Raw genomic sequence first — 72,089 nt, 5'->3', positions numbered from 1 at the left:
GTTCACGTGACTATTCTGATCAATACTCTATAAACATAATCGATATTAAGTTCTTTGAACTTCGTTATTACGACCTCCATGTAAATAAGGCGATTCCTGCTTTTGCCGTACTTTAGCTAAAGAGGTCTAAATTTGTAGAACTGCCATTAAGAGGTCGTTAGGATGCGTGTATATTTTCTGGTATAGATTGTCAATTGAATTCATAACAGAAATGTTCTTCTCTTCCTTATTTCGATAATCTTAAGTAAATTATTGTATTCATTCAACGTCTCTCTCGAGAATTTTTCAAATAGAAAATCTTGATTCAATATAAATCTGCAATATGTATGTCATAGTCTTATTTCAAGAACTTGTGTGTATACATCTCCTGTTTGAAATTATACCTGTACACCCATTTTTACACAGTTAAGTTCAGTGACCTTTTTATCGTCTAACTACACAATTTGATGATCGTTAGAAACAGAAGCACTACTGGCGTTCACATGCACAGTGGCGTTTGTTTATAATATTCATGCAGATACAATGCGTCGTGATCATTTCCCCAAGCCTCTGGTAAACTCTTGTTCTGGAGAATTGGTTACACGCAGGGTATCTCTTATGTATAAAAGTACATGTATACAATAATCCGAATTTAATTGAAACATAGAAGAAGAGGTACATTTTTGTAATTAGAAACTAGTATATATATATAGGAAGTAAAGACACACACAGAGGACTTAAATACCACATCATTTTGCTGCACGTACATACCATAATTAGATATTGCTTGCAAATGGTTTGCAAGTAATATATATATATATATATATATAAAGCACTAAAATGACCAACGACACGAACAACGAGATTGTCAAATTTTCGGGACGACCGGTCCCTTCTTTTTTGTATTTGACCTTGTATCCATGTTGTGGATCCGACACTTTGAGGTATTGGGTGTTGTTGGAACTTTAGTGCTTATATATATATATATATATATATGATATTATTTTTTATTTTCTAGTTATATATTTGAAGAAAAGCCATTTTTGATACTTTCATCACCTTCCTCATTCAATCTAATTAAAATTAGATGCTAGATCCGCTCGCGTACTTGCATACATTATGTATGCGAGTACGCGAGCGGATCTAACATCTAATTTTAATTAGATTACTTCCTCATTGTGATGGAGATACGCACACACACACACACAGAGAGAGAGAACCTAACCCCAGACTGTGTTATGTCTAGGTGTTACGCGACTGGCCAAACAAAAAACAAGAAAATATTGGGAATTCAAAGAACATTCTATCCAGTGTTTGCATTAAATGTCAGAATGGAAATCATTGCATAGAAATGAGAATTGACTGAAGAAATCATCAGGGTATTGAAATGATTGGTGTAATTCACACATTGAATCTAATAGCAATTAAAACAGATATGATGGTAACGACAGAAATTGTAAATATTGTACGTCAAGAAAAAATGAAGACTATCATTCTCTAATTCAATGTAATTCTACATGGATGTAAGAAAAAGATATATCTAAAGGCACCATTATCTTAATGAAACTGGGGATGCTCAGAGAAACCGCTATGGATTCTGGGAAAATTTAGTCGATCTAAGGAAGTTCGATCAGCTACTGTTAGTGACGATACCCCTTTTACAAGTTCCTTGCCACCACCAGATCTAGCCGAGAGTCTAGCGTTTTACAGTCAGTACAATTGTCCGATTCTCCGGTGTTTTTGTGTAAACTTGTCTACACTATATTCTGCAAAAATATTGATTTTCTCAGTTCAGATTATGCGTTAACTTGCGTAAAGGGTTTGGTAAATATGAGTACTAAGTATTCGAGAAAGACGTTTCTTCTCTGTAATCCTGTGCTGCATATTCTAGTCGATATGGTACATATCTGACGGGTATTTTTCACCTGTTTTGGTAAGGATTCTATTATTTCACGATAAGTTGGCGCGTAACAGTAGTCTAGATTCCAGTATCGCACAAAAGAATTTCTCTAGAATATAACAAATATCTATTAGTAATACATTATCAGCTATATAATAATATTGTTTATTACAAAGGAGTCACGTCAACGTGTATTATTGCCAAAGTTAAAGTCTTAAAAATCTGGTTCTCCAGGATTAGATATTTGTCACACAGAAATCGATCCAATATCTTCCAAAAGGAAACATAAATCGTGCCATAAAGTTTCGTTGAGAATTTCATTCGCAACATCACTGTGGTGTAAATTCATCATAATTGCTGCTCTGGAGTTCTTAGAAAGGGCAATTAGCAAGAGCTGGAGTGACGTAATATGGCACAGAACTCTCCAAGGGAACGTTTGAATTGTGTTTCGTTTTCATGCGCTTTGTTTTCTTAAGAAATGTAATAATTATAAGCTTGGAAGAAGAACCTCACTGCACAACGTCACAGATACCAGTGTAGCGTGTAGTGACAAAATGGTAATCTTTTCCGAGGATGAATCATTTTGTCCAATTAGGTGTCTTCAGTGAGAGAAAATACCCTAATCCCGTGAAGCGTGGCGATACTTTGAGATTACCTTTGGATGTCCGTTGTCTGTCAGTCCGTCTGTACCACTTCCTTTTCAATACTTGTTATATGTATGTCGTTTTTTAGCTACTAATTATCTGCATACCGAGTTTGAATTTCGTCATGGTTACATGTAACTTCTTTTTACAAGAGTTATGGTCCTTTGCATAAAACCACTCTCCGTAATTCTTTTACATTCCGTTGAAATATATTGGTATGAAATTTGCGGTGTAATTTTATAATGAACAAGTATATCTAAAAATCAACTTTTACCAGGGTTAACCCAGTTTTACAAGAGTTATATAGTCCATTGCACAAAATCTGCTTTCAATACGTATCAAACTTAATGTTCACATGGCCGTACGAAACGTGGGGTATGGGTTCTCTCTCCCCCACCCCCCATATTTTTTCAAAATTTGTACATATTAAATAAAACGTTCAAATATAATGATTTTTAGGTAGAACAGTCAACTTAATCGATGAGAGTCAGTGTTCTTAAATTTTATTTATCAAAAGCAATTTGTGCCTTAACATTTCTTAGGGCTTCATCCAAAAGGTTTTAGGCTAAACGTATCTCATAAGTGTGATCGTGGCTTCCAAGGTCTATGTTCCAGCAAAATTCTTTAGATAGATTGCTCTGAGAAACTCCGTACTATAAATACAAAAATGTTCACGATTACTTACCAACTGTCCTATACATACAAAGGTATAGTATGTTAGTATGTTTTTTATAAGAAAAATCTTTATGCAACGCCAACATAAAGTTCTGTTGATTTTTTTTTACCTTCAAAGTTTTTATTGAAGTAAAGATTGATTGATTGCTTTACATCCCGTCGAGAATTTTTCACTCATATTGAGACGTCACCAGCTGTAGGTGAAGTACCACAAATTTAGACCTTTGCTTAGCGTTCAGGTCCGTAGCTGTGAGAGTTCTTTAACATGACAACACCTGTCGCGACCTCCGTCTTTAAGGTCATATCAGAAAGACCGATGATTCTCACTTCTAAATGCAGAGCGTTAGGCGAAGGAACAATCACTACCTATTTTAACGTCTTAGGTTTCACGAGCGGAGCTCGAACTCACGATATTTCCCGGTTAAGAAGCGAACGCTCTACCACTAAGCTACCGCGACCGGTTAGATGTAGAGATAAACACGACTTAGTGTAAAGTAAGATCTACCAGTGCCATAATTACACCCCGTGACGAAGATCCATTAACGTAAAACAACTTCTTATATGTCAATGAATCTATTGCTATTTCATTATATCTGACGAGAGACTCAATAGCGTGTAAACTCCAATGCGGCGTCCACCTGATTCACCCCTGGCTCCGTCCACTATGGACGTATCACCTATCATATACAGAGTTCGCTTATATTTCACAATGTATACCGAGACGGACGATAGGAAGTCATTTTTAGCACACGAAGAGGCGAGGGTTGCAAGGAAGGGATGCGGAGAGCTAGATTTTCATGTAAGGCTTAAAGGGGCAGAGTTTTCAGAAACTCCACCAACATATCCTGATATCCCAAATTCGAATTTTCTAAAAGATGCATCTGCTGAACATTCTCCAAACGATGCTATTTCTGAGCTTATCCCGTTTCCAATAAATGGTGATGGGGATTGTTTATTCAAAACTCTTTCTTTTTTGTGTTTGGACACGTGGACAATTTTAGGAAATGAAGTGTCAAAGTTATGTTAGAACTTGTTTCAAACCTGAAACCAAAAGTTCACTTCATTGTGTATTTCAGAGTTCCCCGTCATCACTTCATTATGTATTTCAGAGTTCCCTGTCATCTCTTCATTGTGTATTTCAGAGTTCCCTGTCATCACTTCATTATGTATTTCAGAGTTCCCTGTCATCACTTCATTATGTATTTCAGAGTTCCCTGTCATCTCTTCATTGTGTATTTCAGAGTTCCCTGTCATCTCTTCATTGTGTATTTCAGAGTTCCCTGTCATCACTTCATTATGTATTTCAGAGTTCCCTGTCATCACTTCATTGTGTATTTCAGAGTTCCCTGTCATCTCTTCATTGTGTATTTCAGAGTTCCCCGTCATCACTTCATTATGTATTTCAGAATCCTCTGTCGGACGAATGTTTCATTACCGGCGATTTGATTGCTTCATTACATAAGAAAACAATAAATACAAACCAAGACGGTTATTATTCAAGCCCTTTATACATATTTTGTAGCTTCTAACGTTTTGCAGAAACCAATCATGTCCATTTTTCCTGAGGTAAAAAATCCAAAATCCTGTTGTAAACAGACAAGATCATTATCAGCTTATTGATCACGAGCGATCAAGTTGATGCTAAACAAAATCAAGGTGCTATCAACACCATGTGGACTCGTACAAATGCAACAATATAATATGGTTAGACATTTAATAATTTTGTTGCCTGTATTCAACACGGGCATGAGGAGCCTCTTTATCAATGCGATCGAGGTTATTCTTTGAGGATTCTGACTCATTGATTATCTGAACCAAAAGAATCACAATCTTCATCCCAATAGTCTATGAATAAGTGAGGGGTCTATTAAAACAGGTAATTTTGGGGGAAGTGCAGACAAAAAAAACCCCCAAGAAATAAACAGACACACATGTTAAGGTTGCTCTGTTTATTCTTCATCAGAGGACGATACCTCAGAAAATGTCAATTCAGAAGGCTCACGTCGATCATGAAAATGGCATACGCCAAAGATTGGTAATACCCTAAACCAGCCATGGATATTATTTTCCAGTAAAAAGGTTTGATGAAAAGATGAGGTGTTTCAATGTAGAGAGCAAAGATACTTTGTTCTGTTTTCATCGCATAAAATCCGTTTAGAACACACCTGTCACAAGAAAGAAAAATAAACCACTTCTTTATCTAGTGGTTTTTGCTGAAAAAAAGGCAACCACAAAATTTACTGCACATGAGAAAAGCAACTGCCATAAAGATGCAACGGAAAGAGCGTTTACGATTAAGGAGGACGTAAAAGATATTGGAGAAAATGTTTCAAAGACGCACGGAGTCTTGAAGAAATCTGATAGAGATAACTTGCTTTAAAACCCACTGACATATACTGTTCCTTGCTCGACGAAGTTAAACAGCTTCAGGAATGGTTACAATGCAAGAGAGATAAATACAATTGTTGATTGATTAATTGATATATTTTTTTACGTCGTTTTCACAATATTTCAGCCATTTTACGGCGGTAATAAAATTGTATGTTGATCCGAAATACAACATGAAATCCTGTAGGTGAAGGGGTGTCAGGTTTTGTGAAAAATTGCTGCCTCCATCGAATCGTTTGAATTCCTTTCATTAATGTCAGCCACAACACGAGACATCTCCAACAAAGACCAACTTGTTTTATGCATTCAATGCTTAGATCAAAATATGACAGCTCATGAAGATTTATTAGGGATGTATTGCCTTGCTGACATTGGGACCAATTCAATAACTTTAGCCATTAAAGACGTGCTAGCTCCTGTGTTTGATCTTACTGTCAGCATAGTAAGAGGCCGAGGCTAAAGCACGGCTGCCTCAATGACTGGTTCAAAGACAGGTGTTGCAACATAAATCCATGCACATGAACTCAAAGCTCTTTACATATATACAATAAGTTCAAGCCCCGGTCGTGCCATGATAACGTCAAACCTAAGAGGTAAACATAGGTAGTGACTGCTCCTTCGCCAAACGAAGTGAAAATCACGGGTCTTTCTGATGTGACCTTAAAAACGGGGGTCCCTTGTCGTAGCAGGCGTTGGCACGTTAACGAACCATCACTGCTACGACCCTGAACGCTAAGCATGGGTCTAAATGTGTGGTACTTCACCTACCGCTGGTAACGTTTTAACATGAGTGAAAATTTCTCAAAGAGATGTAAAAGAAATAAACTTTACATACATACACTTCTATGGTCATGCTCTTGACCTATCTTGCAGTGATATTAAAAGATTTTTTTATTGAAAAAAGATATAAAAGGCAAACTAACAACTCAACCTTATGATAAACGGGATGATTTCAGCTTCTCTGTTGTCAAATTCCCATATCTATGTAGCAATATTCCATTATCGCCTACATATGGTGTTTATATCTCTCAACTGATTCGATACACATGAGCTTGTTCTGTATATGATCAGTTTTTAAATCGAGGCAGGCTACTGACAAACAAGTTTAAGGTACAGGGGCTTCAAATCGCGTTCAAAGTAAGCATTTCGCAAATTCTATGGTCGTTATAACGATCTAGTTTGCCAATACAACCTATCATTGGGTCAATTGTTGTCTGACGTGTTTCATACCGATTTTAGGCTGTTCTTGACACACTGATTTTGACTACGTTACCTTGATCAAGATAGAGGGCTCACGGTGGGTGTGACCGGTCGACGGGGAATGCTTACTCCTCATTGACACCTGATCCCACCTCTGGTATACCCAGGGGGTCTGTGTTTGCTCAACTCTCTATTTTGTATTGCTTATTAGAGTTTTGAGATTGATCACTGTTCGTTATATTTACTTCTCATTTAACATAACCTCCACGAAGAGAGAGATGCATCGAAAAAAAAAGCCACAACTCTCGAGAAAACGTCAGCGGGAATAACGGTATTGTGTCACACAAGATGGACAATAAAAGCCCACGCATTGAGCATTTTTGTCAAATCGTAAAATTCTAAAAAAAAAAAAAAAAAAAAAAAAAAAAAAAAAAAAATGCATGGAAAGTCTCCAATACGTTCTTAAGGTAGAAATGAGAAACAAAATGAAGTGAATGGTTACTAACATGTACAGATTTGATTTCTTCTTTGGGTGTTTACCAAGTGAAAATGTTTACGTGATAGTGATAATTTGGCAAGGCTTCCTCAATCTCCATATGTATCGACGAGTGATGGTCGAAAATGGCATTAAACACAATAAGTGCTTTATAGTCTCCGAGATGAGACAGACTGCACTCAGTTTTGGATGAGAAATCAAAGCAAATGAACATTGATGATCCTTCCTGTTCTTTACAGACAACGCAGAATTTCTCGTTAACTCGATGAAGGAACACCCAACACATCATTTTTCATCGTGTGCAGATACGAATAGGAACGATTTCTACGAGGCCTTAGATTTGCTTTAGCTGGTATAAAATCTAGATTTGACCAACCAGGTTACAAAAATCTTGAAAACCTCTTACTCAAGGCTTGCAAAGGCAGAGATTTGAAGAAGAATTTAAAATTTGTCTCGGCCCTCTGTGATACAGAACCAAAGTAATGTTGAAGACTGCTTTGCCAAACAGACATATCGACAGACACGTGAAGTTTTTCAGACATTCAAAGGTTTGGCGAGATCATCAAAATTCTCCAACTAGTTTAGGTACTTCCTGCAACTAACACCACCAGTGGGCGCTCATTCAGCGCCTTGAAAAGATTGAAAACATCAATTACATGTACTGATGTAGATGAACAATGAGTCGAATACGAACAAACAATTTGTTATAAAAATGGGATTGATCACTGTTCGTTATCTTCACATTTCATTCAGAAGGTAATGGTAATCGAATTAAAATATAAAGAATATTTCTGTCGTAAGGATGATCTAGATTATAACTTCCAATCATACAATTCCCTCTGCAAAGGGCGCGAAAATTTATATTCGTTCTTAAAGGGGATTTTCTCACATATCATTATTTTAAGATAGTGTACTTTGTGTTTTCATATATCTGTGTATTTGTTTCAAATGACGCGATCAAGACCCTTCCCTGCTCAAAGGCCATAAGTGCTGAGCATAGGCATAAATTTTGCAACCTTTCACCGGCAATGGTGACGTTTCCATATGAGTGAAACATTCTCGAGAGGGACATTAAACATTTTAATAATATAATCAATCAATCAATCAGCTTCCATATATATTTCATCTTGACTATGAGAGTTGCTATTTGAAGAGACTTGTAGCTATATAATTAGAATGGGTTGGTAGTTTTAGGTTGGTGCTAAGATTTTCAAAATGACACCAACATTGTTTATAATTCCCTATGTATATGTCCCATTGGGAGTATACATGGTTCTTTATTTGAAGATGAAAACATGTCAATTTAAGGATACTACATGCATATGCAAAGTTTGGTTGAAATCGATTCTGCGATTCTTGGGGAATTCATGTACATAAAGGATGTAAAAAGATAGGACAAGAATATCAAAGGCGACTGACATTGGCTGAGCAAATTATGAGCAGAAAATGTTATGGGTCTGGTGAGCTACAAATTAAAGAAAGAGAAAATGAAAATATCCTTCTTATTCTCTAACAGGTCTGAGACCTCTGTGAAAATTGGTTTGGCTGTATCTGAGTCTGTGGTTGATTGATTTGTTTTACATACTAACATATTTCTGTAGATAACACTTTGTGTAAGATCGCCACACAACACTGCTCTTGCATTGCTTCCGTCTGCCATTGTAGAAAGGTTTTCAATTATTGTTAAGATAGCGTCAGTTTCTGGTAATCCCCTCAGCGTTATTCCAAGATGAAATTATCCCGTCCAGCCTTGGACGATCTTGTAATATAATAAAAAGAAAATAGCAACAAGACAATTGGTCAATAAATCCATCTTTCTACAAGACAAATCGCCTGAAATCAACTGAGCTGTATTCTGTCTCACTTTATCAATCAAACGTATGCTATTCAATTAAAGCATTGAACAGGTCGACGCATTGATGTAGCTAAAAATATTCTGTCTGTCTCTCATCAAATTGTGTATATGAACATTGCTTTTGATAGGAATATTGAATGAAACAGGTTACTTTTGTAATTTGAAATAGCTGTCCTTATCAAGAGCTTGTGAACATAAGCACACTTGATTTTAAATATTAGCTGATCAAACTCGCAAGGAAACTGCTGTTTTGTTTCGAGATCCGTATTTAAACATCTTATGAAGACAATGTTAAGAACTGTTGCACACTGACAACTGTTGAATCAAGAGGAACAATTTACTAGCAAAATCATTAGAATTCATAGTATCTGTTTTTAAATCGATATCTCATCAAGATTTACACGTTTGGGGTAAATCAGAATAGCAGGAAATGGCGCGTTTATGGTAGATTGCCTAAAAATTGTTTTTTCTGTGTTGTTGTTTTTAAACCAAGAGAACAAAATAACATCATTACGCAACCATATATAACGCACCAGCATGCTATTCTCAGGTGGGATATCAGCAAACTGATCTAATAATAGAAATATTTTTAATCAAGATGACAATTTTCTCCACTAATGACATGTCAGAACAGTCGCACACTGCGAGGATGATAACGTTACGTCATATTGTTGCACTTCCGTAATTTGATTTTAAATAGGGCCATGACATCCAGATCCACACAGATATTGATATATGCTTGCGGTACATCTCTTTTCTCAGAACTTTGTAGGGGATTAGTTTTAAGAATTGGATGTTGAAATGTTATAAATGCTTTAATAGTAATGTGGGTATATCAAAGAGTATTTATATTTTTCATGCGATTTTTTGGGGGGAAATTACCATTACATTTCGTGGAAGTATTCACAGCCATGGGATTGACATCGTTACTTTATGCGACATAACTCGTTGGAATTGCATTACGATGTCATCAAGTGTGAAATTGTTTTATCAACGTAATTATTATTGCAGCATCATAACCAATCACAACTGCCCGGGTCTTTCTGGTATGCTCGGAGGACTCCTCCAATGTATTACGTTCACCGAAAGTACAAAATTTGTACAAAATGGACGCTTTAAACTACTGTACAGGTCACTAATCAGTAATTACTGTACAGGTCACTAATCAGTAATTACTGTACAGGTCACTAATCAGTAATTATTGTACAGGTCACTAATCAGTAATTAACATACTTGTGTTTATGCTTCTATGGGGAGGTCTCATCATTTCTAGCAAATATTTATTGGAGAAAAAGACAATATCTGACTTTTGTATATTTTCCCGTTTGCCGGAAAGGCCCGATGATGTGAAATTGTATCATAACGTCATGATAATGTTAGTTTCTCTAGCAAAATCATGATGGGACTGTAATCGTAAGAACCTGGAACATGATGCGGAGTGGAAACATTATATTCTTAATGATAGGATTCAAACATTTGGTGTTTAATTAATAAAATAGTGGTAAGAGGTTTTCCTAGGGTGCGGTCTAATACAACACTTACAGGGCGCCGTCTTACGTATTACTAACACATCTGGGGCGTCGTCTTACGTATTACTAACACATCCGGGCGCCGTCTTACGTATTACTAACACATCCGGGCGCCGTCTTACGTATTACTAACACATCCGGGGCGTCGTCTTACGTATTACTAACACATCCGGGCGCCGTCTTACGTATTACTAACACATCCGGGCGCCGTCTTACGTATTACTAACACATCCGGGCGCCGTCTTACGTATTACTAACACATCCGGGCGCCGTCTTACGTATTACTAACACATCCGGGGCGTCGTCTTACGTATTACTAACACATCCGGGCGCCGTCTTACGTATTACTAACACATCCGGGCGCCGTCTTACGTATTACTAACACATCCGGGCGCCGTCTTACGTATTACTAACACATCCGGGGTGTCTCCTGAAGGATATACGAGACGTTTCTGACCTTTTCGCTAAAATTCATGTTTTCATCTTGATATGAAAAGTTCTTGTATGATTTCCGAAATACATGCAGGTTTAACTTTTATATTGTAGTAATATTACCATAATTTGTATATCGGCCTAGGTAGTTCAGTGGTTTAAATAATGCAAAGGTCTCGGGTTCGATACCCCAAAATTTTTCTCCCTTCTTGCTACGGTAAAGTCCATTTATACAACTTCCTGTAATACGTAAGAGCTGACTTTACATGTACATTTCTACCTGAAACAACCAGGAACTATCAAGACGCACTAACTCTAAAACAAATATGGTAATATACATGTACCAGAGATATTTTGTAGAAACGAGATAGCATGCAAATGAATTGTACGTGAAATGTCACGAGAAATCATATATTACTGAGACGTAGTGTAAGTCATGTCAAATGCTCTACCGAATTCACGTATTATTTTTAGCAAATGTTTTTTTTTTATTTTGATTTCGTCATGTTTACTTCGTTTGATAGATGCGTGGATTACATGTATAAGTAAAATATTCACATCAAGGCATTTTTTCCCCCCATTTTTTAAAAAAAATATATAAATGAACAGCATGAGTAATCAATTGAATGACAGTAAATTATAAATAATGATTATAAACAAAATGTTAACGTAATATAGATGCGTGTACATGCATGTCAGTATGCACGATATACGGTAGGCTATATCAATAAATTCCACTCGTCGTTTTCTTGTTGAACAGTTTTAGTGCAAAGGAATAATATCTAATAAAACAAATTCGTCATTGATGTAAAAAAATAAATATATATCTACCCGTACCACATTGGTATCAAACGAAGTTAAATAATAACAGGTTTCTTCACAATAAGCTGATCGGCGAGAGATGCGATTGTCGCATATGACGTCACGGCATCACGTGATCCGCTATCCTCATTAGAAGATTTCGAAATCAGGAAGTCGACTTGAGTCAATTGAAATGTTAAATTAAACCTGTAATTTTGCTTTAAAAAATGGGAGATAATTTTTTATATGTATTGTGATAAAAGTTATTTCAGTTTCTAAATAATTCACGAACGTGGGACATGACCTTTAAAGCTGTATAAAACGTTTTCCTTATAATATATAACACACCCGGGATATCAGCTTCATGAGAATGTCTCGCATATCTGAATTTATACATTCCTTACGCAACAACTTACACTGGTTTTATAAGTTTTACATTGTTATCATAATTTTGTTTAAACATCATATACATGCACACACACACACACACACACACACACACACATACGTGCATAATGCCGAAACTCACTACACAAGACTTCACACCTGAAACTCACTACACTATGTTCTAGTTATGCTAACCAGAATATAAATTCATTTTTACGTAATGTGGGACATCTGTATATTGTTCTGATACTTGAAATATAGAAAAGCCGTCTCTAAAAATATTGAATTTACACCGGATACCTACGACACGGTGTCACATGACTCATGTGAACACACACGGGAAACTCACTACAGAGTGTTTAAACGTGATATATTACCCGAAAGTCACTACATTTAGTCTGGCGATTGATTGAGAGCACAGGAAACTCAAGCATTTCAACCATTTTCAAAAAAAACAAAACAAAACCCAACAATTTTTATTTTACAGCATCCCCCTTTACAGCAAACAGGACTATTCCGGATACTAAAGTAAAGGGGGGGGGGGTCTTTACTTTGGTATACGGAATAGTCCTGTTCGCTATAATTTACATGTGTTTATTGAAATAAAATCCCAGTCTTTTATGCATTGTTTTACTTCAGTTTATCACAAAATATTATCCGGAAAGTTGGTACCTTTAAAAGAACTAGTTTTTTTTTTTTTATATCAGACGATATGGCTTCTCGGCCAGTGCATGAGGTTGTGTTTAGCAATGAATATTTTCATATTTCAATGACTTCATATCCGAAGAAGAGCCTCGGTTTGAAGTGTCACATTGTAACCTATATATTTGATCATAAGTTATATTAATTAAAGGTATTTGATGTTCTACCAAGGAGTGGATGCAAGGGTTGGAGGACGTGTACCAATCCTCAGAGGCAATGGGTCTGAATAGTCCGGCGTTATGCCTTCAGTGCGTCCATGGTTAAGCCCTGGTGGGGCATGGGATGATACACCTGGTTTTGTAGCGTATACCCCCTTCAGTAGGTTCATCCTCCGGAAAATCTGCTTTATGCCTAGCCATTTAGTAATTACTTTCAGAGAATTTAGGATAATGGAGGATCCAGATGGATATTTACGTCCTAGGTTGAAAATTTAAAACGTTTCTATTTACCATTTTATTAATCGTCTATCATTGTATGAAAGTCCTTTTAAATTGAGATTAAACTATATTTTTTTTATGTGTTTGGTATAAAAGTAAGGAAAAACTCCTATTTTTTCCCCCGACATAAATTGTGAAAAAGGTTCATTTATCATTCGACAATATAGAGTCTTTCATCGAATCACGAATACTGGTTCAATATCCGTTTTTAACATTTTCTATGTCACAGTATAAGTTGGATTTTATAATATGTCCTGTGTTACACAATAATATCAAATAAAAATAAGGTCTGATGAAAAGACGAAGAGTGGATATTGAAAATGTACATATACAGTAAATGTATGCGTCTGCTCATGCATTGTGTCCTTGTACAGAGTACAAGAATAGCTTTTCCCCCAAGCTATTTACCCCCCCCCCCCCACCCCGAAATTCTGGCTATAAAGCAACCCTACCACATCCACCGGAAACCTGGCTAACTATCAGTATTACCCCTAAATAAATTTGGCTATATAGCAAAATGCATCTTATTAAAAAATGATCCTTCATAAGCGCAATGAGCATTCAATTCAGTAGTTGAACGACTGCCAAAAGAATTTACCCCTTTAATCAATATATCAAAGATATTAATGAAATTGCAACCAACCACGTATGTGTATTGTAGGGAAGTTTCACTACTAGGGCTAGGGGATATAGCCACCCCTCAAAGGGGGTGACTCACTAAATACCATAGCCAGTCTTCCGATGGAAATCCAGACCAATCACGAAGGAGGGAGGCTCACTATTGATAAGTGTGGGGTGGGTGTGGGTGTGGGGGGTCTAACTATATTGCCAGACTCCTCCGGGGGAGGGGGGCTTACTATATATAGCCAATTTTCCGGGGGGAGTCTCATTATATAATACCGGTAATTAATATTAAGCAGATCTAAACAAGGTGTTCAGTCTATGAATCACCAAATCAACGTAAACTCAAATAATTCAAGACATCTTTAAGCATTTGAAAATATCAATTCATTTGATGCGCGCAACAATTCAATTGAAGATCTCTTCAAATAATTAATAATATCTACTATTCTAATTTCTAGCGCGCATTGATTAAATTGTTTATATTGCTCTGATACTTAAAATATAGAAAATCCGTCTTTAACAAAATTGAATTTTCACCTGATACCTACGACACGATGTCACATGTGAACACACACCGGAAACTCACTACAGAGTGTATAAACTTGATATATTACATGAAAGTCACTACATTTAGTCTGGCGGTTGATTGAAGGAATTAAAAGGGAACTCAAGTGTTTCAACCACTTCTCAAAAAACAACTTTTTGGGGAATTTATATAAATATCAGAGAGAGAGAGAGAGAGAGAGAGAGAGAGAGAGAGAGAGGCTGTCTAGTGTTTTGTCAGTTGAACTAAAATATACTCTTCTGTAACAGAAATTAATGTTAAAAAGATTTGAAAAAGGTTTTCAGTCTAAGAAGCTAAATTCAAGATAAGTTTAATTATTTGAAGATATCATCAATTCATTTGATGCTTGCAACAATTCAATGAAACATGTTCAGATAATTACTAAAATCTACAATTCTGAATTATTGCGCGCATTGATTGAATTCTTTATAGCATTGAATACTTTGATGAGTTGATTAGGCTATAGTTGAATTGTTGTTCTCTTCAAATGAATTACTGATATCAACAATTGAATTGATGCCCTCCACAATTTAATTAAAAAAAGCTTTAATTCAATTACTGGCGCTTCAATTCAATTACTGTGTGTAATAGTTTAATTATTGCTCTCTTCAATTGAATTGATATTTATTCAATTGATGCATGCAATACTTCTTCTAGATACAACAACTATCTAATTAGATCTGTCTTGAATTCATTATATTAATTGAAGTGTTTCTCTCTATATAAGAGTTGATGTGCTCATTAATTTCTTGTACAAAAATCGTTGTAAATAATTAAGATATTTTCAATTGAATTAAAGAGATTATTAAATCAATTATACGGAGCTCAAAATCACATGCCGCGCTGAAGTATTGCAGTCATCAGTTAAATAAATGCGCGCAGCAAACCCATTATTGCTCTCATACATTGAATTGATGGGCAGCGCGCATTATTTAATATATGGGCGCAATAATTGATGTGAACACCTAATCAATTGATGAGAACAATGATTGATTTGATGCGCACGTCAATTGATTATTACGGGTAATAATTGAACTGATCTTTTTATCTGAGTTTTTGTTAATTTGGCGCTCCTTATCAGTCACACTTGTAATATAACCAATGTTGCATTCAAAGGCGTCTGTATCCTGAATGTCCTTTATGTCGAAATACGACACCAAAGGCCATTTAAAGGTGACCATACAGGAAATATTCCTGGTTATATGACAGTGTACTACAGTGCTTTAAAGATCTTTTTTTTTAATATCTGAATACAGACACTGCTCAAGTCACAGGAAGAACTTGTACCAAGGACTTTTAAAAATACTGTGTGTCCCTGCATCCATCATGAATCTGATCGTTCAGAGTTCAGGATTTTTCTTTCGTACTACTCTTTCAGCAATCTATCAAGAGATACTGAATTTATAAGACTCTATTAAATTGTCTTGATTTTTCATTAGTATTTGAGAAGACACTGAGTAAAAATACTCCTAATCCAATTTGTCACTTGCGAAGTCCAAACCTAATGAAAACTACACCAATTTTAAGACTTCTTTAAAGCAAAGTACAACCAACTGCAAAATATAGGTGTACATATTTATTTCATAAGCATACAAAGCTGATCAATTTAGCTCAAAAAACCTCATATGATGTAAATAAAGCTACTCTTTAGTCTTAAAACAGCAGACACTTAATGTTCATTCATATTTGAAATTTGAGTTAGCTATCAAACTTGAAATATCTATTGAATATAAATGAAAACAAGTTACAAGTAAGAGCATGGTACTATCAATTACATTATAAGTACATTAGTGTTAAACTGCAATTAGTTTTAGTTAAATACTGTTATATTATCTTAGTATATTCATTCAGTCTTTCAATCGCACATGAATATAAGGCCTTGGAATACCATTAAACTTTTTGTTCAATTCAAGATATAGATGGAGAATTATTTCATGTGTACTGCTGTTGATTATATATTTATCAATTTTGAATGAACCAATGTATGGTGTACAATGAATGACAAATGCTGATAATACATCTTGTATATAAAACTAGTATCAAAACCATTTACAAGAAAGATTTAAGAAACATATATGCCCTCCATATTACAATATTGAAAATGATCATTTAGAATGTCTGTAGCAAAAGTTACAATGTATCTATTAGTCAGAGGCAACCATTATATGTGATCTCTAAAGGTACTGAGCAGATATTTTCAAATAACCAGTTATTTGAGTCCTGACCTTTGACCTTGAGAGTTTAAAACCAATGGGAGCCATCTATTCTTTAGGCGGCACCAGACTACCAAGTTTGATGTTTGTCAAACAAGGGTTCTCAAGATACTGAATGGACAAAATCTGATGTCCAGAGTAGTTTGACCATTGACCTTAAAATGAATACTAGATATCTACACTTATGATGTGTCAGTGTACCAAGTTTGATGTCTGTCAAGAAACGCAAACTCAAGATATTGTGTAGACAATACCTATGTCCGTAGCATTTTGACCATTGACCTTGTGACTTCAAAATCAAATGGAGTCATCTACTCCTTTGGTAGAACAAGTGTACCTGATTTGATATCTCTCAAGCAAAGAGTCCTCAATATATTGAGCAGACAATATCTTGTCATGTCCAGTTTGACCCTTGACCTTGTGACCTCAAAATCCATGGGGTATCTAATTCTTAAGGAAAATTAGTGAACCAAGTTTGATGTCTGTCAAGCGAATGGTTCTCAAATATTGAACGGACGGTATCTTACTATGTCCAATTTTACCTTCAACAATGGGATCTGGAAATCAGTAGGGGTCATCTACTCTCTAGGGGCAACCGCTGTACCAAGTTTAGTAACTGTCAGGTAAAGGGTTGGTTCTTTAAATATTCAGTGGACAATATTTTATTATGTACAGTTTGACCTTTGTCCTTGTGACTTCAAAATGAATATGGGACATTATGGGACATATACTTCTTAAAGGAAACCATCTACTTCTTAAAAGAAACCACCTACTTCTTAAAAGAAACCAGTATACCGAGTTTGATGTCTGTCAGGAAAGCGTTCTCAAGATATTGAACAGACAATATCTTACTGTGTCCAGTTTGACCCTTGACCCTGTGACCTGTAAATTAATATGGTTCATTCACTATCTAGGGGCAATCATTGTACCAAGTTTGGAAACAGTCAAGCAAAAGAAGTCATTAGATATTGAGCAGACAAGATTTGCTCTACAGACCGAATTAGTCATGTAAAACAATATATACGTCCCCTCTCGTTCAAATGGAGGGGGCATAAAAATTGGATTAACTCTTTGTAACACCTCTGCCAGGAAGTAATTTTTTTAACAGCAAACTTTCCACGACACCATGTTAAACTGGACAGCGATTTCTCCTTCCAAATGGATTTTAGACAGTCAACCTGAGCCAGAGTTTTTCCTAGTTTGATGAAAGTCTCAAATTGTCTTTACAAAGCTGCCTTTTCTGCAGTGGTCCAAGTGTGGCACTGAACATTGGCTGTAATAAAGAATGGACAGTACATATCACTTGAAACAGTTGTACAACAGTTTCTTGAAAGATTGTCCAACTCATTTTCTCTATCATTTACCATAACTTAAAGTAAATGATTTCAAATCAATAATATATTTTTTAAATGTTCTATCCTAAACCTTTATTAAACTACCAATAGATATTTAATATAAAATAAGAATATTGATAAAACTGATGTATGCTCCCCAAAATACATCTCACCTGAATGAACTATTTCAAATAACAAATGATTCACACAATGCTCAATAAATGTTGATATATTGTTGGAATGAAGGTTTCTTTATCATATATAAGGTATATGTTGAGTGATGTTGACCTTTACAAAATGACCTTGAGTGACCTTTGTCTGAAAGCCATTTGCCTATTACCTATCTGCACGATTTATGATCCATACTTGTTTAAAAACTAATGAAATAAGGCACTTTTCCTTATATATAAGGTGTATATTCTGAGTGAGCCTGACCTTCCCAAAATGACATTGGTCCAAAAGTCTGGTCATGAGTAAACTTTGAGTAGAGTAACAGAAAAATATGACTGTCCAAAATCCCAGCATTAAATTGGTGCAGCCTAAAGAACATTTGACTTTTGAGTCATGTGATCATGACCCTCTACAAATAACCTGGGCATAAGGTTTATGACATACTTCTTGGCTATAAGCAGCCTCTGTGTCAAGTATGACTTCTCCATGCACCTCTAACTTAGAATATTAACATTCCTAAGACTTCATAATCTGAAACTCCTAAACTGTGCCCCTAAACTTGTCTGAATGACTTGTGTTCAGGGTCATGACATTTCTTTGATCATATTTTAATTAATCTTGTATAATTTCCTGAAGTTATTTCATAATAAAATTACATTATAGAGAAGAATTTTGCATTGCACACCCAGAAACCTTGACCTAGCTTGTCCAAATGATTATCATCTGATGCTGGTTGTTGCACATTCTTTGAACACAAGCAACCTCTGCACCTAGTATATTATTCTCCTGTTTATCTCATCTTGCAATTTATGGCAAGGACAAACAAGATGTGTTTGTGAAACACAAATGCACCCGATAATGGCCAATTCTGAAGATGGCCAAGGTCAAAAGGACAAATATCTTGGTACCAGTAGAAAGATCTTGTCACAAGAAATGTTCATGTACAATATGAAAGCTCTAATATTTACCATTTAGAAATTATGACCAATGTCAATTTTTTCTCAAAAAGTAGGTCAAATGTCAAGGTCAAAAGGTTTAGTACCCACGGAAAGGTCTTGTCATAAGGAATACTCATGTGAAATATCAAAGCTCTAGCTCTTACTGTTCAAAGGTTATTAGCAAGGTTAAAGTTTCAGACAGAATGACAGACAGGACAAAAACAATATCCCCCCCCCCCCCCGATCTTTGATCTAGGGGGCATAAAAATATCTGTAATCTTGTCCAAATGACCCTCTGCTAAGGTCAGGACATACCCTTAAGTTAAAGCAAACAAGGCTCAAAATTTTTCTAATTTCAAAGAAACAACAAAATGATCTAAATTAAGTAAACTTTGTCCAATCATTATGAAAACCCTAGGTGCAGATTTTTATATGTCTTTATGATTTGAGAGAGTGTACACATTTTAAGAAAATTCCATTAGCTAGTCTCCTAAAATGAGTACAGCCAAAATTATGCCTACAGACAAATCGACAGACAGACAGACCAACAGACAGACATGGCGATTCTAATATACCCTCCTAAACTTCATTTGCTTGGGAATAACAAAATATAATACAAATTATGACATACAAATACCTCGCTTTTTTCTTCCCGACTTCCTAGATGAGCTTGGGGGCCTCAGTATCTGCATTCCCTCTGAATATAGTCTACAACATTGAAGAGATAAAGCTTTAAAATGTTTGTACTGCTGTAAGTTACTATTAACAAAATGTAAATGAACTTTAAATATGTAATATACATATCGCGTTTTCCAAACACATAAACAAGTTACTTCCACCCTGTGTATGTGGGGACTCGGGCAAGTGTTGATGTCTCTATTTGAGTGAAATCCAATAACAAGAATATTAGTAATTGCTTCCCCAAACTGCATCTAACCAATGAAGTTGAACTACTTCATGTAACAAATGACTTGCACAATGATATATAACTTTTGAAATAAAGGTTCTTTTCTATATAAGGTACATGTTGAGTGACCTTGATCTTTCCAAAATGATCTTTAGTGACCTAATCATTTGAAATTTATTAAGTTGCCTATTTAACTTATCTGTGTAATATATGGTCAATACCTATTCAAAAACTTTTTCCTTGTTAAATATAACCTTATTTTATTACCAAACATTTTGTCTTCACGCCGCACAACACAGTACACGTTAACATTATTTCACATTAGGAAATACTGGTCCAATCATTTTAAATATTGAATGTTTTTAAATCTTCTTTTTTTTAAATGCATTCATTATTTCTAAGTTACATTTTAATTTCTGAGGTGCAGGGTGGTGAGTAGGAATGTTATTTTTGAAATCATCACAATTAAATCATATCAAGATTGTGAAACTAAATTCAACATGCTTTAAACCAAATTTCAATGTGTTGATTGAGAGACAAAAGATTTTTGAAATCCAAATATAAACTTTGAATATTTTAGAAAGAGATAACAATGTTAAAAAGTTCTTGGATATCAACATGGTTGGTTACTACAGGCTTCTCAAAAGAATTGATCACTTTGTATTGACATTGAAACTCACTTAACAGTTTAAGTGTGTGAAAAATCTGTATTGACAATGAAACTCACTACATGTGTGTGATAAATCTGTATTGACATTGAAACTCACTACATGTGTGTGATAAATCTGTATTAACATTGAAACTCAATATATGTGTGTGATAAATCTGTGTTGACATTGAAACTCAATATATGTGTGTGATAAATATGTATTGACATTGAAACTCACATGTGTGTGATAAATCTGTATTGACATTGAAACTCACTACATGTGTGTGGTAAATCTGTACTGGCATTGAAACTCACTACATGTGTATTGATCTGTACTGACATTGAAACTCACTACATGTGTGTGATGTGTACTGGCATTTAAACTCACTACACGCATGTGATAAATGCGTACTGGCACTGAAACTCATTACATGTGTGCAAATGTGTACTGGCACTGAAACTCACTGCATGTGTGTGATAAATATATATTGACATAAAACTCACTGCATATATCAGATGTGTTCTAACATTGAAACTTGCTACATGTGTGATAAATGCATATGTATATTGGCATGATATCACGTGTGCATTGCATGTGTGTGATAAATGGAATCCTTCATTCGTATGAATGGGAGATAGGGAAATTCCACCGAGGGGACAAGATTTGCAGTCTAGGACGAGACTTTGCTGAGTCTTAAGCAGTGAATCTTGTTCCAGAGGTGGAATTTCCCTATCCCACATGAGCAAATAATAAAGTGTTATTTTTCTCACATTTTATCAGTTCAGTATTTTAATTCAAGAGCTTTGAGAAAATTCAAAATTATTGAAATCCTTCTTTGAATATATGCAAAAATTAATTACACAGTATGAAGATCTCAGCATACCTGAAAATGGTTTACAATATAAGTGTAAAGTACAAAACCCAAGGTTGTCCATAAAAAAGCTATACATAATATATATCAAATTGAAATTTGAAGAAAACAATACAAACTATTTTTCTTTATCGTGTAATGTAAATCAGAAAATATACGACATACATATGTACATCACAAGCAAAGATATGTCTTAGCAGTGTAAGACAGAAAAATCTTGTATGGCTGTCTCACATGGGTTGAGTTGGTCTCACACTAGTGATTATGTGAGAAAGATGTATATTGCCTTATACTGGCATGAGACTCACTATTAATATATAATCAATTGAAATAGAGTCTGTATATTGATGAAGCAAACTAAAGGCCAATTTCATTTGTCCAAAACTGGTGTACACTGCATTGCATACGTTACAAAACTGGTGTAAAACAACGCATTGAAAAATAAAATAAACTGTCGAAAACAAAAATATGGCAGAACATGTTATTTTCATTCTTGCCACTTTTATAATATATTCAAATCATCCAAATCCTTGACATAATTCACAAAGATCCCATAAAAGCATGAACATGATACATGCATGCAAACTATATAAACGGTGAAGCTGTTATGTATGAATTCTCATATTTTCAGTTGATGTTAATTTGTTAATCACCTCATATACCCTGACAAACTAGACAGTGATTCCTTATATTTATGTTCCCAGAACTTAGGGTATACTCTGTTCTCAATAACTATACAAGAGATCCTTTATATGCAATCTTTTTAAGATGATTGTACATACATGTATATCATTTGGATGTGCAGAAAGATAGTATTTTAGTCTGAATGTGCATGCATTGGATTTTGGTACACTAACTTGGGAATCAGTCTAAATTTTTTTTTGTTCTTTGAGATTGTTTAATATTCATATTGTAGGCATTTATTAATTAAGACTTGTAATTTTTAAGATTTTTATTTTTAAGATATTTTTAAGATATTTATTAACTGATCTGCATGTTCAAAATGACCAATCTGCACATGCATGCAAAATTTCATTTTGATTGGATTTAATACTAAAATGTCTGTAACTTTCTTATGAATAAAGTGAATGAGTTGATATCACAGCATAGTAGATAGTATGTGTATCTATATAGATTGGTGTAATACAAAAATGCCAACACTCAGTATATGCATATCCTGTCTTTTGAAGATTCTATATTTTTTCTATATTTCAAGGACCATAATGTTTATGTTTTTCATTAAATTCTTCTGAAGTTGAGGATTTTAGTATGTCTTGGCACTTACAAATTGGTATGGTTAAAATTACTAGCCAGCATGTGCATGCACAATTGTGCTAAATTTTGATTAGACAATTTCAAAATCTCCACAGCTTTCTTATATATGATGCAAACATGAAATTCAAACTAATTATGCTAATCATATGTACATGATACAAATACCTGTTGGATGACATCAACAGAATTACAGATTGACATATGCACATAACGTGCATTGCTTTCTTTCATTTTTTGGTACTGAAATGACCACAACTTTCTTATTAAAGGGTAATTAAATTAAAATGATTTTTTGCTGTTGATTTACAATATGAATACCTACACATGCACACGTCAAGCATTTCATTCTGATTAGTTGCATACGTAATATTTAGATAACTGGTAAATCTCTTATGAATGAGAAAAATGGAATTATATTGACATATTCCAGGTACATACTATAAAAACTTAGAACGTAAGATTATGATTAGTTGTGCAGAAGCACAATGACATAATTTCTTAAATGGGGGGATGTTTGCTTAAACTACTCTCACACATCCTAACTGAAGAGCAACTTGAACTGACCAATGCAAGTCTGTCTTCCATTCTGAGTGATTGATGAAAAGTTCCTGTGGTTTTAAAAACGATAGAAAATGCATTGTTCCTTCAAATATATTGTTGGTGCGAACAGATATTCTAAGTATTTTTACAAACTATGGTCTTTCTCTGATCGATTGAGAGGGGTCGTAAAATCTTATGTCAGTAAAATAAAGGAGACATAATAGAAATTTGAAGGAGTGATTATTGGGATACCAGATCCCCCCCCCCCCCCCCCCATGTAAATATAGAAGAGAGAGGGTTAATTTGTGATGAGCCACTGTGATGAAATCTCCAAATGTTTTAGATATACATATACAACAATATAAGATAAACAACTTTGTATTCAATATTTGTATTCACCTGAGGATGGATGTTAAAATCCAGAAAGCACTAGCGATTTGAATATATTTTGGAACTGCATATTTTCCTGCTTTTTTATTTAATTATTTTGACTGTGTGATATCAACTCTTTCTATTTGGATTATATATATATATATATATATATATATATATATATATATATATATATAAATTGATGATCAGATGGAGTTCAATCACATAACATTTATTTCTCTACAGGCTGTTTCGTAAGGGGATGGTTTCCCCTCACTCGTCGGGAAAAAAATGACATCTAACGAAAAACATCCGCATGGCTGAGAATATGTTACACAGAAACATACTGGATAGTTGCTAAGCATGATTACACACAGGATTGAGTAAATAGAAATATATATATATATATATATATATAGAGAGAGAGAGAGAGAGAGAGAGAGAGAATTAAATACACACTAAGTCTTAAGGTTCAAGCCACATAATGCTGTAAATTGTAGGTGGAGGACCTCTGGATAGTGAGTACATGCTGCATAGATGTTCCCTATGACCCCCACCAATGATACATTGCCTGATAATTCATTTAAAAATGTTAAAGGAAAGAAATTCCAATCTTGTTTTTGATATTGCACTTTCTTCTCATTTATTTTGATAAAAGGGGTGCTTAGTTTATTAAATTCCTGAAAAAAAGCAATCGATAGAAAAATGCTGGTTAAATTTCGAATTGGAGCCTAGTAGGAAAAGAATACAGTACCTAAAATTTCTTGTGGTTAAAAAGTTAATTTCGATCTCATGGTGACATGGATGATTATTTATATGAATAATTTGTCACATACTTGACTCCAAGGAGGTTAGGTTCTTCATAATGATATCCAAGCTAGTTCCTCTCTTCTTTCTATGTCTCTACTGGCATTTTGAGACACACAGTTTTTGGGTGGTTTTCCACTCCTATTACAAGCTTCCTTAAACAGCACCTGGGTAGCCACTTTCAGAATCATTTACATGGTTCCCTGCATGTTTCATCTGTATCTCATAATCTGTTGCGTCAACTATGAAAAAGAAACTTGACATTAAAATCAAATGCAAAGAATCTAATGAAACATTAGCTTGCATATACACATGTATTTATATTATTTTTCAATCTAACATTGCATGGTGACACATATGATTAACATATATAACATGGAAATATTTCCTAAACATGGATTATTAAAGTACAAATACATGTATGCATATTTAAGAAATAAGTTTAATTTTTTAAAGTATTTAAGGGCATGAACTGCTGGGCACCTGTAAAGTGCGAAACGAAATCGAAACGAAACGAAATCCGCCGAAACGAAACGAAATCTACCGAAACGAAACAGATTGTATAACCGATCTCTTTTAATTATATCAGTTAAGCCGAAGGCCTACATCAAAGGGGAGGCGAATTTTATTGATATGTGGTAACTTTCACAGGGGCCTAAGATGCCATTTTTAATTATTATAATTAAAAGAGTTTGGTTATACAATTTGTTTCATTTCGCTTAGGTAGGTTTCGTTTCGTTTCGGTGGGTTTCGTTTCCTTTCGACATATTTCGTTTCGTTTCGGTGGATTTCGTTTCGTTTCGGTATATTTCGTTTCGTTTCGCACTTTACAGGTACCCTGAACTGCTGCGCTTTACGCCAGCATACTTCATGAAGAGTGTTGGTGCTTCATGAAAAGTATGGTGCATGTTTATGCCCTCTGACATGTAAATAAACATCATGATCTGAATTTTTAACATATTATGAACACTCAACTTAATATATTTAGTGGTACCAGACTACTATACATAAATGTAAGCTTAAATATTCTTGTATGTGTTGCTCTATTTCTACTGAATAGAAGTAGAATAGTATTCTTACTAGGCCTACTATATAATTGATACCAATAGAATTCGAATGCTGGACAACTCGCCCCCAAGACAACTCGCCCCCTCTTAGGACAAGTCGCCCTCTCTCAGGACAAGTCGCCCCCTTCTCTTGAGACACTCGCCCCCCCAGGGTTTGACATTAACTTTTTGGGGCACTAGACCAATCGGGCTACTTAAAATGATTTTTGCTAGACCTGACCTTACATCCACTAGCCCTGACCAACGTTCCAGAAATTTTTTTTTATAAGATTCTCCATATCTAAATACATGTACTTAATTTAAATGAAAAACGTTAAGTTTGAACTAAAATGCATTTAATTGTCTCAAAAAAATCTTTAATCTCGTCATTCAATTTGATGCTTTTACTTTCAACCCTATTTTCAGTTTCATTAAATTTTTACCGGCACGGAAATTCTTTAATCCATTTAGAATAAATTGACCTCAATATTTTTTTTTAAAATTTCTATTTCATAAGCCCTAGCTGCTTTGTTTCTTCCCAACGTTTTCCTTTTTTTTTCTTTCTTGAGACATCTTTTGCTTTCATTGAGGACGAGATTTCATATTTGATTATATAGACATTCCCGCACATATGTTTAATAAACACTTTCTTATATTCAATTCAAATGAACTGTTTTGGTGGTTTTTTTTAATGAAAGTGAATTCAATAATTCTATTTAACCAAAACATAACTTTACACACATTAACAATGTGTAGATGTCGTAGAACATCACTTACGACCGCGACTTATTAGAACTAAAGATAGAGATTATGTCATCATGTGGTTCATTAAATTGCTCGCAAACTCTTTACAGTTATTTTTTTTATGAATAAAATATTTTATGATTTAAAGTAAAGTTTCTTAAATTTGTTCCTATTTTTAACACGACCAGTCGGACTAGTAAATAAACATTTTACCCAACCAGACCTATCATTTAGTAGTCTCGGTCGGTCGGGCGTGCCTTAGTGTCAAACCCTGCCCCCAATATTATATATAAATATATTATCACATTTTATTTTTATTTTGTGTGTGTTATTTACACTTTTAACATTTATCAATGATGAAGCATGTAACACTCTAGTAAACTCGCTAGTTACATCCAGATTAGATTACGGAAATGCATTGCTTTATGGTGTTCATTCTAAACACACCAGCAAACTTCAGAGGGCACAAAACACAGCTGCAAGATTAATAACACGCTCAAAAAAATCCGACCATATTACTCCTGTTCTAATAGATCTTCACTGGTTCCCAGTTGAGTACAGAATTCAATATAAGATACTTCCTTCATACTTTCAAATCTCCCAACAACCTATCTCCAGTTTACATAAAGGATATCCTTACAGTTTACAATCCCACACGATCACTAAGATCCGAATCTCTGCATCTTCTCCAGGTACCTCGGACACGTACGAAAACATATGGGGATCGACGTTTGGACAAAGCTGCATCGAGTCTCTGGAATTCTCTGCCTTTTAAACTCAGACAATGTACTTCATTGTCTAATTTTAAAGTGGACCTCAGAATGCATCTCTTTAAATTAGCTTTTAATTTGTGATTATTTTTATATACTTAGTGCTCTTACATACAGCTCTTACAGTGCTGTTAACAAAAAACAAACACCCCCCCCCCCCCCCCCAAAAAAAAAAACCCCTGCTGTTTGTTATTATGCCTATGTCCTTGTTATGTATTTAATTATTCCTAAGGGTTGTTTTAAATTGTTTCATATGTTATTATGGTAATCATATCATATCGCTATATATTAATAATAATATTTATGCATTTTAATTCTGACACTATGAATATTTTATTCACATGTATGTGCACATCGATTTTATATTATCTTTTCTTTCACATTTGTAAAGCGCTTTAGAGAACTAATGTTGATAGGGTGCTATATAAATCTTTTAATTACAATTACAATTATAAAGATATGTCTTTTTCTTTCATACTTTAACACGAATGGTAAATTCTAATAGAATTATACATATATTTAATTATTGCATTTCAGAAAAAGTTATATTTTTCATAAATCAATTGGCAAGGAAAATTATATTTACTGATCTTCAGGTAATTGATTAAATGTCTCTAATACTGAGAAAATTTTGAGGGTGTGGGTGTTTCTTTTATCGATATAGTATACATAAGTGTAAAGGTGAAGCATGAATATTCTGATACATGTAATTATCTTTTAATGCATTTCTCAACTAATACCCGTTGAAAAATAAAATTCCCATTTTAGAAATTTTATAACGGCTTTGCTTTACTGATTCTTTTTACGCAGTGTGATTCTTTTTACGCGGCGATTTCAAAGTGTAAAGAACTCTGATGATGAGTAACTCATAACGTTTGAAGTAAATTTATAACAGCTTGGGGGAAATGAAACAATTAGATTTAACAACAGACGAAGATTATTGATAATTATACAACGTCAGCTGTAGACCAAGCTAATACTCTCCCTATACCAAACGCTAACTTGTTTCCGCTGAAATTATATATTTTACATGTACATAAAAGTGATGATGAATTTACTGAACCCAAACACTGGATTTCCACTAAAATCGTTCGTCTTGCATAAAAAGACATGAAGTTCGGTGTTAATGTGAACACGTCTTATTGTCTGTGATGTATATACTATCTATAAGAAATTCATTAATTTTTGGTAATACACCTCTTGGATTTAGACCAAAAATAATAATTGTAAACATGTATGATATGTAGGAGCGAATTATCTCAAGAGAGGGGGCGAGTTGTCTTGAGGGCGGGTTGTCTTAGGGGCGAGTTGTCCCGATGAGGGGGTGAGTTGTCTTGAGGGCGAGTTGTCTTGGGGGCGAGTTGTCCTGATACCTAGAATTCATATACACACTATGGCAAAAATATTACAATGTAGGTTCATTGTTAATATTATTAAAATATCATACATACATGTATATCATACTATTTTACCACTACCCCTAAAACAGACATGGGCAATACTCATTATACTGCACAGGTATTTTAATCAATAAATATATATAAATAAATAAAAGGAAAAAACTCTATCTCTATAAATAGATGATAAATACACTATATATCTATCTATATGCATCCCCCCTCCCATTTTTCTATTTGTATCCATTTACAGATTAACAGCTGATTAAAAATTCAGATACCTGTAAATACTGGTAAACAGACAGACAGACAATGGTAATACATGTATATGCAGCACTGACTGATGTCTATAAACAATGATATCCTCATTTTATACTTACTAATACATAACTTTAAACACAGCACTAAGAAAATAATCTGACCCCTTTTTTTTTTCTTCTTCAGTCGGTCTACGGCACGAGAAAAATAATCTCCAAGTGCTGACAAATTCAAAAACTTCTGAATTTTTAACAATACTATTTTACATTTGTAAATGGTGCAAAATACAGATAATATTTTGAAACATAGGCTACACAAAATTGATTTACATAACTTCATTTATTTGAGAGTGTGAAATAACAAGAGTGTGAAGATTAAAACACTGTTACGTAATCGTTAGAGATGTCTATGAAACTCACGATAACATGTACCCAGTTCGAATCTCGTAATGGATTTATTATTTTTTTTTTCAATTTTATTTTTAGAAATACATATAAATAGTATCTGATTTCTTACAATTGAATAAGTAAAAAAATAAACAAAGATAAAAAATGTCATTTCTGCAACTTTATATGAAATTTACAAAAAGCCCTGGGGATCTTCCCCACTCGATTGAACAGTCTGTACATGTTCTGGTGCCGGTGTTGCGGTGATCGCTGTCGCTAGTGTTCAGGGTCGCTCTAAAAATAGCGGTAGCCCTTGACCGAAACCCCTTTATTTTTTTTAATGTAAGTTACACCGATTTGGCAACACTCTGAGAGAGAGAGAGAGAGAGAAATCCGGATCTGCTCTTGCCTTTTCATAAATTCAGTGAACTAGATTGGAGTTTCCATTTACTTAAAAAGTATATCTTCTTAACAGGACAAACATTGATAATTTAACATGAATTTGGTCTGGTATGAAAACACTGGATCTAGCTGCATGCACAAATGGGGATGGGGTTGGAGAGAAGAAAGGGGGGGGGGGACTTCATTTTGGGACAAATTACTTTATTTTTCATTCTATTCATATTGATGAGAGACACTTGAACCGCACATACTTTAAATGTCCTTGTCCCATTTGATTTCAACACCCTTTATTTGGAAATTTCTTTCAACGCCTATAAATCAACATATTATATAAAGTTGTTTATAGCCATGGCGTAAAGTCAACCATCAGATAAATTAACCCAAAATCTTTGCAACTGGTCGATGTTGGAACAAAATGAAATCTAAACAATTTCTTAAAATAAGGTAAACAATATTTTCCCCAAGAACTTGTTTAACCGCGCTTGACCACACCTTCCTTATTAAGGGGAAAGAGGCTGGAGCTATCCACCGGTTACCAGTTAATAATATCCAAAAATAGTGGTAATAAAGACCCAATTTTTTGGAGCTATGTACTTGTTTAATTTTCTTTGATATTGTCGCTTTGAAACGGGGTTTATATCTTTGAAAATATTGAAAATATTTTGCCAAGCTAAGATAGAATATTCTAAAGAGGAAATTCCAGTTGTTCGTCAGTTTGTTATATATCAATGTTATACATTAAGATACGCATATTCATCAAAGAATGACAAATATACTGTGTATAATAATTCAATTCTCATTTAATATTTAGAGAATTGTTGCTTTTAACGATGTTCATATGTCTAAAAAAAAACGTGTACACCGATATTGTATTGAAGAGGAAATTCTAACTATTCCTTGATTCTGTATTTGTAAAACATTTTGTCAAATCAATGATAAACCAAAATACTGAAGATAATCATGATGATATAAAACAAACACAAAAACATACAGAAAATGAAAACCATTGAACTATTTAAGCTTACACGCATCTAATTGTATCTTAGTCGTGTCAAAGGTCAACTTACTTTTTCTCACCATTACTGCAGAATAACGATACATCACATACCCCAATGTATTCAAACTAAACGGACGGGAACAAAAATATCAATTTTAAATCATTAATTGACTACTTATATTCAATTAAATAAACAAAAACACTTAGATTTGCATTGTCATCCACTCGACCTCGTTTCCTTAGGAAGTTGAATTTGCGCATGCGCGAGAATGTGGCAAGGATGCAAAGTGTGTAAGCACCCCATTATGGCTCGGTGTTGTGTGTAACAAAAGTCGTGTGTAACATGGAAACTCACACTATACAAAATTTTGTATTTTCTGGGTAAAACACGATGAAAAATTCCGATTTCAAGGGGTCTCCAAACCTACGACACACTTTTGTGTCGTAGGTTCTGAAAATGTCGTAGGTTGCTCGTGTGTAACCTTATACGTGTCGTAAGTGTCGGCATAGTGCGCGAACACACACACACACACACACACACACACATATATATATTCTATTCTCTTTTTGCTCTACATGTACAATTTTATTTTTCATTGAATTGCATGATACAACATACATCTAGAGGTAATATAAAAAAACAAATATTTCCAATTAAGTCTTATGATTACTTTTCTTTTTTTACATCAATGATAAAAAATTTATAAAGAAGCAGAAAACAATTATTGGGCATATGCACAGCTGACAGATAACTTGCGGTACCATTCGTCTAATTGAGCCAACGGGGAAATTACAGAAAATAATTTCACAGTAAAATGCAATTTTCTAAAGTGTAGATTTTTTCATTAATTTCCCCTAATTCTTTAACTGAATGAAATTAAAAGAATGTAACATGGGGATGGAATCTTTCATGGTAAAATGTCAAATCCACGAGTAGAATTAAAATTTTATTTTAAATCTTGGTTTAATGACTAAAGTTGATTTACACCCCAATCTAATTAAAATCAGATCCTAGAATACGCCCACAATCGCTACAATAGTATACGCAGAGTATACGGCGCGGATCTAAGAAGTCTGATTTTAATTAGATTGATTTACACCCACTACTGTGATGAAATATGAAGATAAGGAACAGTGCTCAGTCGCATAACTCCTACAAGCAATACAAAATATATAGTTGGGCAAACACGGACCCCTGGACACACCAGAAGTGGGGTCAGGTACCTAGGAGGAGTAAGCATCCCTTGTCGACCGATCACACCCGCCGTGAGTCCTACATCTTGATCAGGTAAACAGAGTAATCCAGTCAAACAGTGTGCCAAGAACGGCCTAACAATCGGCATGAAACACGTCAGAGAGCATTTGACCCAATGATAGGTCGTATTGGCAAACTAGATCACTATAATGATCATAGAATTTGCGAAGTGCTGATTTTAAACGAGATTTTTGAAACCCCAGTAACATGAACTTGTTTGTTAGTATCCTGCCTCGATTTAAAAACTGATCTCTTGCGAATCGAATCAGTTGAGAGACATAAACACCATATGCAGATTATAATGGAATATTACTACATAGATATAGGAAGTTGACAATGGAGAAGTGGAAATCACAAATCATCCTGTTTGTCATAAAGTTGAGTTGTTAGTTTGCCGTTAATATTTATTTCCAATGAAATATCTAAGTACGAAGCAGACGTGGACTCTATGGTGTCTTTTATTTCCAGTTCACAGGGACATTTCGAATCGACATATGAATGGAAATACTTATTGTTAATAGATAAAACGTAGTCGATATATCTAATTGTCGAGTTAAAGGCCACAGCAAGAGGTTTTTCTTCTCATGTAGAAGCTTTTGAATAAACTCTGCCTCATAAGATTATAAAAACAGGTCAGCTAACATAGGAGCAGAATCCGTGCCCATGGGAATTCCATCAGATTCTTAGAAGACTTGACCACCCAAAACTACGAAGATTAAGTCAGTGAGGAACTCCAGCATATTTTTAGTCCCCTACCGAGGAAGTCGAAGGAGACTTTAGGTTTTCACTTAGTCCGTCAGATCAGTTTCCCCTTAACTATAACTTACGTAATGAAACTGGAATATTGTTGCAATCCAGTAATTTTCCAGACCGGTAGGGGACTATGTATTGTCATGCAATAGTCTCAGAATTCTTGTTTATTTCAACTTCAGAGTACTTGTGCGTGGAATCAGAGTGGTGTTTAACAAAGTCATTTTTGGATGACTGATCACTAGATATGAATATTTCCTTTTTCCATTTTTGTAGAAAAACCAACTGCCTATGATATCAAAGAGTCCAATTTTTAATTTATGGAGACGAATGGTCGTATAACGTGTTGAAAAGTCTGGATGTTGTTGATTTGAGAAAAGTTTTGCGATTTCAAATTTATCAAAAGTGCTTTAAAAAAAATCATAATCCACATTTGATTTACACCACTTCTGGCATATGTTGTAGCACAGTATGTTTCAAGTTTCTCCCTCACAGCTGTTGATATTTTCGTGAGGAGCAAAGATAGGGCTTGGTAGAACATTTACTGGATCCATCAATGTATCTTTGTAAGTTGTTTTTTTTGGTGAAGATTAGGAATCCAGTATAGGTATGGTAACTCATATTCATCCATCCCATTGAGTGGAATATTAAATGTGTCTAAAACTGAAGCATGATTTAAAAAGAATTCATCTTTTGAAAGGGTAGTTGGAGTGTAAGTACGATTACCAAATGTGGAATTGATGCCAAGTTCGTTTAAAATATAATTGTAATAATGAGTCTTACAAACAAAGACAATGTTGTTACGACCTTAGTCAGCTAGAATCAAAACATTCCTCATGTAACCTATCAAATTCTTTTATCGCTTCTGGTTTACCAAATAGAGAAGGATAGATGGTACGTACTTGTGTTTTGTTGTGTCTAATACGGGATTCTAATATTCCTCTTATACTTTTAATCCATTCTGACAATGTATCGAGTTCTTTTTCTTATTTAGCCCATCGTCTGGCAGAAAGTAAAGCTAAAGCGTGAAGCCCCAAAGTTAAAAAAAAAACAAACAAAAAAAACAAACAAACAAACCCAAAACAAGCACCTGTTAGGTGGAAGAAGCAAAAGGGAAGAATCCCAAGGGTCACATATGGCAAATATTATTTTCAGTGAAAGGTGGGGCAACTAGAGGGGAAAACCCCGAGGTTCCTAAATGGCATTTTACTTTAATTAAATGAAAGGCAGGGAAGCTAGAGTGAGAATTCTTGAGGGAATGACTTTAGTTAATTTAAGTGACAGGTAGGGCAAGGTAGAACGAATACCCACCGAGGTCCCAATAGGCAACTGTTGCTTTAAATGAAAAGCGTAGGAAGCTAAAGTGAAGTTGGAAGGCGTTTCTGATGAGTATTCAATTTAAGGTAACTGATGATAGTAAATATGAAGTAATTATGTAGAAACTACTTTCAATTCATATATTTCCTTCATCCCATCCCTGCCTCTTGCTTCTCTCATCATCCCCCTTCCCCGCCTCTCTCTCATTTTTTTTTGGTATCAAGGAAAGGTCCCAAATATATTAAGTGGACAAAACTAGGTATACCAATTGACCAACAGACAGGTGCAAATCATGTTGCTGGGGGGCGTACCATACATACGTAGTTGGGCAGTTTCCTTTATTCCCAGCAGAAACACATCACGTATGCTTTATAGTTACATGCATAAAGCACCACATCTGGCGATTCCCATGGAAGTGACATGATGTTACGTGCTGAAACGGGACCGCAATATCCCTGTGATGAGAGGTCGCTGAAGCCTATCAAATGTCTTTTTTGAAATGAAACGGGGTGACAATATCCTGGTATTGATATATTTTGTCAAATGTATTTTTCCCCTCAAGAATTACGTACTTCCCGGTGCCTTTAGGATTAATTCTATATTGTTAAGGATGTACTGTACATCGTCATAATGGCTGACTTCCTTTTTATACATGGATGAATCTGGTGTAGCATATATCCTTAAGTGCATGACACGAATGGTATTTGGGTTTGTGACATGAACATTGATTGATTTGATATTGATAACGTCCCTCTCGAGAAACTTTCACTCATATGGAGACGTCATCAATGCCAGTGAAGGGCTGCATAATTTAGGCCTTTGCTCGGCGTTTATGGCCATTGAGCAGGGAGGGATCTTTATCGTGCTGTGGTACGGGACTTCGGTTTTTGCGATATCATTCGAAGGACCGCCCCATTTAGTCGCCTCTTACGCCAAACAGGGGGTACTGAGGATCTATTCTAACCTGCATCCTCACGTTGTCGCAGGATACGAACTGGACTATTGTCATCCCCGTTTAAGGTAGCTCATTACACTAAACTTTTATTTAACGTAGTTCCACCCTCCTGTGACGTCATAAGATTTCGCAAAGTCAACGATGAAAGGTGAAGATAACGAGTAGTGATCATTCTCATAAATCCCATTAGCAATACAAAATAGAGAGTTGGGCAAACACGGACCCCTGGACACACCAGAGGTGGGAGGAGGACACATCCCCTGTCGACCGGTCACACCTGCCGTGAGCCCTATATCTTGATCAGGTAAACGGAGTTATCCGTATTTATTAATATTTATGCATGACAGGAACATAAATTTTGTTGGAGTCTTTTTGAATAATTATTGTAAAAAATCTTGTTAACCATGAAATATTTCAAAAGTCTAAGTTATATATGAATAATCAATTATATATTTGAAAATATTGAATCCAAGGGCAATAACTCTGTTTTCATAGAATCCTTTTTAATTCCATTACGCGATAGATTTCCTTTCTTTTTCACAAATATTTTGTATATTTTTTTAAAGAAACATTATCATAAAATTGTTATGAATACTATTATATCGTTTTAACCAGTTTTTGTGAAATTTTGATAAAGCTGTTTAAGGAAAAATGCAATTTTCTGACGTTGATAACAGGTATGTGTGTGCTAATTGATAAAACAATTTATTATGAATACCGCAACATACTTATTTTATCATTTTTATTTGTTACTAAGATGTATCATTTGAAAAGTCAACTATCAAATATAAGATTAAACCTATAATTCTGGAAGGGTAGAATTACCTTAATGGCTCATTAAAACACCTCTCATGAAGTACGATTTCACCATCGAAAGAGTGAAACAAGCTCTCAATTTTCTTATTGATTTTTGGTTGGGTTTTTTTTGTTGGTTTTTTTTTGGTGATTTTCCCCAGAATGATAAAAAGGTGTTTTGCTTGCAAATAAGGGATTCTAGAGTCCAAATTTCGCTGTGGTTTGGTGTATGATATGAATATCTAATAAAACATGTCTAAAAGATTCAAATATAAACGTTCTAATTTTTTAAATAAAAAAATATTGATGAAAATTGAAAACGTTATTTGTTAATATTTTTTTAATCTACGGATACATGTCAGTTCGAAAAGAGATATATCGAAGAAATGTATTATAAAAAATCACTATGAATTAATCTTTTCGACAGAAAGGAAATGTGACGGTGTCGTATTTTGAACCTCCCCCACCCCACCTTTGTTTGCTTGTCTCAAACCTATTAATATTTAATAAAAATATATACTTGCTTAACATTTTGTTTTCTGTTATTATTGCATCTGAATGAACAAGAAACTGGGTGATATTTCATTAAAGGGACTGATTCACGATTTCCCCCCAAATTTTGTTTTTCACTTTTAATTATCAAAATTAATCTATTGTTTATTTTGTTTAAAAGGTTTCACAAAAAATGAAGTTATACATTATCACAGAAGCTCATTTTAGAGAGTTTATCATTTGTTTTGTTAACAAATATTGCGGTATGTTCACGAAGTTTTCAAAGGAAATGGGTATCGATCTATGTTTATTTTATCTATCATATTTCAAGTATTCTTTAGGTAAAATGTGTCATCTAAAAGCTATATTTGTAATTGTGCAAAATTAAGATGCTTTATATAACAAAATTAACATTTCACTGGTTTGTTTGTATACATAAAGACTCGTAGCAGATTTAAGGCTAAAATATTGGTTTTATTCTTGCATTCAGAAGGTAAAAAGTTTGGGTGTCAACATTAAATGAGTTGTTTAACATCAAAAATGGAGAGAGAAAAAATTCAAAAAATGTGAACCAGTCCCGTTATTATTACGCATTCCACACGTTACACAAATTAGTTATTTTTCATTGATGCAATAATAGATATTACGTCATACTGAATATTAATTTTATTACTTAAAAAAAAAAACTTGTACTGGTTTCCCAGCAACTGATAACAAGAATGTCCAATCTAAGCTTTTGAAATACTTTGTACACGCAGAAGAAATGGTTGTATGGTTTTTTTTTTTAGGACACCCTTTCCATGTACCTGCGCACAATTCACTTGATGGCCGACAGAAGTGTTTTACAAATTATATGAGAAAGCTAAAATGAAAACAAAATTTCTTTAAGATCGCCCCTTTTATAGCGAAAGCAAAAGTTCTAGCTTTCTAATCTCCTATCTTTTCTTTTTAAAAGATAAGCTTGTGATAATTCAAATCTAGATCTGACAACAACAGCTGACATGGTGATTTTTCTAGATCTGACAACAACAGCTGACATGATGATTTTTCTAGATCTGACAACAACAGCTGACATGATGATTTTTCTAGATCTGACAACAACAGCTGACATGGTGATTTTTCTAGATCTGACAACAACAGCTGACATGATGATTTTTCTAGATCTGACATGATGATTTTTCTAGATCTGACAACAGCTGACATGATGATTTTTCGGATTGGAAGCTTGCGTGTTTGTCTGGGTAGTAACCTTGATTCGTGTCATTAGATGCTACCGTCTCCATGATCTTTCGATTCCGCCGCTAAAACACCACTCCCAAAATACATGTACAACTTTTCGGAATTCCGACAAAAGGATTTAATAACTACCATCTTCTTTCCGTCGTCTGTTAATCTTTCGCGTTAATCATTTTCAAGTATTAATCAAAAATTTAAAATATCTGACTAATTTTATTTTTTTTACTGTCTGATATTCATTTAAAGTGGCCCCTTTGATGGTAATGAAACAGCTCCGGTGCAGTATTCCACTCGGTCATTCAACAACCTTCAGATGAGTTTGCTATTTAGAATTCCGTTTTAACTACATGTAACTTGATATCGCAATCTCTCATCTTAGATGCATCATGGTGTTTAATATTTGAAACTCTTTTATCATGTTCAAAGCTAACCAATGACATAATGCTTTGTCTGAAATGTAATCGATAACAATGCTTTGTTTGATATTTCCCCCCTTCTCATATGACTAGCTATGAACTCATCGCAAATTGGAATTTGTAAATTAATAAAAACACAAGACAATTACTGGTTTTGATATTTATAATTTTTTTTTATGTCTGACTGTACTAAAGGAAGGCAGACTGCATGTCAGAGTAACTCGTAAATCTGATGTGCATTTCGAACCTCGTACATCTTACTACATTTTCCAAAACTTGTAAATCTGACAGTTTTTCCGAAACTCGTAAATCTTACGATTCATTCCGGACGGATCATTCGAATCTCATAAAGCTGATGGTTCGTTCAAAACTCGTAAATCTGACGGTTCGTTCAAAACTCGTAAATCTGACGGATCATTCGAAATTCGTAAATCTGACGGGTCGTTCAAAACTCGTAAATCTGACGGATCATTCGAAATTAGTCAATCTTACGATTTACTCAAACATGTACACACGCATTTTTTGACTGTTACATTGTATGGACAAATCAAAACTTTTACTGTATGAAATTGTTGGAATCACTTGTGAAAGAAATACTCGTAAAACGGTATATCCAAAAAATGGAATATACATTTTACAAAATGTATCAATTATAAAATACATACATGTATTAAAAATGGTTTAAGGATAGAATCCTCCCTGTATCTACCATAAGACTTGGAATGAAGAATGGCATTTACTAGATTTACGACTGCAAATCAGCAACTGGACAATGGAAAGACACAAATTGGTTGTATATAATTTTGTTTAACGTCTCTCTCCAGAATTTTACACTCATATGGAGACTTCGGAAACCTATTACGATAAGAATTTAAACATTCTACAAAAGTGAAAGCGTTGGAAGTCAGGGGCGTAACAAATCATAAGTGGAAGTGTAGGTACCAAGTGGCAAGGGGTCGTGGGACCTCTTAAGGTCCCCAGCGGGTTCAAGACCCTACCCTAGACGGAGGACTTCCCAAAACGGATTTAAGACGACTTTCTGGGGGTGAAAATTATGTGTAGGCCCGGGCTTTTGTGCTACCGTTGATATAATGAAATGCGCAAAATTTTGTAAAGAAAGAGAAATGCTTTTACATAGAAAGTTCCAAGCCAAATGGGCTGTGACAAAGCGCACTGGGTTGCGTTCTATATCGTAACGTCAAAATGGCGTTATCAAATCAAGATTTAGCGTTAGGCATATAAATCCTCAGGTCTATTTTACGTTTAGTGCCACTGTTTCTGTGTATTACGTGTGGGTGGTACCGTGTGTAACAGTGATAAATTGATTCCATTTCCTGTACTACGTGTAATATTAAGGATGTGAATCACACCAGAGAGGGCTGTTATGAATGAAAAGCGGAAGATATGTACAAAAATGTATTTGGATTAAAGCATTAAATTTACAGATTAAATAAAACTTGCAGTTTTAATGGAAAGTTATGAGGGAATAAATGAAACTCCAGAGAGACTACGAGTCCATGATGTACAGATCGACAATCTCATACGTTAACGCACTGCGCTAACTTGCGAGGTAATAAATGAATTTTTTCATTTATGGTTTGAAGTTGGCCATTATAACGAAGTGTTATTGTAACGAGGTTGGATGATACTCCAAAATATAGGAGATTGTTACGGCACATTATTCTATTAAAACATCCGGACATTCTACAATATACAAAGAAAGGGGGCGAAAATAGATTCCAGTGTCACATTCAAATTATCGAAACATATAAAAATGGAATGCCCCCTAAAAACATACAGTTAAGAATTATTCTCGTAACAACCCCCCCCCTTCCCCCTAACAAATAAATGTCTTCCTCGACATTCAAGTTAATATGTTGCAACTACATAGAGAAAAAGCTAGTTCCAATTAAAAAATTATTCCTCTCCATTTATATGATATACAAAATTGCTTACTGTTTATGTAATATCAGTACTTGAAAGAAAGTTGTACACAGACTTTGAACATATAAAACATCGGTTCTTTTATCCAGGAACAATAGCCTAAAACTATGTCTCTTTACAACTTATAGTACCTGAATATACCAAGACCATCATTTAAAAAAAACAAGCATTCTGAGAGTATTGCAAGGCAATACATAGTCCCCTACCGGTTGCAAAAATTACTGTACCACAACAATATTCAAAGTTCATTATGTAGGTTATGGTAAAAGGGAAAATTTGGGAACCAGGATAGGAATGGTTGGAAATTAACTACTATTCGAGTAGAGACTAGACCAAGAAAAAAGACAAATTTATAATTAGGTTTAGGTCTTTAACCAAGTCTATTAACTATGACATGTAGATGATCATCAATAATTTAGCTATATTGTTGTATTGCTATGCTAGAAGTTTTAATGAGTGTAGTATTCTTATCTACAGAGATAAGAAACTTGGATGTAAACTAACAATTCATGCTATTTTTCTATGTCCAAGAGCCATAACTGAATGGAAAATCAACGGACCAAGATGAAATTCGAACTTGATCTGTAACTTGTTATGGCAAAGCAATGTACCAAATATCAAATGAACATCTGCAAGCACAACCAAAAAAAGTCTGGAAAACTGATAATTCATGCTATTCTTCTAAGTCCAAGGGCCATAACTAAGTGAAAAATCAACGGACCGAGACGAAATTCGAACTTGATCTGTAGCTTGTTATGGCAAAGCGACATACCAAATATAAAATAAATATCTGCAAGAACAGAGAAAAAAGTGCGGAAAACTGGACTGACGGACGGACAGACGGAGTGCAAACCTAAAGTCCCCTTCGACTTCTCGGTAGGGGACTAATAACCATGTTCTGATACCAATAATAAAACATCACCATACAAAAATGTCGGGGGGGGGGGGAGGCACCAAAAATATTCACAACAAGGAAAATTAACATACATATCAAAACATTGTATTATTCTTCCTAGAAGGAATTGATTTAATAATATTGTAGGTATTGGTAATACCACATCTGGGGACATATACATTGTTCGATTGGTGCTATATATGAAGATTGGCCCACTGTATCATATGCTAGTATCCGAGTGGCCTACGATCGGAATTAGGCCACGTAACAAGTTACTGTAGTTACTATCATCACTCGACGTGTTGTCTGAGGGAGGTTAGTCAGAGGACGCGAAGTTCTAACCACTACTCTTTGAAGTTCTAACCACTACTCTTTGAAGTTCTAACCACTACTCTTTGCATCGTTACCACTATCGGAGGGTTCAAATTTCTCAGCTATTGGATTCAGGACTGACTGAACTTTCGCTACCCCCCCCCCCCCTCTCCCCTACGGCTTCTGCTTCCTGTCCCTCATCCTTTCATCTCACACTCCACATTCGTCTCATCCTTTGTGTTTCTGTCTCTAGGGGCAATTATTCACATTGAAAGAAAAGGTCCCTGAATATCGGCATGACAATTTCCACTGTTTTGTAGGGTGTCAATTCCTAGTACACCTCATCTTGGATATCAGCAACTAAAATACTTCTCTTGAAGGTCAAGAAACCAATTTGTAACTCCAATATTCCATTCTCATATACACGCATGGTAGATTTATCAGCTCCTTGCAAGCGTGACTTTCCTTGAAATTGATGCACCTGTATCTGTGGTAATGTGAACATCTAAGTTATTTACTTTTCCATCTATGTAGATACCATCTACCTCTGGTAGTCGTTTGGATATAAAACAAAAAAGTTCCTCAAATTGATTAAACTCATCTGGTTGTCCGTTGGTCGATGGGTCTAAACTGTTCGTCTGTCAGTTGTTTGACCGACAGGAATGGCTAATTCCTGTTTAACGGTGCCTTGGAGACTTGCAGGTCATTGGTCCTCTTTTGGTAGTCCCTTATTAAATGACATTCACCTTTGCAGTAAAAACAGGCAAGTTTTGTAGATCTGTCTAAAGGAGCAACGTGTACTTGACTAAAGGACATATCTGCTTGAGTGTTGACCTCGGCTGGTTTCCAGTATGAATACCAAGGTAATTCAGAGCTATTTCTTTCTCTTCGATTTGCTTCTGAATGGCTTGAATTCAGCCATTTCTGGAATGTTTCTGTCATCGATTTTGGATTTTGTCGGAGTTGTGGCTCCAGATTAAGAATCATTGTGCAGTAACTTTACCTCTCAAACATATTTCTAACAAGCTGAAGGTCTACCCGCTTCCTCATAATTGATAATTTCACCTGTCAGTCGAACTGCTTCATGAATATCTGGTGGATCCTTGATATATTCCATATGAAATATTGATCGTCTCTGTCAGCCAGTCCATCTAGAAAGTTCTTAAGTAAATCTTCCTCTCTAGTCTTTGAGTCTCGCTGTGGGTGGGCCTTGATATACAAGCGTTTTAGGTCCGCAACAGTCTTCCACTCGTTCACCAGGCTGCTGAACTCTGTTATTGAATTTCAACAGAAATGTTCTACTAGTCTCAGTTGAGCGAAACCTGTTGGTTAGTTCCTTCGTAAGTCTCCTATAACTGTTTTGTGATTCCTTCGAGAGTTGGCCATATACAAAATTGGCAGCGTCTACGTGTAGTCTAGGGAGAAACTGGTCCAATTTGTCATCTACTGTCCAGTTGTCTGTTCACGACATCTTCAAAGCGACAGAACCAGACTAACAAATCTTCTTTCCCTGTGCACGGGGGAACCTTAACGTGGTAGTGTTTCGATTTTATCTTGTAAATAAAGTCGGACTCTTCCCCTTGCGAGGTTTCTGTTACTTCTTAAGAACCCTTGTGATGTAGTATCGCATTGTTTGTCTTGGTTGACCCTCTGACTATTGAGAAAACAAACTCCAGCAAGATGTCTAACCTTTTCCTGTAGTTGCCCTAATATGAAAGATGAAGATAACGAACAATGATCAATCTCATAACTCCTATAAGCAATGCAAATGAGAGAGTTGGGCTTGAGCAAACACGGACTCCTGGATATACCAGAGGTTTGATCAGGTGCCTAGGAAGAGTAAGCATCCCCCGTTGACCGGTCACACCCGTCAGTAGCCTGCTTCGATTTTAAAATCTGACCATAAGCACACAAGCTCTTGCATATCGAATCAGTTGAAATATCTAAATACCATATACAGGTGATAATGGAATATTGCTACATAAATATGGGAAGTTGACGCTGGAAAAGCTGAAATCATCCCGTTTGCCATAAAGTTGAGTTGTTAGTTTGTCGTTAATATCTACTGTCAATAAAATATCTAGTATGAAGCAGAAGTGGATGACGCTGTGGTGTCTTTCATTTCGAGTTCACTGGGATATATCGAATCGACATATGAATGAAAATTATGTCGATATATTTAGATGTCGAATTGAAGGCCATAGAAGTTTTTGAATAAATTCTGCTTCATAGGAATACAAAACGGGTCATCTCTGTCAGCTTCATAAGTGCATCTTGTTCACCACTTCACCTTGACATCTCTGACGCACTTCTCATTTGAATTGGTGCTGTATGCCTCTGCCGTTGAATCACAGGCACTGACCCTGTACATGATGTGGCACAATCTATATTACTAGGAAAATTTCCATAAACGGTCATGAGAACAGTATATGAACTTACAGGTAAATTCTTTCTTTGACAAATGTGAGATGATGTTATGGTTGAGGTAAGTGGGATACTTAAATGCATATTCTGATTGACGTGACCATATACAGGACCTTGAAACCCCACGGTACCAGGAACTGCATAAGAGTTTACAGGTAAAGCTGTATGATTGTTTGAACCTGTGCATGAACCCAGATATATTGTGCATATGGATCTACTGTCTGTGTTCTTGTGGGGCTCATCAGATTATATGTAAGTAAGTTAGAGTAAGCTGTAAATAAACTGCCTCATTTGCCCAACTATCTATTTTGTATTGCTTGTAGGAGTTATGAGATTGATCACTGTTCGTTATCTTCACCTTGCATTTACAACGGGATGCAAATGTACATCAGCATTAACATGCTCACTGCTAGGAAAACCTGTACACGACTCTCAGCAAAATGTGAGCCAACAGGTACAGAAAGCCGATGAGTAATGGGAGTGTGAAAATGGTTTACTTCCGATGTTACTACACTGTTATCATTTGTAGGCGATCAGCAACAGTACTCACAGTCACATAATATGTATCCGAGTTCCCAACGGTTCCGTGGGCATCCGGGTTAAAATAGGTTCTCAGTACCCATTGTTTGTCGTAAGAGGCGACTAAGTGAGACGGTCCTTCGGATGAGACCGCAAAAACCGAGGTCCCGTGTCACAGCAGATATGGCCCGATAAAGATCCCTCCCTGCTCAAAAGCCGTAAGCGCCGAGCATAGGCAAAACAATTTGCAGCCCTTCGACGGCAATGGTGACATCTCCATATGAGTGAAAAATTCTTAAACGGGACGTTAAGTAATAGACAATCAACCAACCGTCTCGGCATACATTGTGAAATATAAGCGAACTCTGCATATGATAGGTCATACGTCCATAGTGGCCGGGGCCAGGGATGAACCGCATTAGAGTTTACAAGCTATTGAGTCGCCCGTCAGATAATGCAGTGAAAGAATGAAATAGCAACAGATCCAGTGAAGTATAACAAGTATGCTTAGTGTAAAATAGTATCTACCAGTGTCATATTACACCATGTGGTGTAGATCCATTGAAGTATACTCAATTTTGCAGCCCTTCACCGGTCTTGGTGACGTCTCCATATGAGTGAAAAATTCTCGAGAGGGACGTTAAACAATATTCAATCAATTAATCATCAGATGTGTTAAGACACAAATTGCTTCTGATCATTAGATAACCGACTCTCGTTGACTGTGCTGTTAAGTGCTCTTCTTATAAATTATTAAATATGAACTTTTTATATAAAATGAACTTTTTGGGAAGAAAATATTGGGGCACGTCCACCATGCCCCTTCTCAGTTTCAACGGCCATGACTTAAACTACCCAAGAAAATACCTAATGATATACATGTACCTGAATTACATTCACCTTTTTGCAATGAAAATTAATTGTAGTTTAATTGTTATTTTTCCGAAATGAACTATTTTTTGGCGTTAGGGAAGAAGATTTAATAAGCTGAAACAAATTAAGAAGCCAATAGACTGCGACGCACAGAAAGTATTGTGTGATTGGTGATTTACGGGGGTAAGCTAATTACAGCGTTCCTTCCTCGTTAGGTGTTGTATTAATGAAGGGGCTCTCCGTCAGTAATAGGTCTTCTAACTTTAATTACAGTCTTCACTAACTGTTGGTTAACCAGTACTCATAAACAACCTTACAGGTCACCATCTGAATAATACAGAAAATAACCATATATACACAAACACTATTACATTTGGATAACGCATACATCGTGTCATGCTTATTGTCATCTTTGTTAAGTGGAGTAGACCGAATCACTGAATTTGGGAATTGATTAAGTTGATGCTACATTGTCAGTCCACCAGGGATGGTGGTAATTGAAACATGCAATTGTAATCAGCTGTGTTTAGGTACATTTTCATAAACGTAAGGTAGTTGGAGAATATATATTAAGACAGTTGTACGTATGCATAAGGCCATGGATGTATGCATAAACTAATAACATCGATTAATTGAAACTTACACGAGCACTCCCTCGGCCGTGAAAAACGCACATGTATATCAATAGTACCTTCATCTAGGGCGAGAACACCTTCGCTTGCCAAGGGTTCATGTCCGCAACTCTTGTCTTCACCCATGGTAGGTTTGGAAGGGATTTTACGTCCTCAGTAAAATGAATTTTAGAAAACGCGGATTATTCGTACCCAATCAAAGTTCAATGCACTACCCCTGTAAAGAATGAATCAAACAATCGCATGAAAAATTCCCGATATTGCATCAAATAGATTATTGTCTTAACCCCCCCCCCCCTTTTTTTTTAATCGTCATTTGTGAAGGGACTTGTGGATGCACTTTAATTCACGGGTGATCGCTTAAATATGTTGAGTTCGATTGATCGATGTGGTCAAGCTGGTTTCCAGTCACGTGGTTCTCCTAGTATCTGCAGCACACGCTATATTTAAAGCTAGCATGTATGTATTACATGGTTTTCTCCATTTTCATGTTCTAAATAACGTGTATCGTATATTGTGTATAATTCAATATTACAATTCCTTTCGATATAGTGATGAGTTGATTTTTTTTTATCATAACGTACACTGGGTATGTACGGTCAAGTACTCACTGGATTGATTGATTGTAAATTGTTTAACGTCCCACTCGAGAATGTTTCACTCATATGGAGACGTCACCATCGCCGGTGACATGCTGCAAAATTTAGGTCGACGCTTTCAGTCTTTGAGCAGGGAGGGATTTTTATCGTGCCACACCTGCTGTGGGACCTCCGATTTTGTGGTCTCAACCGAAGGACCGCCCCATTTAGTCGCCTCTTACGACAGGCAAGGGGCACTGAGGACCTATCCCCACGGGATGTGAGTACGTTATTTACCATAAGTACTGTTATGTAGTGCATGTATATTTCATATTGTTTAATTGATACATGTGACATAGTTTAAGACTTCTGGAAGTTTCATTAGACCGATGTTTTAGGAATTCTATTGAAAAATGACGTAATAAACCTGTTTACTCGCACTATATCACTATATACTTTCTAGAAATATAATTCTTTAGAATTTTGTCATGGTATAAATAGACTATAAATTTCCGGTACTCTGCTGAATTATATTGGATATTACATTACTGGGGAGTGGACTTCACACACAATACGCTATTAACCGTTAATACACACACCGTACACCGTTGAATATGTAAGAAATAAAGATCGCGTTTTGTGTATATTGCAGGATAACCTCGTTCTCAAAATGTTGAGACGGGGGGTGGGGGGTCCTGCAATATACGCGGAAACAAGAACTATATTTCTATTCTACTACAGCCCAAAAATATACAGCTGATCGTATACCTATACAGCTACGAATTAGGTCACCGTGACGTCATGCCATTTTCGGAAACGGACTGTTTGTTGGCGAAAAGGGTGAGATCGATGGGTATACTTGATCTATTTTGATATTTCTAGTATTAAGTTTTGATGTTGACTGTATTGCAGACATAGTCCAAGAAAACTGTGTGCATCGACATGTTTACTTACCTGTGTATCGATCTCGGAATACAGACGACTGATTTATACTGAATAGCAAATGTTTGTCAGTCATTAATAAATTTGTTTTGCAACATACATGTATATAAATTTTTATGATTATCAAATTGAATTATCATTTATCGACTTTACTGTTGTATTAGCAAGGGAGATGTGTATCAATTTTCTCATAATCGGTTATTACGTATGAAGGTATATCGCAGAATAATGGCCGCGGCATCCTTTGGTCTTTGCAATAACCGTGGTAGGATGACGATTATAAAGTGTTATTTACCGTTAGTACTCTTCCTTCTGTACGCTATTTACCCTTAACACACAGTTTACTACTATGATTCCCTCACAGTACCCTATCTAACATTAGTACATATAAACATTTCATTACACACCGGTTAAACACAGTAATCTATCTACCGTTAGTACTAACACTACACCTATAAACTATCTACCATCAGTACTCGCATGCAGTTCAATGTCATTAGTAGTCATAAACTTTACACTATCTGGTGTTATATGTACAAACATAATCTTCACTATCTACTGTTAGTACTGAATACTATCGCGTGAAATCATTGTAAAAAAAAACCTAAGTTATGTATCAGTATGATACACCTTATACATGTATTCGTGTTTTGAAAACATACAACATTATACTAGGTTTTAGATCCTGCTCTTAAACTCCTACTTGAGTTGACGCCTTAATACAGTGAGAGTGACGCGGTGTTTTATCATTTCGCGAGGAAAAAGCCTCCAACGTGCTGTTGTGTTATCGATCTCCAGTTTTCAATCTACAAAAATGATGTACAAGGCTAATTGATAAAAAATTAATAAATTAAGAATGAAGTGCACATTAAATGTGCATTTTGTGATGCTGTTCTGTTTAATTTTAATTGTAGGCGACATTCAGCACGTGAATGATTCGTTGTCAGAATGTGACTTTCGTTTTCGGAGTGAACGTCTGCTGGGACAGCCAGGTGCGCGCTACACATTGCAATCGGTCTTTGCCACAGGCACACGCTGATTACAACAATTAGATATTTGTCCTAGGTGACATATGTACAGTGATTTGATACTGTCTGCGTTAGACAAACATTAATCCCTGATTGATCTCCTCCTCTATAAAATGATGTTGATGAAAGCGTGTGCTCCCGTTCATAACTGTTAACTATCACTTCACAGATTCTATATTTACTTCCTTTTCGCACTTGAAAATAAAAGTCACGCACTCGAGCATGTGATTTTCAGGCAGATTTTCCATGAGTATCGCATGACACCCGGCATTATATTGTTATTGAACGGCACCGACGTAGCATCAATAATGCAAGATGCATTTACCTGACGTGACATCATCCTTGTATAGCACCTGCCGCATTATACGGGCACTTGGATGTGGTATCATTCTTGTATAGCACCTGCCGCATTATACGGGCACTTGATGTGGCATCATTCTTGTATAGCACCTGCCGCATTATCATACGGGCACTTGATGTGACATCATTCTTGTATAGCACCTGCCGCATTATCATACGGGCACTTGATGTGGCATTCTTATATGGCACCTGCCGCATTATCATACGGGCACTTGATGTGGTATCATTCTTGTATACCACCTGCTGCATTATCATATGGGCTGCATTATCATACGGGCACTTGATGTGGTATCATTCTTGCATGGCACCTGCCGCATTATCATACGCGCATTTGATGTGGTATTATTCTTATACAGCACCTGCTAGATTATCATACGGGCACTTGATGTGGTATCATACTTGTATGGCACCCGTTGCATCATCATACGAGCATTTGATGTGATATCATTCTTGTATAGCGCCTGACGCATAATCATACGGGCACTTGATGTGGTATTCTTGTATGGCACCTGCTGCATTATCATACGGGCACTTAATGTGGTATTCTTGTATGGCACCTGCCGCATTATCATACGGGCACTGACGTATCTTCGACTGATCGTTAGTACACAACCATCTTGCACATCATTTTTGTACGTCACCAGACACATCAACACTGCTGTATGGGTTGGTTATATAATCCTAATTGTATGAGCACATGATGGTGATTGTTATTGTACGTCATCTGACACATTATTGAATGAGCACATGATGGCGATTGTTATTGTACGTCATCTGACACATTATTGAATGAGCACATGATGGCGATTGTTATTGTACGTCATCTGACACATTATTGAATGAGCACATGATGGCGATTGTTATTGTACGTCATCTGACACATTATTGAATGAGCACATGATGGCGATTGTTATTGTACGTCATCTGACACATTATTGAATGAGCACATGATAACGATTGTCATTGTACGTCATCTGACACATTATTGAATGAACACATGATAACGATTGTTATTGTACGTCATCTGACACATTATAGAATGAGCACATGATAACGATTGTTATTGTACGTCATCTGACACATTATTGAATGAGCACATGATAACGATTATTGTACGTCATCTGACACATTATTGAATGAGCACATGAGGATGATTGTTAATTATGAAATAAGATATCATTTTTGAATGTTATTGGGATTTGACATGAAGTTGGTCACGTGATCAAATCCTAAAACGGCCAAAGGGCGTTATAGTAGATTTGATCACGTACCAACTTCATGTCATATCCCTATAACACTCAAAACTGATAGTTTATTTCTTATATTTATATTTTCTATTTAGATTTGTATTCTTACCGATCTTCCATGATTGTGTAGCAGATGACCAAAATAACGATTGTACAACACAAAATATAGTTCGTTGGAATTTTATCGAATAAATAATTAGGAACAATATCGAAGAGAATATAAGATATAGAAATCTATTTAAGAGGGTTTAAAAAAGATGAAACAGATGTAAAATAAAGGTAATTTAGAGCGTAAAGTCAACTGAATTGAAGATGAGAAGTGTTGAGTAAACTACATCCGTGATGTGAATTTGTCGCGATCAGCGATGGAGAAACTGTCGTTGGCCTAGCCTACTAAATCGAAAACGCAATTGTTGAACACAGATTTCGATAGAAATTCAAAGAATTGATGGAGGATCTGATGGGTCAAGTCAACGTTAAGCTCTTAGTCAGGTTTTTGGAAGGAAACAACAGCATGTCCATCGTTAGGACTCGTGGTTGTAGCAATGAAGGGGTAAGACAGATCAGATCTAGACGACATACAGGTAGGTTGCTTCTGTTTTACCTTCAGTGTGTGTAAGAGAAAATAAAAACGAATTGACAGTTTCTGTTCATTTGAGAGATTTCTGTTGTAGGATTTTAATGAAGACTCGCGTCGGTACCCTGACATGAACATAATTTTTCGAGCCTTGAAACCAGCCCCGCTCATGCCGAGTTATAGCCGTGATGGCAGTTGCCAGGAAACAAAAGGTTAACTTGTTATCATCATAAAGTACACAGGCTTATAACTCTGTCTCCATTTTTTCGCTTCCGATATCAAAGTTATTTTATGAATTCGCCATGTTGCAAAAGTTGCAGTTTGGGCATACATGTAGTTGCAGACGGCATTTAAAACTGTAAAATGAAACAACTGAATGGTATATTTAATATTTCTAATTTATAAATTGATGAATTTCTTGTCTGTTTACAAAATAAACTCTGTATACCGTATAACTGGTTTTTTTTCTGCGGGGTGCTATTTTTTGCGAAATTCTGCGGTGAAGTCTCCAACGCAAAAAATTCAATCGCAAAAATACCTTAAATATTGCGCTTAAAATTTCCCCGTGCGAGGCCCCTCTTGGAGGTAGGAAAAGGAGACTTGATTTTTCAGACACTGAGAATTGTGATATAGACGAATTAATCCCTCACAAGTGTGGAAAAGTGTTACTCGGTAATGAACTTGACTCCGACGTGCAAACGTACATTCGCACTTTAAAAGGAAAGGCAACCCAAAAGATTTTTACATGATAAACAATAGGATTAATCATATGATAAAGATTTTGTCATATAATTCTGTTAATATATGGCCTTGATAAGCTTCAGTACTAATTTGAATTTGAAAACGTCAAAAATTGAAATTCCCGCGATCTATAGAGGCTGTCATGATGTGTAACTCTTTTGTATTCAAGACCACAAAAATCAATAATTTTGACGTCACACCGTCTGTTCCGGTTTTGATGAGATTCTAAGATCACCAACAGGTGCTTGGGTTCATGACACCCCCCCCCCCTCCGAATAAGCTACATGAGTTGATTTAATTATTTTTTCTTGAAAATATTTCTAGTGCATGTCAACAACATCTTGCATACCCATAAAGTCCAAAATAATTCAAAATAAGCCCTTTAAGAAAATACCCTCAATGGTTATCATAACAGAACTTATAATAACCAGTGACGGTATTTTTTTTAAAGGGCTTATTTTGAAATACATGTATTTTGGACTTTATGGGTATGCAAGACGTTAACATGCATTAAAATATTTTAAACAAAAAAAATTAATTAAATAAACTCATGTAGCTTATTCGGAGGGGGGGGGGGGGGGGTCCTGAACCCAAGCACCTGTGAGATCATCAAAGATATGCATGTGGTAGATCTTACGAATAAATAGGTTAATGCCTTCCTGGCAAGCAGTTAATTACACTAATGCAAAGGTTGTTGTTGGTGTTTTTTCTCTCGAAATTCCCGACCCAACCAAGTCATTTGAAAAGAAAAGACTACGTAAACTATGGATCCATCATTTGCGTAATGACAAGTTGAGGTTCAAGCCATTTGTATGAAGAACGTTTACCGTCTGTCTTGTCTGCGACTCGACTGAAGATTTCTTTTCTCAGTTTCTTCTTGCGAAAGAACGGGCTCAAATCTATACGACTCCAAACTAAACTGTTCGTGACTTGTCATATTTACAGTGCTGCTGATGAAATAAACCGGAATAGACGGTGTGACGTCATAAATTAAACTTCAATGGCCACTCTCTTAGCGGCGGGTAATTTAAAATACATGATAGATTAATATTGATTTAATTGTTACGCAAGGATTTTTGTTGTTAAAGACTGTCAATTACGATATCAGTAAGTAATACTTTATTCATAAAAGCAAATATGTGGTTAGGGTTGCCTTTCCCTTTAAGGAGATTGCATAGCGGTGGCAGAGGGCATTGCTCATGCTTACGACAATTTGTCATTGTGTGAAATCGCAAAAATTACATGTACATATTTTGGAGACAAATCGCAGAAAAAACAGTTATACGGTAAATATCCTAATGCGTTTGTTTTGTCATTTCGGATTTTTTTTTCGTACTGTTTCTACTTTTTAACTTTTGTAACGATGATTGTATTCATACGCAAGAAAAGACTGATTACGTGACCAACTTCATGTTACAAGAAATTGAATGTAAATTTCATAAGTACTGTCATATAAGGAAGTGCATTGGCAAATGTAAATATTGTACGCTATCTGGCACCGGTCGCGGTAGCTCGGTGGTAGAGTGTCAGTCGCTTTGTAACCGGAAGGTAATGAGTTAGAGTCCCGCTCGTGCCATGGCCGCGTTAAACTAGGTAGTGTTTGCTCCTTCGCCAAATGCACGGCATTTAGAAGTGAGAATCACGGGTCTTTCGGATATGACCTTAAAAGCGGAGGTCCCGTGTCACGGCAGGCGTTGTCACGACAAAGAACCCTCACTGCTACGGCCCTGAGCGCTAAGTATGGGTCTAAATTTGTGGTGCTTCACCCACAGCTGGTGACGTCACAATGAGTGAAAATTTCTCAACGGGACGTAAAAGAACTATCAATCAATCAACGTCATCTGACACATCAGCATTGTTGTATGGGTACTCATTACTAATATAAATCGACAAAGCTTATTTAGAAATTAATGAAGGAAAATATCCCACAGATATCTAGGATACTTGTCAGACGGATAGTGGCTTAGTTTGAAAAGATAGTAAGAATATATTACAAAAACATGGTAATCCGGGAGAACCAGTGACATCAAGAACCGAAGAATTCATCAATGACGTTAAGACTGTAGTCTCAGAAACTCCACAGAAATAAGTGCGGCTAATACCAGCATTTCCACTGTATATAGAACGTTAAGATATGACATGAAAATGACATCCTACAAGGTTGTGCAACACCTCAAAGAATCGGATGTTAAACACCGACTAGAATTTGCAAGATGGGTGCTCCAGCATGGGTATCATGACGTTGTTCAGAAAAATTGGTTTTCAGAAGAAGCACATTTTCATTTGGATTGTGAGATGAACAAGCAGAATGTTCAGTTCGGGTCAACCGAAAAGCCGGATTTTCATCTTGAAAAGCCTCTGCATCCTCAAAATGTAACGATGTCGGCTGCGTCAAAGAGTAAATTTTGAAACTGTAAATTCAAACAGTAGTCAAAGAGCTATTGAACCTCTCTGTTTTGAGCAGTCTGTGTAACGTCCCTCTCGAGAATTTTTCATTCATATGTAGACGTCACCAAGACCGGTGAAGGGCTTCAAATTTAGGCCTATGCCAGACGCTTACGGCCATTGAGCATTGAGGGTTCTTTAACGTGCCACACCTACTGTGACACGGGATATCCGTTTTTAAGGTAATTTCTGAGGACCCATGACTTTCACACCTGATGCCGAGCGTTTGGTGATTGAACTGTCACTACCTGTTTTAAACGACTTGGGTCTGTCGCGACCGGAATTCGAACTCTACTTCCGCATGCGGGGCGAACGTTTTACCTCTACACCACCGTGGTTTGAGGAGAACGGAGAAATCGCTACGGTTAACTCAGCGTTCTCTACACTTATAGAGAACAACATTGTAGTTTGTGAAGAAAGTATGGTGATCTACAAACAGTTTGGTATCAACAGGATGGAGCGACAGCCCACACTTCGTTTCCAGTTTTAAACTGTTTGGTGAAAACATTACGGACAGGCTCCTATAAAACAGATAGATTTTGGCCTCCTCATTCGCCAGACCTCAATCCATTGAAACAAATTATGGGGGTGTTCATTAAAGACAGGGTCTACAATTTTAAACTATGGTCACAGGATGAACTCAAACAGAATATCAAACTTCAAATGAAAGTAGTCTCAACAGAAACGTGCCATGTTCTGGAAAATTTTAAGAAGCGACTTTCCATTGTTGATGAAAGAAATGGGGTCATTTAGAACATGTGATGTGAGAACCTGACATTGTGCAAAAATGACGTAATATAGAAAATTCTATATTTTTCATTAATTGTCGAGATTACGTCCACGATTGACAGTTTGTTTTGTCATTATGCGTAAAGAATTCATTGGATATATCCATTAAAAATGATAAATCCATTTGTATTGATTTCATCAGTTGTTCAGCCATTAGGTTTACAAAGCAACATATCTTATGAAACACTCTGAGCACTTGACGTACGATTGTTTTTGCACGTTATCTGATAATATTAAAACATCAATGTTCAAATACTTGGTCCCATGGGGATCCAGGTTAGAATAGATCCTCAGTACTCCTTGCTTGTCGTAAGAGCCGACTAAATGGGGCGATCCTTCTGATGAGACCGCAAAAATCGAGGCCCCGTGTCACAGCAGGTGTGGCACGATGAAGACCCCTCCCTGCGCAAAGGCCTTAAGCGCCGAGCATAGACCTAAATTTGCAGCCCTTCACTGGCAATGGTGACATCTCCGTATGAGTGAATAATTCTCGAGAGGGATACTTGACCTTTGATCATATTTTATATTACTGTAAAATATAATTTAAAAATCACAACGCCAATCATTTGAAAATAATCAACTAGTTTCATTCTTCTTCAAGAATATAGGCCTTAACATTACTGTGGAAAAGCACTATTGATATTGTTCTGTTTATTATTATCTTCTGCAAAAAAAAAAAAAAAAAAAAAATACGCCTCAAGACTTATCGAAAAACAATATTGTCCATGATATTCGACATTTCGAAAACATGCTCAAATTTGATACTGCGTAATTGAACTTTGACCTTAAACGAACTTATACATGTAGGACTTTACGCAAAAAACCATAGTTATCAATTCATCTCAGAAACCGTAAATAGGTGGGGCATGGAATTTTTGCTAAATTCATAAGCAGATTAAGATGAGTAGACCGACTCTTCCTTTTGACGGTTCGTTGATCCTTGAAGGGAGTTAATGTCCCTGAAAGTTTGCGATATTTACGTAAAAATTTACGACTCCTAAAATAGTCGTAGAAGGACGGAACCAACTGGAACGGGTTTGGTGACCTTTGACCTTGATAAGAAGGTCATATGTCAACGTCATCCAGAATAGCCGTGTTTCGAGTTACTCCGGAACACAGTGTTTATTCTGTGTTTAGTCACGCCGCGTCAAAAATGTTCCACAGGGTTACTTCCGGTTTATCGTGGTTTACCTTTGTAAACCAACAGTTGACACTTCGTGTATTAGGCCTAGGCTTAATTTTGTCGATCATCATGAAATTGAAATACACATTTAATAGTTTGGGGTGTATGCGGTACACATTTGTTTATGAGCGTTTGATAAGCTACTATTGATCTACGAAATACAACGAAAGACTTCGTCAAGAACAGAAGAAGACGATGTCGTGTAACTCACACAAGACCCAGCTGTCTAGTAACCGGAGGTGTAAAGGCAAAGAACGTATTAGACTTACTGAAACCTGTCAAACAGGTAAAATGAAAATTATGATGACATTATATATATATATGATTAAACAAAACACAATGTGCACTGCTTCATAAAGCAGGCATTAGGTCCAGTACAGTCTATAGGGCCTATGTGAAATAGAATTTACGTTACCAAATCGGGGCCAAAATGGGCATAAACATGTAACATATATAACCAGGTCCATTCCAAAGACTATTTCTACCTACGTAGCTATTAATAGCTACCTAGGTATTTAAAGCTACTTAAAGTAGCTACTATTACCTACTTTTACATGTTTTTAAAGATATAAATAAATAATAATTAAGTCACATCTTTTAAACAGGTCAGTCGTTTTATGTATCATGTTGTGCATGTGCATGACAAAATTCGGAGTGTAAATTAAATACTTTACGAGGGTGGAAAATGTAGAGGAAATTGCATGAAAAATTGACTCAAAAACTTTTAATGTAAGAGTGCATGAATGTTAACTTTAAAATTAATAAAGATTTGTAAAACATTCTAGACTTCTTATCATGTATCTTTGATCCTAAGTTCCTAGAGAATGGAAGTGGGTGCAGTTATTGATGCAAATTTGAAAGTAATCATTTTTTTGTCCAATATTTTTGTGGTATTCATTGTCAGTATAAGTGAATCAAGAAATTTGGTACACACCATGTTGCGCCGTTCCTGCGTTTGGCCACGAAATGCAAGTAAAGGAAAACGTAGGTAAAAATAGCTACCTGGAGTAGGTTTAAATACCTAGGTAGCTATAAGTAGCTACATAGGTAGAAATAGTCTTTGGGCTGGACCTGATAATTATTGATATAAAATATAGATAATGACAATACACAGTGAAAAGTAATAGATTAGCTATAATGTTATAGGTATTTGAAATGGCTTTATTATTTAAAGCTATTTTAGATTGAATTAGACTGGGTTTCTGAGTGCAATGGTATAGCCATATGTGAGTGAGGATAAAATTATCTACTTGGGTATAGTCAATATGCTGTCTAATTTGAAACAATCTAATTAAAATTAGATCTTTGATCCGCTCATGCAATCGCTACACAAAGTGTAGCGATTGCATGAGCGGATCAAAGATCTAATTTTAATTAGATTGATTCGACTTTTAATTTACTTGAATTTTCACTATGCTCAGGTGATCTCTAAGAAAAGACTGCATTTGTTATGAAACTGGTGTATAGTCCTTTGTGTAGCGATTGCATGAGCGGATCAGATATAATTTTAATTAGATTGAATTCTAAAATAATTATTTATCAACTAATACTTGTGATACAAATTAAGTCTTTGGAGTTTGACTTCTAATGATATACTCATGTGATTAGAAGAATTTTTAGCATGACTATTTATTGTTGTAGTCATTTTATTGACTTTTCACAATCCAGTAGGTATTTGTGATTACTGCTCATATTTATATCGCTGAACAAAATATATATCTGGTCATGATTAAGGTAATATTATTCCTTTCAGCAATATAATTTCAATTATGTGCTCATAGACTGGTCCAGCACAATCTCTAGTATAATTAGCTATATAAATATGCTAATCAAGCTATATAGCTTTTTAAAGCTAATTGAAATTGCTTGATATAACTATTTCAAATCTTCTATCAAATATATTTTTAAAGCATAAAAATTGAATTTCTAAGTGAAAATATTTCATCCTTGTACTTGAAACAACACACTGTAAACAAAAAAAGCTTCTTAAACTATGTACCTTAGGAAGAATTTTGATTCAAAATTGTCAAATGTTTAGGATTATTAAGTTGTTACAGATTCCACATTGTAAAGTCATCATATACTTATCAAAGCTTCGACACACATAAGGCAGTGGACAGTTATCAATACAAAAGAAATTCTCTTTTCATGAAAATTCTTAAAATGACATATGATCTATACCTAGAATAGTGTTGTGGTTAGTTCAAAGTACATGTATATTGTTATGTGTCATTGCACTTAAGAAATTTAATCGAAACTAGCTTAATGAAGCTGTTTGAAATAGCTTTATAAAACTATATAGCTAAATATAGAGATTGTGCTGGGCCTGATAGATATAGCAATACAGAGGAAATCCGTCATATGCATCAAAAGTTTGAAAAAGGTGAATTGACTTTTAAATATAAATTTATGAACAAAATTGAAAAAAAAAAGAAATTAGGAAGAATCTTTTCTCTTCATTTAAAACATGTTGGGTAGATTTTGAAGTTGTTTAACTCGGCTTTATACATGATGTCAGATCTCTGAATGCAAGCAAGCTCTCATATGACTACAATGTATAGGGGAAATCAGATATATGTACAATAAATATGGTAAGCTTTATTGATAAAAATCATGAAAACTCATACATTCAGTTTTAATATGAATTACTTCATGTATTTCCAAATAAGTTAAAAAAATATACATGTATGTACAGTGAACAGTATTTTTAACAAATACATGAATTATAATTTCAGCATTATTTATTTATTTTATTTTATTTTTTACATCTTTGCTTCTCAAATTGACAAAAGTCTATTATCAATATTGTGGCATCCCTCCTCTTTTTCAGGTTAATGGGAACAGGATAATTTTCCATGCCTTTCACTTGAGGTCTTCAGTTTCATCATTAATCATCTGAATGTCGGTATACCAAACTCTCATGACGTCATGTCATTACTGGATATTCCTTAACACTGGTTTATTTAAACCACACTACCTATAACATTGCCAAATATTAGACTGAAAATTTTCAAATACACAAGATTTGAAGCAGCAATAGAAAAGAATTACATATGTATAACACACAAAAAAGAAGAAATTAATTCTCACCTGGCTGATATGAACTTTTTACTCCTTTTTAGCTCCCTTTCACTGCATACCAGCCAATAACTAGCAGTCATTATATGCAGATCAGCCATTGTTATCAACCTGTGTATATATATGTTGAATAAAATATGAATGAAAATTGTTGTTCTTTGTTATTCTTTTTAAAAAATATATATACTCAATAGTATATTTCCTTACACAGTACTGAATCAAAGGGGTAGGAGAGCAAATATATAATATATAACATGGCTCATGTTCAGCTGGTTCCATTCTTGTATACAAGTGGTTTGAGTGGAAATGTACATATCTGATGTACATGTAAAGTACCTTGATTGCACAGGCAATATGCATCACTTGTGTTCGAATTTACTATTAAAGAGTACTCTTTAATAGTAAATTCGACCCCAAGCGATGCATATTGCCTGTGCTTGATTGGTATTAAAAGTTGGAGAAAAGATCAATGTTCTTTGATATAATTCAAAATTTTGCAGTGAATGAACCATCAGTATGGAGCTTGAATAAATGATCATGCAAATTCTAGTATAGATCCGTAGGGATATATTATCTGGTGTTCTCATATTTTATTTCATTGGCAGATATATATACCCCCCCCCTCTCACTCCCTTGTGAAATTGCTTCATAATTTTTATGAGCCTGAACCATAAGTTCATAATTGAAATTATCTATTTAATGTCATATGAACACCGTTGTAAAATACATACACTGCTCAGATGTGGCTGAGGGTACAAGTATACCTATTCTTAAAGATTGACAAGATTTTGCAGTCTATATTATAATTTTAAGAGTCAGTACAAACCTCTTGGTTTTCCTAAAAGTTAATATAAGCAAACTGGCTAGAACAATGATGTTTCTTTGTTGGTTCAGCTTTCACGGAATGTAATAATCGCACTCAATTTCGGCTGCTCGTGGTTTTCTACACAAATGACACCATCGTTTCCTCTGCGTGAACGCTTATCCCGGGTTTGGGAAAAGGTAAACTTTGACATCTTCCCAAGTAAATATATATCCCTTGCTATCCTTTATCTGATTTGCGACAGTTTGTGCCGCAAAATCTATATTTTGTCAAAAACAATTTTGTTACCAGTGTAAACAAAATTAACCGGAAGTACCCCTGTGGAACATTTTGCTCATATCACGTGACCGGCGTGGCTAAATACGAAAAATCCCGGGTGTTCCGGAGTAACTCGAAACACGGCTATTGCAAAACATGGCACTTTTCCTAATGTCTTCGGCTTACGAGATGTCCCCGCGACGAGCCGTGCAGAAGTGTCGACGACCCTACGGACTTGCGCGTTCCCATTTGAGACGCTGAAATCTGACCCTCCACCGAATTACGGCTACTCGCGTTTAAATCCTTGTTATCGCTACTTGTACTGAACCGAAGGTCATAGAGACACGAAACCTACGCTAATAAATTCACAATAAAACTCTTGCAGTGAGAAGTTAACCGAAGGCAACCGAAAACCTTTAAGCATAGTTATTCCCCCTGAAAGTCTCCAATATCATTATCTACATGTATGCCTATATAGATAGAGATATGGGACCACTTACATTAAGCCCCATAACCTTTGTCCTTCAAAATAAGGCCAAGGTCACACACATAAGGTGAGAGTCCGTTATTGTCAACAATTCAACACAACACACACCCGAGCATGACTTCCGGTCTCTCAGCACGTCCTCCTAAAAGCACACTTTATCCATGCACAATCACCCATGTCATGCATTCAAACACACATATAAACAGTGCTAAAACCCTTCAAATTCCATTATTTATCGACTGTCAATCCTACGGCATTTGAACATTGGCTTCCTTGGCCATGGACAGTTTATAATTCACTTCTACTCCTTCGTTATTTAGCAAGTTGGTATGTTGTGGTGGTAGAGATTCTCTCGTAATGATGCAAGTTAAGTTATTTCCAATGTGATCAGTAATCGAATGGGCGACCGGAACTGGTTTTTTTTTGGGGGGGGGGGGGTTACTTGTTGGGTGTTTTTTTTTTTGGTTGGTTTTTTTTTTATTTATTTGGTTGGATTTGGGTGTTGTTAAGTTAGGCGATAAAAGTGAAGAAGTCTTTAAGATGAAAAGTGTCAAGAAAAAGCAATGAAAAGGTGGAAAGGCCTCTAATTGTTCGCGAACAATAAGGATTACTAGTTATAAAGATTATACCCCTGATGAAGAATTAAAGTAGTTGAGTATATACAATCGGCGTCTTGAGTTTTTTAGTTTTTTGGGTTGGTTTTTTTTTTGTAATCGTGCTAATACTTGTGGAAAGGGATATAGCGCACTTGGTATGCAATTTCGCCTACATAAATACCTTTTTTTTGAATATCATTTTTTACAAATATTCTGCTATACAATGTCAGTTTATACTTGTGTTCACCCAAATTATTTAATAAAGATATCTATATGTTGATAGTATCTTTATTTGATAAGCATAAACATCACTGTGATTATATAGAGTATATAGTAGATGTAACGTAATGGGCATAAAAATTGCAAACTGTTGCAAAAGGCCACCTTAAACCAGAAATAAAACACTGAAATTGTTTTACTTGATTATGACTGTATATAAGTCCGTTGGAGGGAATTTGGTTTAAGGTGGCCCTCTTGTTGAAAATGGGTAAAATATGAAAAACTCGTTCTCAAAATTTACCTTGAGATTTAACAGCCTGTCAAACGTTAAACCTTTTAACTTACATGCCTGTGTGGCCTAGTGGTTTAGATGCTCGGTAATCTTACACTTAAACCATACATTCCGAGTTCAAGTCCAATAATTTTCCAATCTATTTTTTTTTTTTTTTTTTTTTTTTTTTTTTTTTTTTGCTTTTCATCTTTTTTTTGGGTCGTTTTCTTGAGGGGGTGGTGGTGTTTTAAATGTGACACATATATTATAACAAATATTAGTAATTTTATCATAACTTCTAATATTTGCAAGTTACGAATTAAAGAAAGGGAATTTATTCCGAGATCATTGTAGTTCCGTTTGTTTACACTAACATGTTCCTGTGTGAACAGGAATTTCAAACCGTAATGTGGCTGACGAAAAGCTAAAACAAATACTACAAGAAAAAGGACACAAATGCACAGCATGTAATAAGTAAAAATGGGTCAAGGGAGGAAAAGAACTGTTATACAGTTTGACTTCTCAAAAGAAAATATAAAAGCTCGTGTAGCAACTGTCATATGATATTTCGGCAAAGATAAACACTTGAATTATCAACCAAAGGCAACTGAACTGATGACATCTATTAAAGGCGCTGCAGTCATGTCAGAACAGCGAGTTAAGTAATGCCTTATGTAAAAGGGTTGTTGTGTAATATGAATGCAGAGGTCTATGAAAATATTGTACTGTTCATCATTCCAAATAGGAAAATGGTTTATTAAGTAAAGAACGACTCATATAAATGTCAGTAATGCTAAACTGCGGCAGTTATTTATCTTGGTTAACGAAACATAAAAAAACGTTGGCCTTATATTTAAATATAACACGCCAGTCTATTATTGGAAACCGGTGTTTTCCATTTAGATTTCTGAGTCGGCCGTATCGTCAGCAAATGCGCTATACCTCTTTGAATGCGTGTGTGTGCGCGTGCGTGCGTGTAAGATCAAATTAACATTAATGTATAGAAACAATTCACTTGTATATGGTCATTATATTGTACAGGCACGTAGAATATCATCGTTAATGATCGGGCACCGGACACTTAGCATATCATCGTTAATGATCGGGCACCGGACACTTAGCATATCATCGTTAATGATCGGGCACCTGACACTTAGCATATCATCGTTAATGATCGGGTACCTGACACTTAGCATATCATCGTTAATGATCGGGCACCAGACACTTAGCATATCATCGTTAATGATCGGGCACCGGACACTTAGCATATCATCGTTAATGATCGGGCACCGAACACTTAGCATATCATCGTTAATGATCGGGTACCGGACACTTAGCATATCATCGTTAATGATCGGGTACCGGACACTTGCATACCATCGTTAATGATCGGGCACCGGACACTTAGCATATCATCGTTAATGATCGGGCACCAGACACTTAGCATATCATCGTTAATGATCGGGCACCGGACACTTAGCATATCATCGTTAATGATCGGGCACCGAACACTTAGCATATCATCGTTAATGATCGGGCACCGGACACTTAGCGTATCATCGTTAATGATCGGGTACCTGACACTTAGCTTATCATCGTTAATGATCGGGCACCGGACACTTAGCTTATCATCGTTAATGATCGGGTACCTGATATGACATACTTCCGTGTTTTGCCAGCTCTCTATTTACATTGTAAGTGGTGAGAGTGAAATACTAGTCATACAGAAATATGTTTCTCACTAATTAGTGATATCTACAACACGTATCAAGGTCATGAACCGACACATGAAAGTGTATACTTATCAGCTATATTTCAAATTTAGTTATAGTGATTTCTTCTGTACATCCTCTCAGCATTATCCTATGTTTGCAACACGGAGAAATAAATGTTCATAAACAACATTGTGGTTGTTTTTGACATAACAAGCCAAAGTGTCAAGGTTAGCCTGAAAAATCACATAATAATTCATGCGTAGATCGTGTAATTGTAGAGAGTCACGCTTGATCAGAAGGTTGAAACGTATTGTAAATGTGTTCTGGTCTTATTCCAAGGTTATAAGGACAACATCAAGATCATTTGGAGAAAAAATATTTCATTCTTGTCTCGTATAAATCCTAGTATGAGGTATATATTTACACTGGAGAAGATAAGCCGACAGGGAATGCTTACTCCTCCTAGGCACCTGATCCCACCTCTGGTATATCCAGAGGTTCGTGTTTGCCCAACTCTCTATTTTGATTTGCTTATAGGAGTTATGAGATTGATCACTGTTCGTTATCTTCACCTCTGTAGGAGTTATGAGATTGATCACTGTTCGTTATCTTCACCTCTGTAGGAGTTATGAGATTGATCACTGTTCGTTATCTTCACCTCTGTAGGAGTTATGAGATTGATCACTGTTCGTTATCTTCACCTCTGTAGGAGTTATGAGATTGATCACTGTTCGTTATCTTCACCTCTGTAGGAGTTATGAGATTGATCACTGTTCGTTATCTTCACCTCTGTAGGAGTTATGAGATTGATCACTGTTCGTTATCTTCACCTCTGTAGGAGTTATGAGATTGATCACTGTTCGTTATCTTCACCTTTATAGGAGTTATGAGATTGATCACTGTTCGTTATCTTCACCTTTATAGGGGTTATGAGATTGATCACTTCGCTATCTTCACCTTTATAGGATTTATGAGATTGATCACTGTTCGTTATCTTCACCTTTATAAGGGTTATGAGATTGATCACTGTTCGTTATCTTCACCTCTATAGGAGTTATGAGATTGATCACTGTTCGTTATCTTCACCTTTATAGGAGTTATGAGATTGATCACTGTTCGTTATCTTCACCTTTATAGGAGTTATGAGATTGATCACTGTTCGTTATCTTCACCTTTATAGGAGTTATGAGATTGATCACTGTTCGTTATCTTCACCTTTATAGGAGTGATGAGATTGATCACTGTTCGTTATCTTCACTTTTATAGGAGTGATGAGATTGATCACTGTTCGTTATCTTCACCTTTATAGGAGTTATGAGATTGATCACTGTTCGTTATCTTCACCTTTATAGGAGTGATGAGATTGATCACTATTCGTTATCTTCACCTTTCATACAGTACCTGTAATAACACCCTTCATGATAGTATTACGTATAGTTAAAGTAGTCCCACCCTCCTGTGACGTCATAAGGTTTTGCAAAATCAATGATTTATTCATGCATGATAAAAACATAATTTTTGGTGGAGTCTTTTCCAATAGTTATTGTTGAAAATCTTGTTAAACATTAGATATTTCAAATGTTGATGTCATGTATGAAAAATCATTGATATGTTTCAAAATATCAATTCCAAAGACTGTGACTCTGTTTTTATTGAATTCTTTTCAAATCCATTATGCGATATTTTTCACAAACATTTTGCTTATTTTTTATCAAGAAACATTTTCATGAAATTATTATGAATACTATTATATCTTTATAACCAGTTTTTGTGAAATTTTGATAATGCTGTTGAAGCAAAATTCCAATTTTCTGACGTTGATATATGATTGTTTATGTATGTCTCGCATTTTAAAAAGTGTGATGACCTATATATTTTATTTGATAATTAATTAGTTTTAAGTCTAATAAATTGAAATAGATACACTTTCTATACTTTTATCACATAAAAATGCGAGTATGGAGTTACCTTAAGTAATTTTGTAGATCATTATTGTTCGTTATCACTTCATGTATTTGAATTTTATTCGTTCAGATTTTTTTTACAGTATGCATTATTCATGAAATCAATTTGATATTAAAGAAATAGATATAGCTTTATTCATATGACGAAAGTGTGCATTCCTGACGCATAGTATTCTTGACGCTCTGTTATAGCCTTTCTCCAGCTATGTCTTATGTGTCATTAAAATCCATGTCCTCACAGTCATCACCAAAAAACCAGAAATCCCCAAAGTTCCATGCACCCAACATCCACACGTGTTCCATATTTTATAAGCGATTTTACACGCATTGAACAATATCGGGACTGCGAAGAAAATAGAACACTCAATCACTTTCCGGGGGAAGCCTGGTTTGCATTCTCTGATTAATTACGTGGAAGATCGGACAAAGGAAAACTATCTACAACGGGTTTCTTATCGGCAGCAAAAACAAGATTTTCACGTTTTGATTAACAGTGTTTCAAAGATTTGTAATTGATAGCTAGAAACAAGAGAAAGCTTTGGATATTGAAAGTAAAAGGTCATCGCTGGTCAATATAAGATAACGTCCTACGGTTTATAGCGATAGACTTACTAATCATTCTAAGCAGCCAGAATATAATGTTTTAATACATTTACGTAGGTAAAGTCTGACATAATTGGACAATAATATTGGCTTTTAAATGTCGATGTTAGCTGTATTTATTTCATATTCAAAGTATTATTCCTTTTTAATGTCTATAGTTTGACTTTCTGGTAGCATAGACACAAATTAGAATTATTTTAATGACGTACATTTAGGTTGTTAGTACTAAAATGTTAGTATGATGTTTATTCTCAGACACCGCCATTACTAGTGTAACGGAAAGGATCACCTAATTGCCGAGTTACGAAAGCCCGTCGTTATTCCGGAATACAGCAACATAGCGTTCCATTAATTTGTTTTATCCCTACAAACAAGGTCATAAAAAAAGAAACTGAAGCAGGGAAATCACTCAGAACCATAACCCACAGGATGTCTGATTTGTTACACAAATTGGATGGTTCTGTTCATTTGCAAAAGTGCAACCTTGGAACACATTCTGTGCTTTTAGATACTGAACAGAATATAAATTACACGGGGCAACCTTTTCCTATCATGCTTGCCGGTGGTAACTAATGCACGACAAGCTGCCTCTTCGTCTGAGGGCAGGAGTGCGACACTGATTTAATTACCTTTTATATCATAATAATTTCATTTGAAATTTGTTTTAGCGTTTATACATTTAACATTTAAATTTCAAATTAAACGTTAAACAATTCATAGGAACATTTCAGTTTCACGCAAAATGAACTGTTGTAAATCCCAGTGGATTGAATAAAAATCATAATGGGGAAAAGTCACACTGAACTAATTGATTTAGTTAATTGATTTATTTTAATCTAAGAGAATTACTTAGTATGAATGAATTAGGTTGACTGTAACAAGTCGCCAGAGTCACTGCGTGTACGTAATTACAGCAGTGAATTCGCAGATCGAACGCATTAACGTTTCTATAAGCTTATTTTACCTTCCTTTTTTCAATACACATAATAGTTTTTGATATTAAAGAGATTTTGGCGCCGGTCCTACTTTTACCGCCTTTGAACTTCGAGGATTGGGCACCTGTCTATCCGACAAAAGTCTTGTTCTGACAGCCTCGGGATGTTGGCATCAATAAAATGGAAAAGCTGACATGTTACAAAATCGTTTAACAGAGACGACTAAGTGAATGTACTGCTCTATGTGGTAGAGATCGTCCTGGTCTTGGGCTGTGCCTACTATGGGACATGTTTTGTCAATATGTTCAGGTTGTGTGTGGCTTAATTGTGAATGATTCTCTCTGAATTGTTAAATGTTCCTCTTAGTATTGAAATAGAACTAAAATCATATTGGGTGGCATGAAGATATTTTCCATGTGTTCGTTTATTAAATTCAATTCGAATTCAAGACGGTAATTTCTCTCGTGAAGAAGAATATTGAAAAATAAATTATACGTTGTGCGTAGAGACAATCCAAATCACCGAGGTTAGTGTCCGAAGCCTCAATTTCACACAGATTGACTGACACCTCTCTCTCTCTCTCTCTCTCTCTCTCTCTCTCTCAGTGTAACAGGCGTCAAATCCATCTTAAGTTGATGTTGCAACCCTTAATGTAAACACGACCCTTAATTTTTGCGTCATGGGTTTGATGTTTATAGTAAGAATTAAACTACAAACATCTTACACCCCTTAGTACAGTAAAGTGGGAAACGTCGCTTTAATGGTTGATAGATTTTTTTTACACTAAGGGATGAAGAAAGTAAGAAGTGCTAAAATTTATCATTGGCTGACCGATACCTCTTTATTTCTAAGTAAAGACAAAAATTATGCACAAACTTAAATTACAGTATAAATCAAACGAATGGACCATCCATTACAAATTTAACAAGGATTGCACAAACATAGTATGAAAAAAAACAACCAATTTTCCACAAAATCAAAACATTGTGCTGGTATCCTGAAGTACATGTATGTATTTTTTCACAAAGATTTGGATAATGGAGTGACCAACACACTTTATTCTAACCGTTGGGACTCAACTCGAGCCTCTTGATCAACGGTGGTTTTATATGTGAAAGGGTATCGTGGATTTCCCCACACGCCAGTGACCCCTTACATCCCAACTCTAGAGGACAAGAGGTTGCAGCTCTGGTTTTTTAATCGTCGCAAAATGAAAAAGTTTGAACTTTTAATCGCATGAAAACGTCATGATCCGGATATAAAAATACCCAATCAATTCTATTATTTGACCTTTACATAAAAGGTCATCAAAATGGCACGCAACACACTGTCACATCATGGTATACCAACATACCAAATATCAAAGGCCTATGTCAAAAAAAAGACAAAAAAGTTATGGCCCGGACAAACTTTGTATGAGAAGCGGAAGAAAAAGAATTCACACTGAAACAATATGTCCCCTTCTGGAAAGGGGAGATATGATATGCTAAAAATAATAATTATGCAATGTTAATAACCCTCTTTACGACTGTATTATGTATTGTTTGTTACCAAGAACCGTACAGTTCAAAGGTTCAACGTTTTTACAAAGAATAAATAAATATAAACAAAAGTTATACATAAAGTGAATACAGTGCAGGTTAGTTACTATAACAACATAGTCTAATTATACAGCGATAAGGACTCTCATCACAGCTATAACAACATAGTCTAATTACACAGCTATATTTACATTTGCTAATGCACTTCCTTATATGACAGTACTAATGAAATCGATGTTCAATTTCGTGTGACATGAATTTGGTCACGTGATCAGTTTGTTCTTGCGTATGAATACAATCACCGCTTCAAAAGTCAGTTCCTGTATTTTCACTTGTGGCTTCTTGCTTATGCAATGCAGAGGGGGATTTAGACCCCCCCCCCTTCTCGCCACAAATTTAAATAATAGAAATAGTGTGAGTAAAATTCCAGATTGACACCCAAAATGGTGAGTATTTTGGCTAATACTTGACTTTCACACACACACACCCCTTCGTAAAACCTGGATCCGCCACTGCAATGACATCATAACAGAAACAAACGTAGCAGGATATTTATACAGATTTTATTTTGTAAACAAACAAGAATTTCATCAATTTATCAAAGAGAAACATTAAACATATCGTTCTGTTGTTTCATTTTATACAGTTTTAAATACCGTCTGCAACTTCTGCATGGCGAATTTATAAAGTTCTATGATATTGGAAGCGAAAACATGTTGGCAGAGTTATAAGCCTATTTACTTTATGATGATAAGTTAGCCTGTTGTTTCCTGGCAACTTCCATCACGGCTATGACTCGGCATGATTATAAGCGAGGCTGGTTTCGAGGCTCGAAAAATTTACATGTTCATGTCAGGGTACCGGTGCGAGTCTTCATTAAAATCCTACAACAGAAATCTCTCAAGTGAACAAAAACTCCGTCAGTTCGTTTTTATTTTCTTTTACACACACTGAAGGTAAATAAAAGATGCAACCTACCTGCATTTTGTCTAAATCTGTCCTACTGTCTTGAATCGTCTCCTGCATGGCTACAACCGCGAGTCCTAACGATGAACATACCATTGTTTCTTTCTCAAAACATGACTAAGAGCTTAACGTTAACTTGACCCATCATATCCACCATCAATTCTCTCAGATCCTTTGAAATCTGTGATCAAAATTGCGTTTTCAGCTTAGTAAGCTAGACCGACACCAGTTTCTCCATCGCTGATCGCGACCAAATCACATCACGGATGTAGTTTACTCCGCTCTTCTTGTCATTTCAGTTAACTTTACGCTCTAAATTACCTTTATTTTACACATGTTTCGTCTTGTTTTAACATTTTCAATTAAATATCTATATCTTATATTCTCTTTGATATTGTTCCTAATTTTTTATTCGATAAAACTCTAACGAACTATATTTTGTGTTCTACGATCGTTATTTTGATCATCTGCTACATAATCATGGAAGCTCGGTAAGAACACAAATCAAAATAGAAAATATAAATATAAGAAATAAAATATTTTTGAATGTTGCTGGGATATGACATGAAGTTGGTACGTGATCAAATCTACTATAACGCCCTCCCTTCGGGCGTTATAGGATTTGATCACGTGACCAACTTCATGACATATCCCAACAACATTCAAAAATGATATCTTATTTCTTAAATAATAACTCTTATCACAGTTATAACAACATAGTCTAATTATACAGCTATAACAACATAGTCTAATTATACAGCAATAATAATCCTCTTCACAGTTATAACAACATAGTCTAATTATACAGTTATAACAACATAGTCTAATTATACAGCTATACCAACATAGTCTAATTATACAGCGATAATAACTCTTACCACAGTTATAACAACATAGTCTAATTATAGAGCTATAATAACTCTTATCACAGTTATAACAACATAGTCTAATTATACAGTTATAACAACATAGTCTAATTATACAGTTATAACAACATAGTCTAATTATACAGTTATAACAACATAGTCTAATTATACAGCTATAACAACATAGTCTAATTATACAGTTATAACAACATAGTCTAATTACACAGCTATAATAACTCTCTTCACAGTTATAACAACATAGTCTAATTATACAGTTATAACAACATAGTCTTATTATACAGTTATAACAACATAGTCTAATTACACAGTTATAACAACATAGTCTAATTATACAGTTATAACAACATAGTCTAATTACACAGCTATAATAACTCTCTTCACAGTTATAACAACATAGTCTAATACGTCGGTTTCGAGATACGTCCGAGTTATTTCCCTTTGGAGAACTCTCGTACATAGTAAGGCGCGAAAGAATTTGTTTACACGTGGGGGTGGGACAGATATTCATCACAGCGTAAGTGAATGTACTCAGTAAGTTTTTTCACACGCTGTTTGATAACCCGAATTCGATTGATACACAAACAAAGTAAGTGATAAGTATTTAGAGAGTAATTAAATACATACAATTCTTATCCTATCACGTTATTTCGCTGGTAATAAGTACCATATCCAAGATATTTCTTGCAAATATGACATTGTGTGTATGTTTCCACTTCGGTAAAACATTTCTTTCGATAGTATTTAGTATTTCCCACATTTTCACATTTAAAGAGAAGCCGCTTTTAATACATTTCATCGTCTTCCTCGTTGGCTGTATATCCACTCTGTCCCACTTAGGCATTCAAAGTTCCACTAAATGCACCTCCTATACAGAAGAGTTCGTATCTCGAAACTGACGTATTACACAGCTATAATAACTCTTATCACAGTTATAACAACATAGTCTAATTATACAGCTATAACAACATAGTCTAATTATACAGTTATAACAACATAGTCTAATTATACAGTTATAACAACATAGTCTAATTACACAGCTATAATAACTCTTACCACAGTTATAACAACATAGTCTAATTATACAGCGATGATAACTCTCTTCACAGTTATAACAACATAGTCTAATTATACAGCGATAATAACTCTTACCACAGTTATAACAACATAGTCTAATTATACAGCTATAACAACATAGTCTAATTATACAGCAATAATAATCCTCTTCACAGTTATAACAACATAGTCTAATTATACAGCGATAATAACTCTTACCACAGTTATAACAACATAGTCTAATTATAGAGCTATAATAACTCTTATCACAGTTATAACAACATAGTCTAATTATACAGCGATAAGAACTCTCTTCACATCTATAACAACATAGTCTAATTACACAGCTATAATAATTCTCTTCACAGTTATAACAACATAGTCTAATTATACAGCTATAACAACATAGTCTAATTATACAGCAATAATAATCCTCTTCACAGTTATAACAACATAGTCTTATTATACAGCGATAATAACTCTCTTCACATCTATAACAACATAATCTAATTATACAGTTATAACAACATAGTCTAATTATACAGTTATAACAACATAGTCTAATTATACAGCGATAAGAACTCTCTTCACTGCTTCCCAAAAGAGTTTGATTTTATACTAACCCTCGTTGCAACAATACCAACATAGTATACAGCAATGATTGTAGTTCGCGGCTCAGCACTAAGATATGTCGGACGGACTAGTAAAAGCTTGGTTCGGTCTAGTTTAATTTTTGTCAAGGTACCCGTGTGGGTGTTTCAAAATATTCCATGTTTAGCCATAAAACCAAAGTGTAGAATTGAAATTACTAACATACCATTCACGTTTATAGTAACTCTTTAACCTACGGTAGTTATCGCGTGCGGTGTTTTTACTTTTGTTTTCAATAAATTTCGATGGTCGACCCAGAGTTGAAATACGCCCTCTGGTGGCATATTTAAAGTCTTCTTTACGACAACTGCTGTGCGGTATATTTTTAGTTTAAAAGCAAATGAACAACACGATAAGAATAAGTTTGAATTTAATATTGGCGTCCTTTCCAATTGAATATATATCTGATAGATGATATACTGTATATTAGTTTTACATTCCTTCTGATTTATACCGATCCCCGATGTGATTTGTCTACATGGACAATGTCGCTGTTCAACTTTGGTTTCTCGTTCGGAGGCAGAAGCGGAAATAAGAGTACCTACCATCAACGAAATCAAAAGACAGCATGTTCTCACACAGGATCGCACTGAAAACTAGCTTTATGTTAATTTGTGTAATCCTGGATGAATGAAGGCTGTTAAA

The 72,089-nt window shown here is 35.4% G+C and overlaps 4 long non-coding RNA genes across 6 annotated transcripts; 1 reads left to right on the top strand and 3 right to left on the bottom strand.

Moving 5' to 3' along the window:
- Positions 1 to 16,175: 16,175 nt before the first annotated feature.
- Positions 16,176 to 31,027, bottom strand: LOC130051249 (uncharacterized). Of its 3 annotated transcripts, none has more exons than XR_008799681.1 (4): positions 30,763 to 31,027; positions 24,722 to 24,934; positions 19,908 to 19,978; positions 16,176 to 18,100 (listed from the first exon to the last, which is right to left on the bottom strand). It is a non-coding gene; the product is annotated as an uncharacterized LOC130051249 (long non-coding RNA). The 3 variants fall into 3 exon arrangements; XR_008799680.1 differs by having other exon boundaries at positions 29,030 to 31,025; XR_008799682.1 differs by lacking the exon at positions 30,763 to 31,027 and adding an exon at positions 28,931 to 28,947.
- A 24,279-nt stretch (positions 31,028 to 55,306) lies between these two features.
- On the top strand, positions 55,307 to 58,623 carry LOC130051248 (uncharacterized). The gene is made up of 2 exons (XR_008799678.1): positions 55,307 to 55,683; positions 58,228 to 58,623. It is a non-coding gene; the product is annotated as an uncharacterized LOC130051248 (long non-coding RNA).
- Positions 57,978 to 59,697, bottom strand: LOC125655791 (uncharacterized). The gene is made up of 2 exons (XR_008799679.1): positions 59,302 to 59,697; positions 57,978 to 58,586 (listed from the first exon to the last, which is right to left on the bottom strand). It is a non-coding gene; the product is annotated as an uncharacterized LOC125655791 (long non-coding RNA).
- An 8,738-nt stretch (positions 59,698 to 68,435) lies between these two features.
- On the bottom strand, positions 68,436 to 69,110 carry LOC130051247 (uncharacterized). The gene is made up of 2 exons (XR_008799677.1): positions 68,866 to 69,110; positions 68,436 to 68,771 (listed from the first exon to the last, which is right to left on the bottom strand). It is a non-coding gene; the product is annotated as an uncharacterized LOC130051247 (long non-coding RNA).
- Between the last annotated feature and the right edge of the window lie 2,979 nt (positions 69,111 to 72,089).

This window comes from Ostrea edulis, chromosome 1 (assembly GCF_947568905.1).
Source record: "Ostrea edulis chromosome 1, xbOstEdul1.1, whole genome shotgun sequence".
Classification (NCBI taxonomy): domain Eukaryota; kingdom Metazoa; phylum Mollusca; class Bivalvia; order Ostreida; family Ostreidae; genus Ostrea; species Ostrea edulis.
The sequence above is the reverse complement of the archived record's forward strand: the minus strand, read 5'-3'. Positions and strand labels throughout refer to the sequence as shown.